This window comes from Syngnathoides biaculeatus, chromosome 9, assembly GCF_019802595.1.
Source record: "Syngnathoides biaculeatus isolate LvHL_M chromosome 9, ASM1980259v1, whole genome shotgun sequence".
Lineage (NCBI taxonomy): Eukaryota > Metazoa > Chordata > Actinopteri > Syngnathiformes > Syngnathidae > Syngnathoides > Syngnathoides biaculeatus.
This window is the reverse complement of record NC_084648.1, coordinates 15,482,042-15,535,745: the sequence shown is the minus strand read 5'-3', so window position 1 is coordinate 15,535,745 and position 53,704 is coordinate 15,482,042. Positions and strand designations below refer to the sequence as shown.

The window sequence follows — 53,704 nt, the reverse complement described above, 5'->3', positions numbered from 1 at the left end:
ACCGGGAACGTTCAGACCGTCACACCGGACACAAAGAGAGCAGCAAGTGCTTTTGTTAAGCGTTTGGATTTTGTGTGTCGCATTTCATTCGCTGCAATAAAAATGGTGAGAAGAGTTGCAACTGGATTATAGCTAGCGAGTAAGATAACGGTCATGCTAGCTTCTGCTATTGCAATTAACCTTACTGGTGAGAATTGCGATTTTCAGTTGAGATATCAATAAGTGTGTGGTGTGCTGTGTCGGTCATCTAGATTATCCCGCACACTAAGAGCAGTAAAATCACTTTTTTTGTGTGTGTGGGATGCTAAAAATCGGTAGCCCCCCCTGCGCACCCCGCTTTATACACGAGTGACGTCATACCTGTCGAGGTGAAAGGCTCCGATTTCTGCATTGTGTCGTTCAAAGTCGGAGAAGTAGTAAAGGTTGTAGTTGGTTTCATCATCTCTCTCCTGCCTGCAAACACAAAGCGGAGACATGCTGTCAATCGCGAGTGACTGTGGAGAGCAAGCTAAGTTTAAGGTGATCGCGGAACAGATCGTTTCATTATTTCCAAGGTCGACCAGAGTTCCCGAATAGCTTGTGACTTTATCCTTAGAGTTAGTAAGGACCTGTGCAACTGGTAGGTTTCCTTGAGCGCCCGAGAAATTCACACTATTTGTAAGTGGTCTCTCAAATGTACGATTTTGCCATTAGCAACTCACTTCATGGGTTTGAACAAGGCCTGCCCATAGTTTCGAAATGTCATCACCAGCTTCAGCTGCGTACCTCCGGTTTTCTGCACTGGAAAAACAAAAGACCACCGTATTATTTAAGAGGTGTACCAATTAATGAACAACTCATGGCAAATTAATCAGCATCTATTGTGGTGATCGATTTTTGTTAAACCCGTGACTCAGAACAGGATAAGTGGTGGGGAGAATGGATGGATGGATGAAGTGATCGCTTCGAGATCGTGTTGAACCTTAAATTGTCCAAATCCTTCAAAAATTTAAGACCCTCAGTAAATATTCTCATATTTTTGGAGTCTTCTATCAAAGCAGACAAATGATCTGTTTAATCAAAGTAAGTTCATTTCCAAACATCTGCTTTTACTTTGGAAAACAATGATCAACACTTTTGTCCATTTTCTGAACTGCTACACAAAAAACGAGTAGCTGAATCAAAATTAATTTATGTTAGGTTTGTGTTTACGCCCTGCACTTAATCTACCCGCCTTGTTGTGTCAAAAGCATTTGTCACTGTACGGCAACTGTTTCATACGTACGTTAGACTGGCAGCTACTAATGACTGGTCGTGTTTCTAATCCAAATGAGAGGCTTACACGTCAGCTATGTGAAACTTTGACTTCTGTGACAAAGGCTGAGGTATGTCTACGTATAGACAATTTTGCGGGATCCACATCTGTAAGAAGCTCCTGAAAAATCAGTCGATCAACCACATCACAGCTGACTATAGACGAAGGGCAGTTTACAACCTGGATCCGTCGCCTGTCGGGCGCAGGGCGGTTGCGGGTGGCTTATTGAGTGGGACTCCATCCGTGAGTCACTTGTCCGACTACACTATCGACGACTAGCCGTTTGCATCCCTCTGTAAAGTTAAATTAAAATTAAAAAATCCAGCTTTTGTCAGACAAACCCAAGAATCAAACTTTCTCTAGCAGCATCTAAACGTGCCTCCAAGTGAAACTGTGATGAATGTAAAGCCAGTCACTCACATTTGAAAAATGTACAGGTGTGATCAGTCATGCCCGCAGATATAAAGTTACGGGTGTGGTCCACCAGTCATGCCCGCAGATATAAAGTTGTGGGTGTGTGCTCTATTTGCAAACATTAGTGTACCCCTTTAAGAGCAGAGGGGGGCGGTGTCAGGTAAACTAGGAAGTAGAAGTGGGAACAGCAGGAGACCGTGTGCTTCCCCGCTAAAAAAAAAAAAAGACGTGCTGTGGTTCACTGCACTGGATCTGTTTTCATGTGCGCTGAGTGTGCGACAAGTGTACAATTGCGCATTGGCGCAGCTCAGAGGGGACATTGGTCAAGACTACACAAAATAAGCGACATCTTTCAATATCTATGTAATTCTACTCGTAACAAATTTTAGGCGCGTGATTTTTTGTGCTCTGGCAGACTGGGCAGATTTGCGAGTGCGATGGCGTAAATATCAGTGACTGCCTTGTTTCTGAAACGACTGACGCTAATTGTTAGCATGTCAATATCATTTTCCATTGTTTTGTGCAAGCATTATGCTAAGCGGACGTTTTCACAAGGCAAATCTATGTTGTTTGAAATATATAAATCATGTCATTCTCTGTTTTATGTTTAGCATGGCAGGAAACCCAACCAGGAGTGGCATCAAACAATCAATAACATTTTTGCCTAATGGTGTCATTTTGCTTGTATCTCGATACGCATATGCACCCGCAAATATGGGGGCCGTGTCAGATAAACTAGGAAGTAGAAGTCGGCTGAGCAGCAGCTCATTGTTAGAGAACGTGTGCTTGCTTCCCTGCTAAAAAAAAAAGTAGACGTGGTGTGGTTCACTGCACTGGATGGGTTTTTAATGTGCGCTGAGAGTGTGCAACAAGTGCGCAATTGCGCAGTGGCGCAGCTCAGAGGGAACATTGGTCAAGACTACACAATATAAGTGACGTCTTTCAATATCTATGTATTTCTACTCATAACAAATTTCAGGCACGTCTTTTTTTGTGCTCGACTGGGCAGATTTGCGAGTGCGATGGCGCGCAGGCGCATACGCGCCTGTCAAATCACAGTCACTGTAAAGCCTTGCACCATCTTTCAAAAACCAACTCGAAGTCTTTTGATGCTCACAGCGTCACCGAAGGGAATCTGCATTTAAAAGTGTGACTCCTCAACCACCCGTGTCAGCTATTCTCGACAACCCTTCCCTCCGATCTGTCCATGCCATCCCGGGAGACCCACCACCCTTTGACCTCCACAATGTCGGCACCGACATCTGATTTCTGTAAAAGCTTTTTGCTAGTAACTCTCTTAAAATGGACTCATTGTGCAGCCCCTTCGGAAGAGAGCGCCTCGGCTTTCGAGGTTGCGACATCGCGCGGTCAGTAGTGACGCCGCGTATCATACCTGCGCTAACGATGCGGTGAGTCGAAAGCTGTTGGATCACAGAATCCATGTTGGGGTCCGGATGGGGGTAGAGCTGCCAGCGGGAGATGGCCAGGTGAAAGCGCAGCCAGGGGGGATGGCTGTCGTTGCTTCTATTCCAGAGAATACTGTCATAACCTTCCTGGCTCCCACTCGTCCTGCAGACAAAAAAGTCCTGCGGTTCGGATTCAACATTTGATCTTTTATACATTTAAAGATCTTGTGGATCTTTGATGGCTGGCTGGTTCATTCTTGTAGGCTGCCATCGCAAGTTCTTCTCGCCGAATGCTGTCTCTGTGCCTTCACTGTGGCTTGATTTACGCCACGATGTTGAAGTGACACAAATCTCATTATTGTGCTCTCAAGTGGTACATTAATGTCCACCTTGCTCGTAGAAACAAATGTAATCTGATACCCCCGGATAACTATAAGGCCTCTTCCAAATATGGATAAAAATCATTAAAGATTTAGGACATAACCGTCATTCTGATCCTGATGTCTTTGGAATACAGAAAATAGTTACGCTTGCCTGCTCGTTTACCCAATGGAACATCCATCGTGAACGCGTAGACAAATATGACAGGGATATGAGAAAAATATCACGATAAATATTGGCAGGGGAGTCCTGAGAGACTATGCCAATGCGTGTGTAATGTCAGCTGTGTTTTTGAACATTTTCTGATGTGACTATGTGCACTAATGCTTCATTGGGAGTCGCTTCTCCAACGAAGGCAAGTGTACAGCGGGCGTAGAGTTGTGTAAACTGGGATAGCAGATTTGTTCTGGACCTTGTGGATCTTGTTGTTTTTCCAAGAAACCACTTACCTGACACTAGCATCAGACAGACAGAAGGATACAATGAACTGTTCATGCAGGTTCAGCTCCTCACAGAGGATAAAGACTATATGAGTGATTACGGTTTTGTCTTATGCGTTGCTGGACTTTTTGTGTCCAAATATGTATTGCTTAAAGGGTTATACACTGTAACTAGCTAGAGGTAGCATTGAAAACGGTTGGATAGGTACATGGTGTTTCCCATGATGTTGTAGCATTTAGCTAGTTAGGTGAGTGTGCAGTGTGTATGTGGCTATTTTAAATACACAACACGGGATTATTATGGTTTTCAGTCTAGTTTGAGAGCAGACCTCAACTGAGAGTAAGCATAACATGAGTATTTAACAGTTTGAAGGCTATTTTGGTTGACAATATTCCAAAGAGCAGCTTATTGTGAAGTGAGACTTCCAAAATTTGTAAGTTGAGTCACCACTCAGGTTTCAATGCTCATTGTGTGGATGTTACGTGACCCTTTGTGGAGCTATTAATGGAATTCCGATAGCTGCGCGGTGTTTTAGGAGTGGAAACTGTTCTTTCGGATGTGTGTCACTTGAAGTCTACACGGAAATAGAAAAATCGAACAAAGGAATTCAATGGGAATGGAGCACTTGAACCTGTAGTGTGTACCCACGATCTGACTACTGACCACATCTGTGAGCTCCTTTCAGACTCCAGCTTTGGTTTGACCTTCAGCAACAAATCCTCATCTTGAATGGGCGACACGGGCGCATTGTAAAGACGATGGTCAAACAGCGCCTTGAGCTTCGCCAGGCTGGATCCAAGAGGCTCGACAAGGGGCACTTTGACCGGTACAATCCTTCCACCTTGGAATTTGGAATTCTTGGCACTGGAAGAATCTCTTTGCGGTCCATCGCCTGGTGACACGGTAGTGAAGGCGTAGCTTTTATTTGCTAGGTTTTTCTGGAATGGTGTCCTGGTGGGCAGCGGGGGATCACAGGTTTGTTGGTACACGGATAGCGAGACAAACGCCAGAAGGAGGTGCAGGAAAATAGAAGTGAGCGCCAAGGACAAACAGATTGTCTTGGAGCGACGCCGCATTCGCCACATCATTGTCCCGAGAGGTGGAAAAAGACTGAAGAAGGTGAGAAAGGAGTGACATGTCCGGTAAATAAAGGAAACCTGTAGCTTCAACCTGACCTAGCACTACATTTACTAAGGTCACAGAATATTTAAAAATTTAATTGACAAAAATGCAACTTACTTCTTTATGAGAGCTCTCTGCCACACTGCTGCAGTTGCAAAAGAATCTTCGGTATCAACCGCGAGTTGGTGTTTACACTTGTTTGCACTGTGCCAGAGTGGACACAGTGACAGGTTAAAGCGATCCAAGTACTACTCAATACACTCGTTTGAATTGGCAGAGACGCGCTCAACGTTGCTCCTTCAGTAGATTACAATTATAAACTAATTATATTTGGATAATAGACTGAATAGATTTCCCTTAATGCACCGCAGTAAACGCACGGTTCGGGGCTTCTGTACTTTTAAGCCTTGGCAGGGGTCGGCACTGAGCGCCATTCAAGTTGGAGACACCCATTGCAAAACAGGTGTCAAGATGGTGGCCTGGTGGCCAGATCCGGCCCGCTACATCATTTTACGTGGCCCGCGAAACCAAATCAAAATGGTGTTCTAGCGGAGTAGTTTGGTTTTCTGGTGTAGTACAGGTAGTTTTTCATCAATGCGTTGTGTATCCTGTATGTAATTTTTTTTTAAATGAGGTAATCTTTTCTATATATGGGTTCAAACTCGTAGCGACCCTCGAAGGGAAGTCATAACTCCGATGTGGCCCGTGACAAAAATGAGTTTGACACCTGTTTAGCATGGTAGCCAGTCAGTAGCTTTACTTGATTTATGGTCAACACCCACGTTATAACTATATTACAATCTCTATGCATAAACTTTTTAAACTTTCAGTAGAAGCTTGGTAAACCGCGTGGACATTCATATTTGATGAGCATCACGGTTCTTGTCGTGGTCTCCAATTAAAGCGGAGATCCCCGTGAGCCACCGTCAACGTCCCGTTTGCGCGATCGTGGCTTTCATGCTTTGGATGTCACATTTTACACGAGGAGGAATGAGTTCACGTTTCCTGGTCTTCAGAATCATGGCAAGAAGCTGTTGTCTTCATGTGTCTCCCTTGTGTTAATGATTTGTTTTTCTCCTCACATGCCCGGTGCTTCTTTTATTTTTGTCCTTTTTTTTTGGGGGGGGGGGGGGGGGGCTAGTGTCCCGTGCTGATGTATTGTAAACAAGCTAGTTAAAGCCTTGATGCTCACATCAACCTCCGCGGAGCAGCTTTCATCCCTTTCTTCTCACATCCCCCAAAAATTCACTGCGCTCTTTAAATTTCACCGCAGAAGACGCAGCCTCTAATGGGCAAAAGCTCCACACAAAACATTTGCCCATAGACATATTTATCATAATATGAAATTGTGTTTTCCGTACCTCCACCACAAAAAGAAATTCAACGGTGAGATGAAAGATTAATCTGTTCTGCCGCAATTTCTGTATCTTCTGTATCCTTAGGTGACTTTTGAGACTATCGCTCTGCTTTTTTCTTTCTTTGTTCTGTCTTTTCACCCATGCCAGGCGCACTCGCGCAAACACTCAGAAGCCGCCGCAACCTTCTTTCTCAGGTGCTGAAGAGGTTGCTAAGATACGGCACTCAGCTTTTTCACTTCGAGAGAAACACGGAATCGAGGCACAGTATGTGGCAAGCGCTGAACTGATATAGCCCGAAATGTGGTGGAAAATTGTGGTTTGGGTGTCAGAGTAGAAGAATTAAGTTTCTAAGGTCTTCTCTTCTGTGCCTTTTGGTGACTCTTCCAGTCTCGGTCGCTTTTGGAACTTGCTGATGACACTTTGTGAAACTCCCAAGATCAGTGGCTGTTTCCTTCTGAGAAAATCCGGTTGGAAGTATTGCAAGGGTGAGCTGTTGTTGTTGATCAACGGTTGCGTTGTCGTCTGGCCACAAGCCCGATATCCCCCAATGCCCAGATGACACCGGAAGACAAATTTGGTCTTTCGTGGCGGGACTACGTACGACGACCGCCATAAAATCCTGCTGTGTCTTGGTCAAAACCCTGGAAACACGACATGACATATCCAGCATTACAATATCGTTGCATCCCGGTTTTTTTTTTTTTTACGCTCATTGGACTAACCTTGTAAACTCAAGCTGTGTGTGTGTGGGGGGGTGAATATATATATATATATATCAACGATACCAGATATGGCCGTTACCATAGCGGAAACATAACAATGAAGGAAGAGGCTATTGTAGTGATTGCTGCAATCTTTTGTCTGTGTTGGGGGGCTGGGAGGGTGAGTAGAAGAACAAGGGGGAAAAAAAACCCACCTGTGGTGTCGTCCCTGGGTGCTCCGGAGAGGGTGGTTCAAGCTGTGTGGTGGATGAAAACAACCTCGTAAAAATGTGAAAACTTTTTCTTTGTCATTCTCATCTATCCATTTTTCTTTGCCGCTTATCCTCACAAGGGTGGCGGGGAGTGCTGGAGCCTATCCCGGCTGTCATTGGGCACGAGGCGATTTACACCCTGAACTGATGTGGGAGGAAATCAGAGTGCCCTGCCCACCCAGGCAGGGAGAGAACATGCAAACTCCACACAGGTGGGTCCGGGATTGAACCCGGGACCTCAGAACTGTGAGGCCAACGCTTTACCACCTGAATCACCGTGCAACCTTTGTCATTTTCATTTGCAGATAATCACCTGCAGATGCAAAATTAATTGAAAAGTCCCGACCTTTCCAAAAACTTTCAAACTGGCAGATTTTCATCCGGGACTTTCCGGCAATTAACTAACAACCACGATTTTTAAAAAGAGCAGTTTGAAGTGGCCATTTTCATAAATTTCATGAAGCCCCTGTTGACACTACTGAGCCTGCATGCAGGTAAAAGTGTGGATGGCATTTAACACCATCCATTTATGGGCCAATATGTCCCTTGCCGAAAGGTTTTGTACAAGATGAAGCCTTTCAGTAGGCCCGGAGTGCGACTCCCGAGTAGTATGAATATTTAACAGGGAAGCAAAGAAGGAGTGGGAGGAGATATTTAAAGAGGGGGCTGGTATGAATAATGAATGGGATGCGTCAAATTGCCAGTGGGTTAGGTGGGGTGGGGTGGGCTGTGTTTACAGGACCCATCGGAATCATCAGAAAGCCGATTTCGTCCCATATAGTGTGAGCTTGCGCCAGCGTCTTTCCGGTGTTATTTGTTATTTGAACCAGCACAATTATCACTTTTTAAGGTGTTTTGGGGATGCAAACATTTAAAATATGTTCAAAGTTAGTGGACTTTGACATCAGGCTTATATTAGCAGTCATTATGATTTGACAGGCGGTACGCGCCCACGCGCCCTCGCACTCGCAAATCCGCACAGTCGAGCACGAAAAATCACACGCGTGAAATTCGTTACGTGTAGAAATACATAGACATTGAAAGACGTCACTTATTTTGTGGGTTGGCACTTTTCGGACACTCTCAGCGCACATGAAAACCGATCCAACGCACTGAACCACAGCCTGACTTTTTTTTTTTTTTAACACGGAAGCACACGGGACCTGCTGCTCAGCCTACTTCTACTTCCTAGTTTACCTGACACCGCCGCCCTCTGCTCTTAAAGGGGTACACTAATGTTTGCAAATAGAACACACACCCACAACTTTATATCTGCGAGCATGACTGGTGGATCACACCCGTAACTTTATATCTGCGGGCATGACTGACCACATGCATACATTAGAGCACTGGTTTGATAAACCAGGGGTTGTGGGTTCGTATCCCACTGGGGCCTCCACTCCCTGAGAAGGGTTGCGTCAGGAAGGGCATCCGGCGTAAAAATTGTGCCAAACATATGTGCGTTCATCTGAGATGACACGCTGTGGCGACCCCGAAAGGGACAAGCCGAAAGAAACTTACTTACTTACATATTTTTTTTAATTTAAATGGACATTGTCTGCTTGCATTTCCTTTTTAAGAATGTGGAAACTTGACCAAAATGCATTTCTTTTAGCATAACATCTCATGAATGAAATTTCAACATTCTGGAGTTGAAATGGGAATGTGTCAGAGATCGATTTTATTTTTGTGTCGCTTAGTTGGTGCACATTCTGCTCTGTGTGAGTGGAGTGCATGATATGACCTGTTTGTTTGTGGGTGCAGAATACTCACTCTGTCAACATCCGTGGGTCACAGTAACCTCGTAACTGGCATGATGCAATGGGCACTTACATCAGTTTATGCAGTACAACCCTGGGGAAAAAATTACTACTTCGTAGACACCTGAAGGTTGACTAAAAAGATATTCTGAAAGACACAAAGTAATGCAGGATAGTCATTTTAAAGGCAAAATAGCACTGCTTTTGTACCTTTGACACGTCAACCTACCACAGTCCTGAAATGTTTGTTTTTTAAGCCCCAGGAATAGGTCGTCGCTCGCCTTACTTCACTGCACTCCATAAACAACATTGCTGAGTTTGCTTGCAGAGTTTTTGTAGTTGGGGTTAAGTGGCTTTTATCTGAGGGTCTTCATTGGGTTTGAAAGGCTGTTTGGAGAAATTCCTTCTGAGTTTTCCCCTGTCAAACCTGGAGAGGAACCACCATATTCCCCCTACAGTTTCTACATGCACTGTGCCGGTTCTCGACCACAATCCGTTCCAGAAAACGGTTCGAGAAGTGATTTGTTCGAAAACCGAATCGGTGTTTCCCATTAACAATGAATGGAAAAAGAAATAATGCGTTCCAAGCCTAAAAAAATGAAGCTTTTTAAAAGCATTTATTTTTAGCTTTTCGTAATAATAAACTCCATAGTAGAAATACATGTACAGTTTAAATACTCCATCTAGTAAAATAATTGAACAAATGTTTATTTTTTGCTTAAAATGTATGGTTTAGTAGTAGCGTACGCTAGCCTGGGAGCGTATAGCCGTATCGGTAGCGACTCGGCCCCCTAAACTTATTTAATAATTAATACGGTCATCCTCGATAAGAAGAAAAACAACAGTCACTACCGGGATACGTCTGTGTACAGAGGCTGCGTTACACAGAATAACAAAAGTGTGCTGGTTATGTCATTTCCGAGTTTTGTCGGGGGCATTTGAGTTATCGATTTTTGAAGCAAAAAAAAAAAGAAAAAAAAAAATCTCAAAATTTTCATTGGAACACCGATTTGTTCGAAAACGGGGACGTTCGAGAACCGAGGCTTTACTGTACTGGTGTATTAACCCTTACAGAAGCAAACATTTTGATGATTACTAGTTACATTTAAGCACTGTAATAACTGTCTCTGCCTTGAAATATCACAAACTTTTCACAAATAAATCAGGTAAAAGGTTGTTTTTAAAAATACAAGTTGGGTTGAGCGTAGTGAAACTCAAGGACAAGACAAAGTTCTCAACTTATTGACACAGTTTCCAAGTAATTAGCTTTTCTCGGGCCCTTTGTATGGTTGCCACAAATCTCAACTGTGAGTACGACAGTCACTTCCTATGTTTAGCTTCTCTTCGCCTGCTGATTAAAAGCATACGCAGTCATCTTCTTTCTCTTTGTTGAGTTACTTCAGGAGGGATCTTTTCCACTTTCTCCCTATTTGTTTGAAGATTTGCAGTTTGTTAGCCAGCAGCTCCGTATTCCTCAGTGGCAAGTACGCTCGCTTTTTTTAAAAAATTCTTATCCAGCCACAAAACAACAGAACGTGCGCTTGATGCAGTCGCTAATGACCGTCTCTAGTGTGACTTCGCTGCTGCGCTAGAACAAAAACAAAGGCCTGTGTCCTGTCAAAAAATTCAAAGAATATAAGGTGTCTTTTCACATTTCACTTTATTATCCATCACTGTGCATTATATAACTTTTACCTCTTTCGTGCACCTTCGCCTCTTGCAAGAGAGAGAAAAATCCAGAATGAATTCACTTCCGGCCAAAGGCGGGATACACAATCAATACGCAATTAAACTGGCGAGGTCAGTAACAGTCACAAATTGACTTTTGGGTGTTCAATTTCAAACCGTTTTCCAAGTGGAGTGGAATGGCAGGCGATCAGTCCTCGGTTATGGCTCTCAAAGCACCTCAGAAGGCAAAACTTCCCACCTTCTGCCCCGGCCGTACAGATTGCAGTTTCACACAGGCAGTTCCTGCCGGTATACGACATCACAAGGCGCAAAAGTGTCCGGGTCCACTTCATCGCCGCGTTTTGTCTCATTCGCGTTCATAGAGACCAAACGGCCGTAAAACATGCCGGGTTATTATAAAATCATTTACAGTAGGGAGTAAGGGGGAAACAAAAAGGTAGATCAGGTCATTTGTAAGAAGATGACACTTTTTAAAAGTTGCATCAAACTATGTACACGTTTATAAACAATATAAAAACATTGTATTGTAGGACAAGTGTCTAATTGTAAGAAAAGTTGAGAGATGATGTGGACATTGTAGTGCCGCACAAAGATGATGTTCGGTCTAGGTTAAAAAAAAAAAAAAAAAAAAAAAAAAAAAAAATCAAATACAGACCAGTGCGTGTGTGTCCAGCACACACAAAACACTTCTACAGCAGACGCTCCCTGCAGAGGAAAGAGGACAAAGGTGTTTGGAGACCCTGGCCGGATGAGTTATAGTTTCAAAAAGTGAGTTTGACGTGATGGAAACTGCTCGAAAATAAAAAGAAATATGTGATAAGGCAGGAAGCTGTTCAGGTGTCTGCAAATAAAGACTGAACGTCACAGTTCTTCTCCACAAGCGACTTTTGGTAGCCAGAGTCCAACTGGTACCTGGTTTTCGTTCACTGAATTCGCGAGCAGATAGTGGGACGTGGGATTGGGGGGGGGGGCAATTGTGTGTCTGCATGTGGTCGTGCTAGGAGCACTTCCACACGCACACCGCCAGACTCCCGCCAAAGAACATGTACAGCAGGTTCTTCACTTCGTGCGTGACCTCGAATCCGAAGCCCTCACCGATCACCACGTGCCACGAGCTGCCAAACTTCTTGTCCATGGACTCCTTGATCATCTTGGCGGCACTCTGGGGACAAGCACCAAAGAGGCCACGCAAAGAAAAGTACATCAAAAGACTTGATTACTACCACCAAGAGCAAGTAATCACCAGTCACTCACATTTGAAAAATCTACAGGTGTGGTCAGTCATGCCCGCAGATATAAAGTTACGGGTGTGTGTGTTCTGTTTGTAATTATGAGTGGAGCCCTTTAAGAGCGGAGGGGGGGGGGCGGTGTCAGGTAAACTAGGAAGTAGAAGTAGGCTGAGCAGCAGCTCGTTGTTAGAGACCATGTGCTTCCATATTAAATTTATTTTATTTTTTTAAGTACGTCAGGCTGTGGTTCACTGCGCTGGATCGGTTTTCATGTGTGCCGAGAGGGTGCGACAAATGCACAATTGCGCAGTGGCGCCGCTTAGAGGGAACATTGGTCAAGACTACATTGTTTTTTGAGAGCATTACCCTAAGCGGACCTTTTCACAAGGCAAATCTACGTTCAATTCAATTTTTGCCAAACATGGTGTCAATTTGCTTGTATCTCAATACGTATACGCGCCCGTCAAATCCCGTTTCCTCCCACATCCCACAAACATGCAGCGATTGGACATTCTAAATTGCCCATGGGTGTGTTTGTGGAAACCAGTTCAGGGTGCAGTCAACCTTTCACCCGAAGTTCCAGCACTCCCGCGGCCCTTGTGAGGAGACGCGGGATGGATGGACGGACTTGTCGCTAGCTTGTTTTACTGTAAAATTTGTAACTTTGGGTGTGTATGGCTTCAAAAGGCAGGGCCTTGAGCGTGTGGAGTTGGCTGGCTGTTGAGTCTGCGTGTTGTGTGGCTCAGCGTATGACTCCAGCTGTGTCAACTTGCAGGAGCATTAAAAACACATTTTTAACTGGCGATGGCAGGATATAAATAAATGAGCGAACAATGATAAATTGCCTTATGTTGGCGATCGTAGATCACTGTTGTGTTACACATTGCACTTTATCCTCCTCGGTTAAGTTTGAAGTGTGGACAATTTTTCTTTGACTAACTCTTTCCTCGCAGCTCGCCGTCATTTTGCCATCATATTTCTACACAGCGTGGTGTGTGCAACTGCAGTACCATTCGTCCGTGTAGAAAAACTGTTCTAAGGTGTGAGGCAGAGATTGCGCTTTGTCCGTTCTTCATAATTTTATGACAATTTATAAGTTTAATCATTAAATCCTGAGACAAGTATCCACTTTCAGTAACTTAAGCAACACCATGAGTGTGAAAATGAGTTCGAAAGATGGTTAACTTATTTTGACACTTGTGTGACGATGTTATCGTGATTAGCTGTCAGGGAGAATCCCCTTTACATGATCATTATATTAACTTCACTTTTTTGTGTTTTTCCTATGTAACCTATCCTGTTTTTTTTTTCCTTTCCCTCCATCTGCCACATCCTGAAATTTCATAAGAGGGCACCAACATCCAAAGCTAACAGTGAGTGGTGTCAATAAAGTATTATCCCAGGCGTTTAAAAGATCCCCCATCCCCCTTCAATTGATTGAATATTCATGATTGGAGGGCGGGAAAGTTTTGAAATGTCTTGGTCCCGTGTTTATATTACAAAAATGTGGAATTTTGACAGCGGGTGTGCAGACTTTTTACATAAACTGTAAAAATTTTGGAGGACGGGAAAGTTTTGAAATGTCTTGGTCCCGTGTTTATATTAGAAAAATGTGGAATTTTGACAGCGTGTGTGCAGACTTTTTACATAAACTGTAAAAAAATGTATTTACTCTAACTTGATTGAGAAATGAAAACTTGCCTGTCCAGTTAGTAAACGTTTTGTCATGACAACATTTTCATCCTGAAAGCGATGATTTCTACTGACATTTACATTTGGGATTGACCTACATCATCGAATAGATGGTACAGTGATGCCTCGGTCCTTGACCACAATGCGTTGCAGAAAACGGTTCGAGAAGTGATTTGTTCAAAAACCAAATCGATGTTTGCCATTACAATGAATGGAAAAAGAAATAATGCGTTCAAAGCCTAAAACAAAAAAAATTAGGCTTTTTAAAGGTTTTTTTTTTTTTTTTTAGCTTTTCTGATAATAAAGTGCATAGTAAAAATACATGTATAGTTTAAATACTTTATATAATAAAATAATTTAAGAAATGCATTTATTTTTTGCTTAAAATGTTTGCTCTATTAGTAGAGTACGCCAGGCTGGGAGCGCACTGCCGTATCTGTAGCGACTCGGCCCCCCATCTTGTAAACTTTTTTTTTTTTTATTAACAAAAGTGCAGAATAACTTTAAACAAGCAACTTGCCTTCTTTGGAGCCACGATTGGGCGTTAATACGTTCATCCTCGATAAGAAGAAAAACAACAGTCACTACCGGGACACGTCTGTGTAAAGAGGCTGCGGTATACAGAATAACAAAAGTGCGCTGGTTGCGCCGCGCACGTTATGTCATTTATGGGTTTTTTTCAGGGGGCATTCAAATTGAGAAAAACAAAACATGTCGTGGGTGGGTCAACTGCTTGCACCGCACGCATTGTTATTTCCAGGTTTTGTTAGGGGCATTCGAGTACCGATTTTCATCAGAAAACAGAAGCCAAAAAAATCTCGAAATTTCCGTTCGAAAAATGATTTGTTCGAAAACGGAGACGTTCAAGAACCGAGGCTTTACTGTATTTAACATCAGAGGGTCTTCTGTACCATGTCAAAAACAACTTTATACAGTGAAACCACACTTTGAGACACTCGGGGTAAATTACTTTATGCCGGTATTTCATCACTGACAAAACACACGTACCTCATTGTTGGTGGCAAACTTTTCACAGGCGGTCACACACAGCTCCATCGTCTCCACTCTCATTTCCTCGGGCATGTCCGTGTGCTGAGGACAAATCGATAGATCATCTTCTGATACCCAAACAATCGGTTAAATTTTTCGGTTTGCATGATGGAAAACGGGACAGTGCTCTTATATGATCAATCGGTTTTCTTTGCTGCTTATCCTGCTCCGGGTCATGGGGGTAGCTGAAACGTGTCCCATCTTACTTGGGGTGATCAAGAGATGATTTAGAGCACAGGTGTCAAAGGGGGCCAGATCAGGCCCGCCACATGTTTTTATGTGGCCCGCAAAGGCAAATCGTCTGTCAACATCCATGATTCTTATTAAAATCGGTACAAAATTTTCAAATTGTCACATCATAAATGAAAATAAAGAGATTTGCAAGCATTTTTGTGTTACAAAATGCTAACAAGTTGAACAACTCATAATGTTTGATTTCTGATTCCAAAACTAGTTCATCAATTTGAACCGTAAATATGATGAGGCGATTAAAGATTTTTATGGTTGCAGTCATAACGGCCTTCTGAGGGAAACTGGACCTACAGTGTGGCCCGTGACATCCCTGATTTAGAGCATGGGTGTGCAAACATGAGATTTTTTTAAAAATAAGATGGGTGAGGTCATACTTGATTCGGTATAATGTAAAATAGACAGTGGTGCCTTGAGATACGAGTTTAATTTGACGAAGGCAAATCACGTGTATCTCAAATCATCTCCTATTCAAATGAATGCCACTTCCAGCCTACACTCCTGCCCCAAAAAAAATGTGTTGGGATGTGTTTTTTTTAATATATATTAATTATATATAAAAATTTTATAACATTGTACTTCATCGAAACATACAGGAAGTTTTTGAATTATGGCCATCTACACAGTGGAGTATGTATTTTGATTAGCTGTTGCTTCTAATCAGAATATATTCTCTGCATATGTAAATGCATGAATTATGTTTTCGAACAATAAAATATGCATTTCAAAACAATCATTGCATCACTGTTTCACTTTATTTTTAACTTCTTAATCTTCACACATACTGAGGTTTAAAATTGAATCAAACATGTGATCAACATTAGCCCCAAAAAGTAGTTTTTGAAAAACGGTTCCAAAAATCACATGTACAAAAGAGGTAAGTAAAAGTAGTTTCAATGCTTTCAGAGCATTTTCACAATGTTTAACAGGGAAAATATCCACTGTCGTAGGCTTGAACACGCTTTAAAATTTGGCCAAATGATAAAGATCAATAAAATTATGTGCCCGGCCATATCTGACCCCAAGGCCTTGAGCAGGAGTGTCAAACTCATTTTTCTCGCGGGCCACATTGTTGTTCCGGTTTCTATCAGAGGGCCGTTATGACAGTGGAACAAAAATATTTAATCATCTCGTTATATTTACATCAATTTATGAACTAGTTTCGGAATCAGAAATCGAGGGTAATGTGTTTTCTAACTTGTCATGTTTAGTAACACAAAAATGCTTCTAATATCTCCACTTTATCATTTATGATATAAGACAATTTGAAATTTTGGTCCACATTTTTACAAAAATCATGGACGTTCACACGTTTCAAACCATCCTCACAAGTTTTCACGAATGGCATTTCCTCAGTGTTGTGTACCGTACCTTGTGGTGAAGTGTAGCTTGACTGTCTTTCTCATTCGGTTCTGAAGTTTTGTCTTTGTCGAAGCGGTAATTTTACTACTCGACTCAAGATGCAATGCACAGATCATAATAATGAAGGATGAGATCAGCTCTCTCCTACCCTGATGAGTGGAAAGCTGTGTAGTCTCTTGTAGTCGGCCTCTTCCTTCTTTCCCTCGCCGGTTCCTGCCATTCCGACTCCTGTTAATAGACAGCACAACAAAACATCCCCCCCCCCCAAAAAAAAAAAAAAAAAAAAAAGATACATTTCATATGTTGTTAGTACCTACCAACAACACACAAGGAGAAGTAACCTACCAACCTAGCTAGCGAGTGACACAACGAATCAGTCATTTGCGAGCGATAGATGTCACTTGCCACACAAATTGCAAAGTTTGTAGGTTTAACCAGAGGACACCTGTGGCCACGTTGTTATCGCCAAGCAGGCAAACGAGCTGGAACCAAACGAGCGGCGTTGACGAGCTACTCGGCTAGCTTAGCTTATAGCACTCCGTGGCCAACATATTACGTTTGACAAATTCTCTTTGACCCGACGCCAACCAAAGTTTGATAACGGTGAGGGGGAAAAAAAAGATGTTGGGGTGCTTACTGAGGACGCGTTCGGACCGCTGCAAAAGTTCCACTGTTTGAGTCCCAGGGTCGGTTGTTAGGGAGACATTTTCAACGAGAATTACGGACACAGAGGAAGTCCCGCCTACTCATGACACATCGGGCTTCTATTGGCTCATTGGATTGTCAATCAAACCAGATCTTTCTTATATTACAATCAGAGGTTTATTTTATAACGATATATTCATAAAAAGGCCTTAAAACTGTATATATATGTTTTGTCCGATCTCACTGAGCACCATGAAAGAAAATGTCACTATACATACAGATAATTTAAAATCAAATTAATTTATCATGGCTATTTTTGGCAGAACGGTGGAACAGTGGGTCAGCTGGGAAAGTGTTGGCCTCACAATTCTGAGGACCTGGGTTCGATATTAATTGGACACTCTAAATTTCCCTTAGGTGTGATTGTGAGCGTTTGTCTGTATGTGCCCTGCGATTGGCTGGCGACCAGTTCAGGGTGTGCCCCTCCTCCTGCCCGTTGACAGCTGGGTTGGCTCCAGCACTCCCCTGCGACCCTTGTGAGGATAAGCGGCAAAGAAAATGGATGGATATTTTTCATGTATTGTCATTTTTACTCTAACAATACTGTCAAGTGTTTTTTAATATTGTCTCTGTACCTTCATTTAAGTATTATTTTTGCTCTTCATTTTTTACAATATTTTTTATGTTTCTTTTATTTTTTTACCATATTATAATTTTGTGCTTCATTTAGTACACTGTTCATGTTGTTGTTTTTTTTTTTTCAACATTCTACCCTACTTATGCAGCCCTCTTGCTGAATCTGACCAACATGGAGCCCGAAACATCTGGATGGAGTCCCCCAGGTGGATCCTCCTGACCCAAAAATTGCTGTGGAAAATTCCCACTCTCGCTTGTGCTCGTGAATTCATTTTAATTTTATTCTGAAACAAGTGCTGCCCCGTGCCTGGATTAGAGCGGATTACGACTCCGCGGACAGGCAAACGGATCCCACATTAATGATATTCCTCAGCTCTTGTTTGGGCTCGGCTCGTCGCCGTCTGTGGCCGCGGTGACGCAACCTGCTGTTGTCTCTTCCAGTACGTGTACTGTACAGTATATGAACCGCTCACAGTATGTGGGCCCATGAGCAAGTACATCACTTCAATATATGAACTAATTACGTGGGACCGGATTGCGTAATTAAGCCGTTTAACGACATAAATCCAAATGACCCGTCTGAATTGCAGCAGCAGTCGATAAGAAAGGTCGACGGCATAATTTCAATTATGCATTTGAAAACAGGTTCAACTCATTCATGGTTATAATCGTGTATGTGGGACGTGAACATTGTGCATAAAGGTGAGAACGCCTCATGGAAAAGTACAAAGCAGGTAGGGAGGTAGATGGATATCTAATGACATTTATTACAAGATATGTATCAAAGCGGAACAGTGGATCAGATGGTAAAGTGTTGGCCTCACAGTTCCGAGGTCCCGGGTTCAATCCCGGATCCGCCCGTGTGGAGTTTGCATGTTCTCCCCGCGCCTGTGTGGATTTTCTCCGACCTCTCTGGTTTCCTCCCACATCCAAAAATATGCAACATTAATTGGACACTCGAAATTGCCCCAAGGTGTGATTGTCTGTTTGTCTCGATGTGCCCTACGATTGGCCGGCAACCAGTTCACGGTGTACCCCGTTTCCTGCCCGTTGACAGCCGGGATAGGCTCCAGCACTCCCCGCGACTCTTGTGAGGATAACCGGCTAAGAAAATAGATGGATGGATGGAGATGTATCAAAAATAAAATAAACAGTGGTACCCTGAGATGACTCGACTTGCCAGGTTTTCAAGATGTGAGCCGTCATTCGGTTGATTTTTTTTTTTTTTTTTTGCTTTGACTTGCGTGCAGAAATTTGAGATACAACCAAATTGACAAAATAATAAGAAAAAAAAAATAAGCTCCCAGTTGAGGTTTCCTGTCATGCTAAACACAAAACAGAGAATGACATGATATATATTTCAAACAACGCAGATTTGCCTTGTGAAAACGTCCGCTAACCGTAATGCTCGCAAAAAACAATGGAAAATGATATTGACATGCTAACAGTTAGCATCAATCGTTTTAGAAACAAGGCAGTCACTGTGATTTGCCCCATCGCACTCGCAAATCTGTACAGTCAAACATAAAAAATCACACGCATAAAATTTAAGTAGAAATACATACATATTGAAAGACGTCGCCTATTTTGTGCAGTCTTGACCAATGTTCCCTCTAAGCTGCGCCGCTGCGCAATTGCGCACTCTCAGCGCACATGAAAACCTATCCAGCGCAGTGAACCACAGAAGCACATGGTCTCTCCTCAACCTACTTCTACTTCCTAGTTTACCTGACACCGCCCCCCTCCGCTCTTAAAGGTGTGAGCCCATAGTTACAAACAGAACACACACCCGTAACTTTATATCTGCGGGCATGACTGACCACACCCGTAACTTTATATCTGCGGGCATGACTGGTGGACCACACCCGGAACTTTATATCTGCGGGCATGACTGACCACACCCGTAACTTTATATCTGCAGGCATGACTGGTGGACCACACCCGGAACTTTATATCTGCGGGCATGACTGACCACACCCGGAGCTTTATATCTGTGGGCATGACTGGTGGACCACACCCGGAACTTTATATCTGCGGGCATGACTGGTGGACCACACCAGGAACTTTATATCTGCGGGCATAACTGGTGGACCACACCCAGAATTTTATATCTGCGGGCATGACTGACCACACCTGAACTGACTGACAATGACTATGTGTAAAAGCTCACTTTCATAAAACTCATGACTGGCGAGTTTTGGCTTGCCGTATAAAATCTCTGAAGTATTTTTAGATCATGTCACACATGAAATTAATAACTCAAACTGCATGGTAAATGTGTAAAGGGATTTTTCTAAGAATGGGCTGTCACGATGCGGGGCTCAAGGGTGGACCCAAATGCACGACTCCAGAGACAGCAGACAGTACAGAGGAAACCTTTATTCGGTCCGAGGTCTGAGATCAGGTAGACAGTCCAAACAATTCGTAGTACCAGTACGAATGGGCTTACGAGGGTGGTCAATGAACAGGCGTGGGTCGGTGCACGGAGGTCAGAAGTCGAGAAAGCAGGAGTGCGGGAACGAGGCATGAAGAGCAACGATCTAGCGGAGTCTCTGTCGTCCCCCGGGTCCTATATGTACTGGGTCTAATCAAAGGTCATGAGGCGCAGGTGTGCACCTTCAGATTAGCTGGCCACGCCCAGCCCTGGCTGGAATCCAGGAGCATGACATGGGCAAGCCCGACACAGATCTCCTGTAAAAATGTAGACCATAAAGACTGCATGAACGTAAGAAGAAACAGAGAACGTGGACTGAATAACCAAAGGAGGAAGAATGTAGATTCTGGAATAAAATGCCCGAGGGGGGATGCGAGTTTGGCTTCTTTTCGACATTTTTGCGATGACAGAAAACAACTAATCTTTTCTCGAAGGCTTACGTAGAATATAGAATGACCCGGGCGGGCCGACGCCATGGCGAGGGAAGACGAGGGTGTAGAAAAGCTGTTTTTGTGTACAATACGTGTTTTTTTTTTTTTTTTTTTTGCGAAGGCGGCGCAAAGACGGAAAGGTCAAACGAAGGTTTGTGTAAAGTGTGCCTGCCTGCGGGAAAGCCAATTAGCGAGCATCTATAATTCATCGGTTGCGGATGCAGATTGTTCGTGAGGAAAGGGGGGAGTCCGAGGGGGGGGGGGAGTGACGACCCCGTGTGACAATTACTAACTAGATGACCCAAATCTTCGAGACTGACTGACGGCTTGATAATTGCGCTGGGAATCACAGAGGAAATTGTGATGCGATATTGCGGTAATGATATAAAATCACGAGGCAATCACGGTTAGCACATCCCCCTCGTGCTCGGGTTTTTTTCAGTTCTGAGCTTTGCGCGTTGAATCAGATGCAAGAGGACGCCGGCGTCAACGTCTGAGACAAGGACGGACGGCCTTGAACACGGGCACGGCCACTGAGTCTCGTGTTAAACTTCGCACTCACGTGGCAGCGTTTTGTCTCGGGCTTGCAAAGCTGAAGAATCAAGGCTACGGAGCCTGAATTTGTAAATCGGAACACGCCGTAATTTATTAATAACCTTTGCTCATGCGGTGATAGTTGAATAAAAAGACTTTAAGGGCATAAATATTGAGCAGTCAAATGAATACCACTAAATAAGTAGAGCGTTTTTTTTTTTTTTGTGATGACGTATTCTTGCACGAGTTCACTGCGCACAGTTCAGAACCTCAAAACATCGGATGTATGTCGGTACTGTTCATTTCCATTTCTGAGTAAATACAGGTTCAGATGATGGAAAAAGCAAATGATTGGGATTATTCAATAAAGGTTATGTCACGAGCAAAGCGTGGCCACTACCAAGGGGGGGCGTGGCCGGGCCGCTGATCTGGGCGGAGTCATCTCTGACACCTGTCCCCGGTCACAGCTGTTTCACGTGAGGCACTCTGATTAGACCAAGTATTTCAATTGGAGTTTTGTCAATGGCTTTTGCCAGTTCATTGCTTTGTGTTACCCTATTCCTTGTTTTTTGGATCTTGCTTTCTTGGACTGCGTAATTGTGCATCTCTTGAGTTAAGAATAAAACCCGCTGAACATTATGCCTTTGCTTGGGCGTCCTGCGTTTGGGTCCGCCTCCGCATTGCTGGGATGTGACAGGTTATGCCAAAGTTTTTCCCCTTTCTGAGATTGAACGTAAAACTGTCTTGTTTCAAATTGGGTAAATCCAGGGACCTGTTTGGATGCAATTCAACTACCTTAATTACTCGTGTATAAAATTACATCTTTTGAGTTGCAGATATTCCCCCCCCCCTCTATCTATGTTATACCCATGTATAATACGCACCTCAGAATTTCTAGTGTCCACCTCCCCCCCTCCTTCCCAAAAAACAGATGCACTATCCTCTGTAGTAGTTTGTATTCTATTGGGTTTTCTAAATCCATTTTTCTTTTGACATAAACGGGAAATGAAGAACCAGTGTTGCCATTCACATCCTATTAAAACTTGTCAATGGAGTAAAGCTCAGCACATCTGCTCCTCACTCAGAACATGGAGGTTGAAATCCTCTGCATGGACTTTGCTTGTTCTCCCCTGCGCTTGCTTCTAACTAAATCCACAAAACATGCATGTAAATCTTCAATCCAGGTTGTACCCTGCCCTCTTGCTCAAAGGTATCTGAATAATCTCCATGAGAACAAGCGGCGTAAAATATGAACGAACGGAATGCAGCCGACTCCCGGTACGTACACTGACGTTGTCATGGCAGCCGGTGTAGTTGCGTCGCTGAATTTCTGTAATTCCTGAGCAAGTGTCTTTTATTAAATAAGCCTCGGGGGTGTTGTCACTGAAATATTTAATTACTATTAAATTACCAGGCGGCCTCGGTTTGAAAGTGCCTCACGGTTTTTTGGAAGTTTATCAATGAATTGAGGACAGCCTTGACTTGCCGTGCGACCGGAAATTGAATTGACACTTTTCGTGACGTTCGTGAGCAACCTTGTACTCTCCGCAGGTGTTCTGAGAAAAGGCCATCCATCCATTTTCTTTGCCGCTTATCCTCACGAGGGTCGCGGGGAGTGCTGGTGCCTATCCCAGCTGTCGACGGGCAGGAGGCGGGGTACACCCTGAACTGGTTGCCAGCCAATCGCAGGGCAAATCGAGACAAACAGCCGCACTCGCGATCACACCTTGGGGCAATTTATAGTGTTGAATTAATGTTGCATGTTTTTGGGATGTGGGAGGAAACTGGAGTGCCCGGAGGAAACCCACCCAGGCACGGGGGAGAACATGCAAACTCCACACAGGCGTGTCCGGGGATTGAACCAGGGACCTCAGAACTGTGTACCAGCTGACCCACTGTGTCGCCCTCCCAAAAACATGCCACATTAATTGGACACTAAATTGCCCCAAGGTGTGATTGTGAGTGCGGCTGTTTGTCTCCATGTGCCCTGCGATTGGCTGGCGACCAGTTCAGGGTGTACCCCACCTCGTACCCGTTGACAGCAGGGATAGGGTCCAGCACTTCCGCAACCCTTGTGAGGATAAGCGGCTAAGAAAATGGATGGATGGATTTTTTTTTCTCTCAAGCTATTAACACTGATCTAATTTGTTTTTCTTCCACTTTAATTAATGCAATAAGCACGGGGTTATTGCTCTCCTCCAACGATAATGACTCAAGAATCTCCACCCCCCCCCTCTCATGCATCTGTATTTATGGAAATTATTATCATTGAGGTTGCATTTATGCTTTGTTTGTGCACCTGTCGGAGCCGTTCTGTGACAGCTAAACAGTGAGTAAAACGGAAGGGGAAAAAAGAGATTTGGGGGTTAATCATAGGCATGAGTAGCAGTGTGCATCAGATCACTGTACACCAAGAAATGTCATACGTGGGCAGATGAGTGAATCATAACCCCCCGCCGGCCCCCGTCTATGCATCAGCGAACCTGTTGCAGCGACACAGCAGCACACAAAGAACCTCAGACGATGCCATCAAAAGCACTTTATTACGTTTCATCCAACCCCGGTTCACAATATCAAATGCATGAGGCGCAAAGGAGGACAAACACTGTCACGGTCCCGAATATGACGTCGAGCGAGAAAAAGGTCACGAAGGAAATAAGACGACTACCGTTTGTGGGCGTTTCGGACCCACACAGGCACTTTTAAAAGAAAATACACGCGGCGGTCGTGGTGCTGAGGTGCTGTGAGGGGGAGACTGAAAAGAGAGGGGATTTTTTTTTTTTTTTGGGGGGGGGGGTTCAGATTCTGGGAAAATCAACATGTGATTTGAATTATACCATTATGAGTGAATGTTGTGATAAGATAAAAGCTGTACTTACACATTTATGCTCCTAAAGCTACCTTATTGTTGTAAAATTTACATTTTTTTCCTGTTTAAATAGAACAACTTCATTCAAGTAAACTTGCGTTAATCTATTCATGTGACATGGAAATTTATTATAAACTTGCACATTATTATTGTAAGAGTACAACTTTTCTCATAAAATTACGACTTCAATCACATACAAATACAACTCAGAATACTTGAATTCTTGTAAAATTGCAATTTTTCTTTACTGGTAGTATCAGTTTGAATTTTTTTTCTCCCACATATTATGATTGTACTATATTTAGTAAAAAAAAAAAAAAAGTTCTTATGACTAGTCGCATGTACAACTTTATTCTCATATTTTAATTCTCGTAAAACTATGATTTTCATTGTAAAATGACAATTTTCTTTCCTCATAATATTCTGGCTTTATTTGGCCTTGGAATATTCAATTTTCCTTATGATATAATTGCAACCTACACTTCATATAAATCTATTATCATGAGGATATGATATTTGAATTTATTTATTTGTTATTTCTGGTTATATGGACTTGATTTTTGTTTTTACTTTAAACATTACATCTTCATTCAAATAAAATTCAACCTTTTTTTCTTCCATCTATCCATTTTCTTTGCCACTTATCCTCACGAGGGTCACGAAAAGTGCCGGAGCCTATCCCACGCTTTTTTCTTGTAATATGATTTTATTTAGTAATTTTTTTTTACATGTAAAATGTTTTATTGTAGTGTTAATCCTCTTTCGTATTACACGGTGGATCAGCCGGGAAAGCGTTGGCATCACAGTTCTGAGGACCCGGGTTCAATCCCAGCCCTCCCCGTGCCTGCGTGGGTTTTGTCTGGGCACTCCAGTTTCCCCCCCACATCCCCCAAAACGTGCAACATTAATCGGACACTCGAAATTGCCCCTAGGTGTGATTGGGAGTCCGGCTGTTTGTCTCGATGTGCCCTGCGATTGGCTGGCAACCAGTTCGGGGTGTACCCTTCCTCCTGCCCGCTGACAGCTAGGATTGGAACCAGCACTCCCCGAGACACTCGTGAGGATAAGCAGCAAAGAAAATGGATAGATGGAATTCCACCCCCCCCAAAAGAACAGTTGAGTTCCTTGTGTGTGCCACTCCTTTGACAGTTGCCATTGCCCAGAACGCAAGTGTCAAAAATGTCCATGAAAGAAACAAAATGGTATTGTTCGAAACAATAACGATGGTAACAACATTTCAAATGAATTCCACCGTCTACAATCCCTCCGAAAGAAAGGAATCTTTACACTAGCTGCTTTTGATATTTTATTACCGCAATGCAATATAAGAGAAATGCACCATGCAATTGAATCCTCGAAATTTAAAGCCATTATTACTTGCGGGAAATCGATTAAATGTGCGTCTCGGTACGGAGGTCCCACTGGAGTCTGTCATAAAGTGTGAAATACAAAATCATTTTCGTTGAAATAGTCGAAATCGGTTGGTATTTTTGGTGATACGCTCTTTTGTAAAAGTCAATTTCCCCGCAAAAAAAAAAAAAAAAGATGACTGAGAGGCACAAAAGGGACTGGCACTGAACTGCTTTTGACGCAGTCTTCAAAATTACATGCAAATACAAAAAAAAAAAAAAAAAATGTTCTATGCGGTTTAGCCGAGGTACAATTTTAATCTTCGGGAGCTCACAGTTTTGACATCAATGTCGGGATTGGTCGAGAGCGCAGCTTATACCTAGTTATGACCGTCGGCAGATCGTGTCGAGCTACAGCGGGGCGCTGGGGGCGAGCAAAATGAGTCAGGCTACATTTACACACGATAATTACACGTTTACAGTATAAGATCAGCGTTGTAGCGAATGGTAAGAGGGACGATACCGTATAAAACCTACAAGTATGCAGAACAGGATACAATCGGACATGAAGTCATTGTTTCTCGTTGAAAAACGTCAACACGCGTCTCGGTTTCCGCATCTAAACAGAAGCAACAACGTGAGGTGACACTAAAGTTTTGCTTCATCAGTGATTATACCTGAAAACCCTAAAACCCCAAGACCTCAGGAGTCCGGTATGGTTTTTCACTTCACAGAGATGGTCGACCCAAATTAGCACTGATAGTCAGTCCATCGATTCCCCCGTTTAGGTAATCCCGAGACTAACCTCACTTTCACTTTAGAACTAAACACCTAACACACCGACATGAAAAACAGCTCTAAATGTCCGATTAGCTCTGTCCCGTTAGCTCCCTAGCTCCGAACAAACGCCGGAGCTCCCAAAGTATTTCACCCCTCGACTACATAGCTCACGCACGTGAGCTCTCGTAGTATCCGCCCCACTCCCCCCCCCTCACTGTTTGGGACTGAAAGGTTTGGATCTTTCAGCAGCGTGGCACGGGTCTAAGGACTCTTTGGTGGCGCCACCGTATACGTCCACGTCCAGATCGGTCCAGGGGACGATGTTGCCGAGGACTGGGGAACTGCATTCCGCCAGAGCAGCAACTTCAACAGGCTTCAACACCCGGTCCCACAGGTTGAACTGGGAGAGTTCACCAACCAGTGCCTGGGAGGCGTCGAAACGTCCGCCGAGGGTGTCCTTTGGTCGAGGAACAGAAGTGTGGTTTAGAATAATTAGCAAAGACAGATTAAGAATGAGCAGGTTAGCGATGGACCAATAGAAAGAAGCAAATGGGTGGACGTGATCCAGGACACGTGAACAAACGTCAAGAAGACTCACGCATGAAATTAAGCAAATAAGTTTTCATTTTGAAAACTTAATGAACTTAAAGCTTTGTACTCGGACTAACTTCTAGAGAATTTTCCAAATTGAGCCCATGTCAGAACCGGGTGTCCGAGACAGATGGGTGCGGTTAAAATTCAGTTTTTTAATGTCTGTGTGATCTGCGGGCATGAAAACAATTTGATCAACGTTCAGAGATTTGCCTTGAAAAAATGGATGTCAGGGACCATTCTTATGTCACTTGCACATGTCCAGACTCAACAGTTAGCGCGCATGAATGTTTTTCATTTTCAGCATTTATAATAGTGTCGTATCATTTTAAAAAAAGTCCTCCTGTCAACAGTTCAAAATGATATGATGCTGCTTTTCTGGTCCTTTTCAGTTCTGCCACTCACTACCGTTACGCTAGTCTTCACTAAACTGGGAAATTCGCTCCATCGCATCCATCGGTTTTTAATCAGACAACGGTTGTCTCTCTAATTACTGCGCAACCAGCAGTAGTTTCCGTCCCATGACATGTTTGGAAACCTGGATGAGGTGATACTAAAAATATCGACCAATGATTAAAACAGTTGCTATGTTTTCAAGTTCTTGTCCTTAGGATCATTAATTGAACCAAAATGAGCAGAACAGAACAGGATCCGTCTTATTTCCCCTCGTTCATCTCGAGACCTGCGCAAATGTGCGTGCGACTTTCTATGAATAACTTGGATGTCTTTGGCTTCCTTCCATTTCATTCACAGTTCCCCGCCCGCGACATGTTCTTTATAACAACCGCCCGGAAGAATGTACTCGGTGCGAAATTGGCGGCCTGTTTTCGCTCGTCTTCCAGCGAACGTATGCAGCTAGAGAAACAAGGTCAGATTGGAAATGTAGAAATGCATCGAGAGGCGAGCTCTTTAGAGAGGTTTCTTCACGGTGTACATGGTCTAATAGCCACACATCCTTCCAGCTCCGCAGAGATGCTTGATCCTCGAGAACTGATATGCTTTAGAATTAAAAACAGAAGACGCAGTTCCAGCTGCGACTTACCCCGCATCCAAAGTAAAATAAAATAGCCTTCAGAAGAAATCCATCGATATAAAACTTCCAAACAATCTCCCCATCCTCATCTCATTACCTGCTCCTGGCCCAGGATGAGGACCCCGCCAGGTTTTATGGGATGCCAGGCAGCCAGTCCTTCCCCTCGCCCCTTCATCTTGCCGCCCTGGTAGGCCTTCCACACGCCGTCCCTCAGGGTCCAGCTGACGCAGATGTGCTGCCATTCGTCCTGGGGGAGGGACAGCGGCAACTGTGCCACCTGAGGGTGAGGTTGAGGGTGCGTTAGCTTTGCGGAAACTTCTATGCAGAGTGGTACGTTGAAGACCTTTGAGGTTTGTCAGAAAAGTTCCAGAACCGGTGTCACAAAAGACACATTTCAAATTACAGACTTTGGATTTTCGCCTTCGTTATGGGCCAGACGAGCAACCAGCACATCACCAAAGAGATCTTGTGGCATTAGCTTCTTTCTGGCTGCTCATGAGACCCTTGGCAACTGATCAACCTCCAGACGAAAAGAACACCGGCGTACTGATCCGACTTTCCCAATCTAAAGGGGGTCTTCAAGAGGACTATTTTGAAGACGTGGATGACACCAAGTCGGTCGTGACGTCAAAGCTGCGGAGGATTCCGGAAGAATCCTTCTCAAAGCGCGTGAATGAATGGCAAAGTAGTTCTGGGAACCTATATTAGACTCCATTTTGAAATTTATGATTTGAAATATATGATTTGTGACCCCTGTCCTGCGATTTTTCTGACATCTCTTACACCAAGTAGGCTTTTCACAAATATCTTGACCTGACCCTAAGACTTGAGCACGATAGCAAACCGGAACTGGTACCCTGCAACTTTTTGTGAACAAAGTACTTTTCATTTAGATGTTCTGTGACTGGTTTTGGGCATTTGAGTCCAAATGTTTGTGTTACTGTTTGCCAAGAGTGACCCGTGAGTAAATATTAGCTTCTCACGTAGTTAACTGCTAGCTGCCAAACGTTTGCCACTTCAATTCGAAAAGGTAGACTCTCAGCCGAAGCCTGTACTGACCAACTTTTTGCGACCGAAGCTTGACGCAGGATCTGGAACAGTACCTTATCGTTGATGAGCAGCTCCACGGGGTTGTGAACGCCCTGCAGCAAAACCAGCTCGTTGGGCTGTCCGGGCACAGAGTAGGAGAAGGGCGTGCCGATCCCGCCTTCCTTAGCCTTCAGCCACACGCAGGCGGTGAAGGCATACATCTCGGTTATCTCCTTACGGACCAGGCCATACATGTAGTTGGTTCGCATGGGGAAGGACAGCACAAAGCCCTCGGGGAAGGATGGCTCCGTGAGGGCTAAAAGAGAGAAGGACACGGACATAAGAGTTAACGAGCGGAAAATGGGGACACTTGTGAGCGGTTACACAAGGATGCTGTTGTTTCTTCAAGCAAGAGCTCCACTAATGATCGGCCTCTTAGCTGCGGTAGCGCCTCTTGGGGAGCTGAGAGAATGTAAAAGCAGCATGAGACGGATGAAGGATGACGTGCTGCCGCGTAATAAAAAGAATCCTCAGCAAGCAACGGTTAAATAAAAAAGTATTTTGGGTCTATCGTGAATAATGCGTGCAGAGCCAAACTATTTTTTTTAAAGTCTCGTAACCATGAAGGAAATTAAAAATTTGCCCTTGACTGCTTTTACTACGGGAAGCCTGCTCAATAAACAGACGATTTAAGTCTGAAAGTGAGAATTCAAGCTGCTCCCATGAAGTGAGTCTACATTTTGTGTGAACGGTTCTTATTTGTCTTTCTGTGAAATCAGTTCAGGGTATACCCCGCCTCGGCCCCAAGTCTACTGGGAAAAACTTCCAATTTCAAGTTACCAAAATGGTTCCTTGTCCTAAATAAAGAAAATTGGAGCGGTGCAATGCTTGTCATGAGCAAGGCTGGGGGCGTGGCCTGGCCACTGCTCTAAGCGGTTTCATCTCTGACACCCGTCGCCGGTCACAGCCCTGTCACATGAGGCACTGTGATTAGACAATGTATTTAAGTTGGAATTTTGTCACTATGCTTTCCCGCAGCCAGGGTTACTCCGCCACTGCGCCATTAAATCCCAGTCACGCTTTGGGTTGTGCTCTTTAGTTTATTCATAGTTATCGGACATCGTTTCTCGTGTTTTGGATCCTGCCTTCTTGGACTGTGTTGTCGTGCACAACTTTCATTTATAATAAAACCCACTGAACATCATGTCCTCGTCTTGGAGTCCTGCATTTGGGTCCGCCCGTGCACCGCTGGTTTGTGACAATGCCCAATTAGAGCATTATACAGCATGTCTGCAGTGTTTGACAATTAACAACTTTTTGGGCTATAGGTGTCCAAACTATGGCCCTCTGGTCATTTGCGGCCAACGGTGCAATTTTTTTTAGCGAAATTAACATGAGAAGAGGCCTCGGTCATTTGCATGCATTGTACGAGTTACTTTCCACATCAAGTGACCATGCAGGAGAAGACATTCCTTGTTTCCCACTAGTCAAACATCATTCAATAAGATGCACCCCAGAACCCGTAACTGTTGGTTCCATTTCCTGCTCCGTGTGGGGGGCGTAAAGCAGTTGTGGAAAACGAGGTCGGTTTTGTTCCGATTACTCTCGTTTTGGTTATGATTCTGGATGTCACTCTGCTGCTGCTCAGTACAGGGCAGACCAATTCCAAGGCTGCTAATCTTGTAACTTTTTGCATCATCAGCTAATTGGCTCTTTGCATTCTTTGATTTTTCTGGATGTGGCCCTTGGAAAAACAATTTTTTAGACAACCCTGTTCTCGGCTTTCTAATTAAATTTACTCAATTCCATGCTCTTCTTTTGACAGTGAACAAAATTATCAACAATACACAAACAATTTAGACGTTGGACGTAAAGGAGCCTTTTGTGTTCGTAGAAAAGGTTTTGATTTCAGCTTGTGAAAAACGGGAGGTCCAACTTCCCAAATGTATTTATATTTTTGTTCAGTGTATATTCAGCCACCGCCTTGTACAGCTGACTCACTGTGCTCCAGTTCGCTGACGCGGTGATCGGCGGTGTCCAAACCCTGGTTGAGCTTCTCGTACTGGCCCTGCGTCTCCTTCCTAATGGCCTGCCGTTCCTTCTCCAGCATCTTTATTTTCCTCTCCAGCTCGCCCTCCAGGTCCTCCACCCTCCAGGGAGCCTTCCCACGACCGGGGATCCCCTTGGGCAAGGGCTTGGAGGCGTGAGAGCCGGGACGACGGGCCCCGGGGCCTCCTGCCGCCGGACCCGGGGGAGCCGGGTTGACGTTGCCGGTGGGCGGCGTGGGTGGTTTGGTGGACACCGGGATGCTGCTGCTGCTGCTCGCTCCGGTAGACGTGTCAGTGAGGTTCAAGGCAGCCGGGCCGATCTCTGCCTGGAGGAGGACGGAAAAATGGATTCCAGATTCCAGTAACAGGCTCCATAAATACACCACAAAGTCAAACCCAGTTCACTTACAAGTTGTTCTGCTCGCGGAAGAACTAAAGTGCATACATTTGTTTCAGGCTCAAACGCTCAACCAAGGTGTGAAACAATTTTCTTTTAATCACAGGCCACATGCTAGTTATGGTTTCCCCTCACACTTTTTAATTGAATTTTATTCATTTATCACAGGCCACATGCTAGTTATGGTTTCCCTCACACTTTTTTTTTTTATTAAATTTTATTCACAGATCTTATTTTTTCATTCGTTGGCATGCTTCTCTGCCAATGTTCCCCCTAAGCTGCGCACCTGCGCAATTGCGCACTTGTAGCGCACACTCTGTACACATGAAAACTGATCCAGGCAGTGAACAACACCCTGACCTTTTTTTTTTTTTTTAAAAAAACACGGGCAGCACTTCCTTGTTTAACTGACAACCCTCATAATTACAAACACCGCCCACCACCGGTGCTTTAGTGAGACGCAGAGCAAAGACAAGTTAGACATGCTGCTTATATTTACTCTAGATAATAAAGGCAAAAGTAAAAAAAAAAAAAAACCGCTGTTGCTTTAATGAATGTCGGAGTATGTAAATAATAATAATAATAATGTGGAAAAAGTGGTAAAACTGGACAAGATTTTCTGTTTTTCTTGCGTAAAAAAGGTCTGGTCTGAAGCCAAAGTGGAAAGTGCAGGATGAGATGGTGTATAATGTTAAAATTCCACCTTAGCGCAGGGCTGATTGAGGACGAAAGCAGACAATACAGTGCACAAAAAGCTAATTCTGTATTTTACAAATAGGAGATATTAACCTTAAAACTGTTTGGTAGCATCATTCAGCTTTCAACATGCATTGCTCAAGATATTTTGTAAGCAATAGTTCAGTTTTACATAAAAGAAAAAAAAGACAGGGATATCATTGTGGGCTAAAAAAAAAAAGAAAAAGTTGGATGCAACATTTCAAATTTATAGTTCATAGTTGGCTTGGTATGTATTTGTATTGTAATGTATATTTTTGTTTGTTGACATTTTCAGTGTAAGTTTGCAAAAACACAAAATTGTTTTTAAAAATGTTCTGATGGGAATGTAATTTGAACCTTTTAATGTAACCATATAACTTCACTGGATGACACTGACCACAGTGCGTACATCTGATGTTGCTCACAATGGTCAAAGGGGGCGCTCACGGTCTTAGTGTGGGAACGTTGTTCTCTGCTCATTTTCATGCTAATTATCACCAGTTATGCTTTCCGCTATATGCCGTTCACATTAGCATCTGCTAAAAGCAAAACATTTATTGGTATCTGTAATTGATGTTTAATGAATCATATCGCTCAAAAAGTTCTCGGAAGCCTGATTCGTGACTTCGTTGCAATAAATTTCTGTTTCCTGTGCTGTGGTTACCAGACTTTTCCTTTGGTTATCATTATCTGGCAACCCAGTTCCACAAAACACATTCGCCGAGTTTGTTAACGGATCTCAAACGTCGGTCCCAGCTGTTCTTTTTCTACATTTCCAGCTCTGTGACCCATATCCCCCCCCCCCCCCATTGACAAGAATAGAAAAGACACTTGCCTAGATTGATTGTCCGAGCTCTTCGAAACATAACGGGCACTTTATATCCCCGAATGCTGACTTAGAAAGAAAGAACTGCAGTGAAGTGTTTCACAGAGAAAGGCCAATAAATAGCAACAGAGTTGCTGAGGCAAGGATTGTGTGTCCGGGATGCAAATTGACAGTGAGAAGGACAACCTTGGAACCGTTTATGTATTTCTAAGCCTGACTCTCCCATCTCAGCCCACACACACACACGGGCTGCTAAGAAGCTGACCTCTTCTTTGCTCAACCTGGCCAGCTTCATCTTTTATTTATGTGTCTATATCCTGCATGCGGAGAGAGGAGAGGGAGAAATACTGCTGTCACAGTGTTGGGGGTGTGGGGAGTGGGGTGGGGGTGGGGGGGGGGGGGGAAACACGTCCTCTAAAGTCACGATTTGGTCAAAACGGAGGTTTGAGGTTTTATACACTTACTTGTTTTCCATTATTATTGTTATAGTTTAAATAACATTTTCGCAAATCAATTAATGCTATTTTTTTGATTAGTGCAATATGTCTGTTGTTGTAGTTTGGAGTGGTTTAGAACCACACTAAAGAACATTATTTGGGCTTTGGGCCCACGTCTAATTCTACAGAGCTTCAAAATAGCAATTTTTTTTTTGAAATCAATGAATCTCCATGATCTTTGTAGATTACCCACCTCCTGCGTTTCTTAATTTTGTTACAAGCACTTGTTCATTAGTCATTGAGAGCTTAACTAAAGCTTATTTTAAAAATATATATAAATAATTGTTGGATTTCACTTTTACGTAGACAAAATTGATCATGCCTTACCTTTACAGAACTGAAAAAAAAATCCAGGCTTTATTTAAATTAAAATTAATCAGTCTTTTTTTTTATTGCCAGTCACCAATATGTAATGTAATAATTGTGGGAGTAATTTTCAGTGGAGTACGAGTTCTATATCAGACTACAATCATCTGAATATGTATCAAAATGTAACAGTATGTTAGTATTAAATGCATGTTATGAGATAACTTTATCAATGTCATGTTTTTGCAAGTTTATTTTACACATTTCTATCCCTCAAGGGAAATAGTTCAAAATAATTTATTGTATGGAAAAAAGCAATAGGACACTTCAGAAAATTGTTAACCTAATAAATTTCCAATAACAAATTGATCAAACAAGAAGACTACGACCTGGACCTGGAACTTTCGCAAACACATTTGTATTTTTTTTTTTTTTTTTTAAATCATAGATTTTGTGACATTACATTAAAAATGACAGGATGAATGTGCTACTATGTCAACAAAAAGCTTTTTTGTTTGTTTGTCATTTGATTTTCAAATTGGATTATTAACCAACATTCTCCACTGACCTCCAGCTTCTCTATCCGGTCTTTCAGGTCCATAATGGCCCGGGCCAGCTCCTCCACGGCCCGGGCCGTCTGCAGCTGCGCCGCCGCCGAGGAGCTCACGTCGTCCCCGGCCATCACCCGCCGGTTGCCTCTCCAGACGCCGACGTTCCGCTCGGGTCCGGGCCTCTCGCCGTCCTCCTCCTCCAAGCCGCTCTCGCACTCGCTCAGCTTGCCCGTCAGCTCCCGGATGGTCCTCTGGTCCATGAGGATCTGGTCGTTCTGCTGCATGACCATCTGCCGGAGCTCCTCCGCGGTGGTACGGAGGAAGGTCCACTCCTCGTCTGCGAGGGGGTCGTCCGCCTGCGGCTGCTGGCCCGCGTCTTTCCCCTTGCAGTCACCGAGCGGAACCGGCGTGCAGATGAGTCGGCTGTAGCTGAGCAGCTTGGACGAGCCTCGGCCAGTCTCCCCGAGGTCCAGCTCGTTCAGCGCGTGGAGCCCCAAACCGCCTCCGAGTCCGTTCCCTCCGCCGTAGGAGTCGGCGCCGTGCAGAGCGCCGAGCGGACCGGCGTGAGCCACCGCGGCGGGCCGCTCCAGGGGCTGGAGCAGCGTCTCCGATGTCAGGGTGCCGTTGTCGCCCAGATTCGCGGCGCGTGTACGGGGGTAGACGCTGGCGAAGATGCAGATGACCGCGCCGAAGAAGGCCAGCGCGCCCGCGCCCACCAGGACCACCATGAACTTCATCGTACTACAAATGGAAAAAAAGTAATCCTCTTAATATCACATGGACGAAAACCAGAAGCGTGACAAGAGAAGATTCACTTCGAGGACGTCCCCCGCTCTGTGGGACCGAGCAGCCTGGATGCTCGCTGTGTTGTTGCTAAGCTGCTTTCTCCTCTGCGCGTTGCCAAGGAGACCGGGAGGAGGAAGGGGAGGAGCCGAGTCGAGTGCCTCTGCGTCAGTCGCAGCAGGCTGGCCGGCGTGAACTCGCAGCAGTAATGTGAGCAAACATCGACGCGCGAGCGTGCGCATGTGTGTCAAAAAGGGGGAAAAAAAAAAAAAAGGTGAAGATGAAATGTCACAATTTTATGCTTGTGGAGTCAATGCAAGGCAGCATAGGATACTAGTGGATGGCACATCTACCTTGCACTCTGGAGGTCCCAGTTCGAATCTCGGGTACTACTAAATTAGGGGGGTTAAACTTATGTTTTCTCTCGGAGGGTCGTGACTGTAAAAATCTTACTTTTGTAACACTCTTTTTTGATTGATAGTGTACATAAATATCCCCGTATTTAGGATAAGATGAAGAGTACTTTAAAGGTCTACTTGTGTTGTTGCACCCTTTGTGTTCTCATATCCATTGCTTAGTGGGTAACAACAGCACCGCATCGATGCTAATTGTTAGCTCATGTGGCTATGGAGTTTCGCGTTGTATGTGTATGCTTTCAAATATTTGAGGGCATGTCGCTGCTTTCAATACCATCCATTAACCATCTTTGCAGCTTATCCTCACGAGAGTTGCAGGGTATGCTCGAGCCTATCCCAGCTGTCAACGGGCAGGAGGCAGGGTACACCCTAAACTGGTTGCAGGGCACATCAAGACAAACAGCCGCACTGACAATCACACCGAGGGGAAATTTAGAGTGTCCAACTAATGTTGCATGTTTTTGGGATGTGGGAGGAAACTGGAGTGCCCGGAGAAAACCCACACAGGCAGGTCTGGGATCAGAACTGTGAATCCAACGCTTTACCAGCTGAACCGCCGTGCCGTCCCTTTTGAATGTTAGTGTACACAAAATGTCCCCGTATTTAATGTTTTTAATAAATTGGATTTGGAGAAAGCAACTATTTGAGAACACATCTAGTCCAATTTATGTCAAGAAGGAAGTTTTGCAAAAATAAATGCTTAAGGATACAAATAGCAGGAAGGATAAGATGGAGAGTATGTTAATGGTCTACTTGTGTTGTTGCACCCTTTGTGTTTTTATAGCTTTCTTACTGGGTAACAACAGCACTGCATTGATGCTAATTGTTAGCTGAAGTGGCTATGTAGTTTCCCGTTGTATGTTAGCAATATTTGAGGCGCTTTAAATACACAATAAGTAATTCTCCTTTTATGTTGACTTTGGGCGGCATGGTGGTGCAAGCTGGAAAGCGTTCTACTCCTAGTTCTGAGGACCCCGCGTTCAATCCCGGCCATCCCTGTGTGGGGTTTGCAAGTTCTCCCTGTGCCTCCGCTTTCCTCCCACATCACATCCCAAAAACATGCGCCACCAATTGGAGACTCTAAATTGCTCTAAAGTTCCAGGTGTACCCCAGCTCCTGCCTGTTGACAGCTGGGATAAGCTCCACCACTCCCGGCGACCCTTGTGAGGATAAGCGGCTAAGAAAATGGATGAATGTTTACTTTGAGAGTAACCTTCAGCTGAGAGTGAGAGCAGTAAGCACCTGGAAGGCCCTTTTTTTCCCTACTTCTTGTGAAGTGAGTCAAGTCAGCTGTCACCATACACGCATGTCAAGTTTACGCTTGCAAATCAAAGGAAAAAATAAAAATGTCAGATTGACAGCTCGTATCTCGAAAAACCTGCTAATCGGATCACTTGTATCTCAAGGCGCCGAAACCAGAATGTTTGCTTTCAGGTCTTGTATTAGATCTCATTCGTTTGTGTACCTTATGAGTGGATATATTTCCTCGGTCAACAACATCGGTATTGTTTCTTTGCCTCCACACACCCGTGACAGAATAAAAACTGGAAGCGGGGAATCATTAAACATTAATGGGCCACATCCACGGTTCGCAAACAAAATGAAAGGGAATAAATCAATCGTTTTGCTTTGTTGAACGCCAGTGGGAGGGGGGGGGGGCACTTAGCGTATATATGAGTAAATATAGCAGAAAAGTTGCACAAAGTGAGCCGGAACTAAAACGAAAGCAAACCTAATCCCGATGCTGCATAAGCGCGCTAATGCGTTATCCACATTACACCAACAAACTTAAAACCAAGCCTCGTTGTGTGATCAAAGTTTTGAGTCCTAATTGGACAGCATGAAGGTCTTCATTGATTCTAAGAGGGCCTTGGGAAGTCCTTGTGAGGTTGCTAACAGCGAAAGAGACGCCGAGCCCGATTCTGTATTCTGTTAGGCTGGTTTACGGGGGTCTCAAGACTGCAGTCAGGGGTACTGCACTCCATCTTTACTGTGTTTTAGCCCCAACATACTGTAATACTCCGACAGGTACCCCGGAAATCCGGTCCTAAGAAAAAAAAATGGGACAGTTCAGGATATTTGTTGATGCTAAAATGGGTACGCTTTCGCATTTTGGCAGGCGAGCGGAGAACAGAACAGTTGAGTGACTTCTTCTTCCAGTAAGCCAAAGAACAGCTTCAGGGTCACTTCAGCACAGTATCGGAGAGTTCTGTTTTTCTGCATTCAATATAGTCAGGGAGGAGGCTGGAACAGATTCATGGCATTTGCCTTCATTTCAATGGGGGAATCGTCACAAAACAAATTAAACTCGTATCTCTGGACCCCAGCACTTGGTGGAAGCAGGCGCCGAGACGACAACAATTTAAGCTTCGTATTCCAGTCGTAAACTGCTCAAAACGAGGCTTTACGGCGCTGTACGCCACCAGAGCGTTGATAAATAGTTCAACCTGCAGCCTAGATCGCGGCTTAATCTCCAGAGGTGGCCGACATTATGCACGCACTCGAACAGAAGTGGGCCACTGATGTCACTCCAGGGGACGACTTTAAATCCGTGTGAATTGTCAATAGAGGGCACAGCCGGCAGCCGTGGGAACTAAGTGCTTCTGGTGTCATACGAAATGATTTTAGAGCAGGAGTAACGCTACAGAAAAGATAACCTGGTTTTCCATGGAACCAGTGTTTTTTGATGCAGCTCCAATCTGATCAGAGGCCACCGCAGCCCAACAGCGCCACACTGTGGAACATTGAAAAACTTCTGGGAGGGTAATGCACTTTACCAATTGAGTTATTAAACTAAGAAACTAATAAACCCTTAAAATAAACCCCCCTCAACCCATTTGCATTTTTGGGTTTAGGTCTGGAGACTGACGAGGCCACGCCAGAACCTTGATATGCTTCTTAGGGAGCCAGTCCTTGGTTTTCTTGGCTATGTGTTTCGGGTCATTGTCATGTTGAAAGACCCACCCACGGCCCATCTTCAATGGTCTGACTGAGGGAAAGAGGTTGTTCCCCAAAATCTCACAATACATGGCTGCGGTCATCCTCTCCTTTATGCAGTGCAGTCGTTCTGTCCCGTGTGCAGAAAAACACCCCCAAAGCGTGATGCTACCACCCCTGTGCTTCACGTCAGGGATGGTGTTCTTGGGCTGGAACTCATCATTCGTCTGCCTCCAAACACAGTGAGTGGAAATATGACCAAAAAGTTCCATTTTGGTCTCATCTGACCATAAAACCTTCTCCCATGACTCCTCTGTATCGCCCAAATGGTCATTGGCAAACTTAAGACGGGCCTTGACGTGCTGGTTTAAGGAGGGGGAACCTTCCGTGCCGTGCGTGATTTCAAACCATGATGTCTTAGTGTATTACTCCTGTCATGTAGTCCTGGGCTGATTCCTCACCTTTCGAAGGATCATTGAGACCCCACGAAGTGATATCTTGCGGGTCTCCACTCCGATTGAGATTGACCGTCATGTTTAGCTTCTTCCATTTTCTCATGATTGCTCCAACAGTGGACCTTTTTTTCCACCAAGCTGCTTTTCCAGCCGTGTGGAGTTGTACAATTTTGTCTTTGGTGTCTTCGGACAGCTCTTTGGTCATGGCCATGTTACAAGTTCGAGTCTTACTGATTGTATGGGGTGGACACGTGTCTTTATGCAGCTAACGACCTCACACTGGTGCATCTGATTCAGGATAATACATGGAGTGGAGGTGGACTTTTAAAGGCGGACTAAAAGGTCTTTGAGGGTCGGAACTCTAGCTGATACAGATGTTCAAATACTAATTTGCAGCTGTATCACACAGATAAATCTTTAAAAACCATACATTGTGATTTCTGGATTTTTCTTTTCAGATTATCTTCCTCACAGTGGACATGTACCTACGATGAAAATTTCAGACACCTCCATGGTTTCCAAGTAGGAGAACTTGCAATATAGCAGGGTGTTCAAATACTTATTTTCCTTACTGTATGTTTTATGTGCTTGCCCTGCCTAAGGTAAATATAGCCAAATTGTACTGAGCACCCATGATAGGGAAGTGTGTGGTACTTTTACACATCGTAAGTTCCATTCCTGATGTCATGGATGACCTTGGTTCGACTTCTGAAATTTGGACTTCCAGAAATCAGGTTGAATTCCCAATTAAGAAAAAAAAATACAACTTCACGGTCTTTCAAATGTAAAGGTCACACTGTATCATGATTGCAGTTATCAGTTGCAGTTACCTTTCTCAGCAGTCAAGTCCAACTGGCACATTATCTTTGGATCATCAGCACAAACCACTATGTCGCACTCAAGCTCTTGCCCGAGACTGAGATCGTCTCCTATTTCCCCTGTACAATTTTAAAAAATAGATATGCTGTTTCTTCAGTAGTATTTCATACTGTGATTCCATCCCTACCTGCAATTTGTCTCAAGTAGGCATAGACAATCAGCGAGAGCCCGGTACCACCTTGTTACCAATACGCACCTGTAATGACCCCATTTTTAGATAGACAGGTGTTCAAATACTTATTTGCAGCTGTATCACACAAATAAATCTTTAAAAAAAAAAAATCATACATTGTGATTTCTGGATTTTTATATTACCTCTCTCACAGTGGACATGGCACCCGCCATGAAAATTTCAGACTCCTCCATGATTTCTAAGTGGGAGAACTTGCAATATAGCAGGGTGTTCAAATACTTATTTTCTTCACTGTAGTTTTTTTTACATGGGCACTTACCTGTACGCTAACACGGACAACGAAAGGCGGTGGAATATGCTTTCATATCAACGAGGAATGAATGGTGCACAGACGTTACAGAGCTCAGCACATACTGCAGGAATTTTTGTTAGCTACAACAACCTAACTATAAAAAACAAGACTGAACTAACCATTTACGAAGTGTCTTGAGCAGACAAGTGTCCGATGCCACTCACTCCTCCATGATTTCTGTCACATAGAATAAAAGATCAAGGGCACAATACTGCACCTTTGTGACGCAGTCCTGAGTCCCATGATGCGTGTATGCCATGTCGCCTAATAATCAGTCTGGGCTTGATGTGCTGTCGGTCGCGTCTTCAATAAATGCAGTTAGAAACATAATTTAGTCCACCTTGCGTATGTATGAGTAACGGAGCTCAGGGATTAAAAAAAAGTGGCCGCCGTCCGAGGCACGTGAAAACAACCCATTTGTACATATTACTGCGGTTAACGTCAAATTTCAATTTTAACCGAGCCTTCACTTGTATGGCGCTTCAGCGCTGTCCACTCAATTCACAAACTGAGGATGCAGCATTGGGACCAACTTGGACTTCAGTATCTTGCTCTAGGTCACTCGTGCCCAAGGGCTATTAGATAACTCTTCAAGTGTAGAGTATTTTATATATTTTTTTAAAAAAAAATCAAACTGCTTCTTGACAGCCTTTTAATTTAAACTCTCAGAAAAGGAAAAACACAAAGCAACAAGATTTAACAGGTAACATGACAAGCAAATATATATCATTTGTACAATTGAAAACATGCGTCACCCGTGTACATAATTCATATACGAGCAATGACAGAGCCTTCTGGTTCAAACCCACACTGAATTGCATCACACCGAGCAGAATTATGCATATTTCGAGAATGTGGGAATACAGTACAAAGAACACGAGGCCTTAAAAAGCATGTTTTATTTTAAATCAATAAAGAAGGATCCTTCCTTTAAAAAAATATTGCTAAATATAGCACTGGACATTATATAAGAAGCAAACCATTAAAAAAAGGGGGGAAACACGGCCAAAAAAAAAATACAAAACACAAGCCCTATTTTGTAGAAAAATAGGCCACTGAGTCAAGTTGTGCTACCCTTTGTGACAAAACAAAAAAAAAAGGACAAGAACACCTAGAAGCCTAACACCTTGGTACACTTACACTGAACTTCAACCCACAACTTAAACATAGCAGAAATATACGGAACTCGGAAGAGCTCACACCAAAAAAATCATTAACTTCAAAAGACCTATTTGTTACTTCACGCGGCCCACTTTTGGAATGAGTCCTCCCGAGCGAACCTTTTGAGTACTGACAACAGTGAAAGCCGTTAAGTATGCAGAAAAAACAAAGCGCTTTACATCTTGAGTATTCTTATTCATGCTTAAGTTGTGGCAGGCTAACTGTAAGTGGTTTTTTTTTTTCCTTTTCAGAGCTGAGGCGAGGTAAAACGGCCGTCGCCCGCAGTGCGGCTAGGGGTGAACGGAGCAGCTATAAGGCAACGTATTAGGGGGGCTCTGTAATACAGCGGTACCTCTACTTATGAAATTAATTTGTTCCGGCGTTCGTTTGACGTTGGGCGACTATGCGAAAAGAAGGCAAGCAAAAGGCATCGTGGGGGACGGAGGAGAAGGCCGAGAGAAAATATACGCACACAACTTAATTTCACTCCAGTTTCTTGGGGCTCTTGGTGAAGAAAGATGAATAAACTTGCAAAAAACACAAACTCAAAACTCACAAAAAATTTGTACTCTACCCATGTGCGCAAAAGTGATTCGGTGACAGTCGAGTGTCCCAAGGGAAACGAAAATCATCATGGGTATGAGATGGACGTCCCTCCTAGCCAATGGGATAGCAGGAATATGCTACGGCGATAGCCAATGGGAGAGCAGCTCTATCGCACCATACAAACCAAGACACAGGAAGTGGATCATGGGTAAATATTGACATCCCTCCTAGCCAATGTGATGCCAGGAAGATGCGACAGTGATAGCCAATGGGAGAGCAGCTCCATCGCACCACACAAACCAAGATACAGGAAGTGCATCACGGGTAAAGACTGACATCCCTCCTAGCCAATCTGATGGCAGGAAGATGCTAAGACAATAGCAAATGGGAAAGCAGCTCTTTTGCGCCACACAAACCCAAGATACAGGATGTTTACGGTCGGTGGAATTTGGGGGCTGCGAATTCAGCGCCTATTTTTGCCTTTCGTATCCTGCCTGAATTTTCTTCACAACTGGAGACAATATTTTTACGAGGCGGCGTTTTGTAACCTGAATTTTTTGTTTAAACTAGAGATGTTTGTAAGTAGAGGTACCACTGTACTACGTTAACATGAATGTGTCAAGGTCTGAGGAGGTTTTGACTCAGCATAATCAAGAGGCAAATAATTGTTAAGGATTCAAGAAAAACCTGAGTTGTATTTAGTGGACAAACCAACCCAAGAGAACTGGGTTGAAAAGCAACACAGTAAAACATACGGCTAGCAAAAGACCCATCGGCATAGTGTTTCGGGCATGTAGCAAGCGCAAACGTGCACTTTGTACTTTTCAGCGATGAACGTCAGTCCACTACAGGCCCTTTTGCAAAGCTTCTTCAAGTCAGGAATAAACGGAATGGTAAGAACACCAAGTCGTCCCGCCTATATTCCTCTCGGGATGGAGGTCGCTCCCTGACCTAGGCGGGACGACGGCTGTGTAAATTAGCAGCGCATATGGGGTGCGAAGTTTCACTCTTGAGGCTCTCCCGCCCTGATGCCATGCTTTTTGATCGCAGTCCATGTAACCAATTGTCTGGTTCCAGGATGCAATTACTGTACAGCAGGGGTCTCAAACTGGGGACCTGCGGGCCAATTGCGTCCGTGAGACAATATTTTGTGGCCCCCACCTTAATATGAAAGTTGAATGTTAGCGTGGCCCTCGAATTTTACAAGAATGTCATTTTTTTGTAGTTTTGCACACGTTTTTCTCACAGGCGGTGAGCCCATGGGAAGGGGGACCCATGTTACCCTTTCGGGCTGTGCCCGGCCGAGCCCTATGGGTGCAGGCCTAGCCACCAGGCTCTCGGCATCGAGCCCCACATCCAGGAAAAAAAACGGGCTGTTCGGTCCCTGTACGACCGCTATCAAGAGTTTGGTTCGCATCGCCAGCAATAAGTCGGACTGATTTCCGGTGACAGTTGGACTCCGCCATAGCTGCCAGTTATCTGACTTTGTTCACAACTTTTATGGACAGAATTTCTAGGCGCAGCCAAGGCGTAGAGGGTGTCCGGTTTGGTGGCCTCAGCATCACATCTCTGCTTTTTGCAGATGATGCGGTTCTGTTGGCTTCATCAAGCCCTGCTATCCAACCCTCAGTGGAGTGGTTTGCAGCCAAGTGTGAAGCGGATGGGATGAGAATCAGCACCTCCAAATCTGAGACCATGGTCCTCAGTCGGAAAATGGTGGCGTGCCCTCTCCGGGTCGGGGATAAGATCCTGCCCCAAGTGGAGGAGGTCAAGTATCTTGGAGTCTTGTTCACGAATGAGGGAAAAATGGAGCGAGAGATCGACAGAGTTATCGGTGCAGTGTCTGCAGTGATGCGGACTTTGTATCGGTCCGTTGTGGTAAAGAGGGAGCTAAGTCGAAAGGCAAAGCTCTCAATTTACCAGTCGATCTACTTTCCTACCCTCACCCATGGGCACGAGCTTTGGGTCGTGACTGAAAGAACAAGATCCCGGATACAAGCAGCCAAAATGAGTTTCCTCCGCAGAGTGTCCAATCTCTCCCTTAAGAGATAGGGTGAGAAGCTCGGTCATCCGGGATGGGCTCAATGTCGAGCCACTGCCCCTCCGCGTTGAGAGGAGCCAGATGAAGTGGCTGGGGCATCTGATCCGGATTCCTCCCTGGTGGGGTGTTCCGGGCATGTCCCACTGGAAAGAGACCGCGAGGGCGACCCAGGACACGCTGAAGAGAATATGTCTCTCGGCTAGCCTGGGAACGCCTCGGGATCCCTAAGGAAGAGCTTGAACAAGTGGCCGGGGAAAGGGAAGTCTGGGTATCCCTGCTGAAACTACCTGACCCAGAGAAGCGGTAAAGAATGGATGGATGGATGGATGGATGCACACGTTTTTCACATAAGCGTTGTCCATCTTATTTTGTGTTAAAAAAATTACAAAAGACGTTTGAGAAGATGGGATTTTTTTTTTTTTAATTTTTCCTAATTTAAATTGCACGATTGCCCATGTGCACCAAGATTTCAATAGCTCTCATCAACCAATTAATGGTATTATAGAAGTTAAGTTTACTTGCCTACGCTGCTTTCAAAACAGTCACGGACCTTCCAGACCTTGACACATGGCATAGTTACTAAACAAGAGTCACAGATATCGTCAAGGCAAGGGGGTGGGGGGGGTCGACAAGGACGGCCATAACTTATAAAGTCTACCGATGCTGCTCGCGAGTCTGCGTGCATACAAACACTCGCTTGTACTTTGTGTATACTGTATATGCGTTGAGGGTGAAAGGCATTAACGAATTATTAAACATAAACTAGAGACGCAGTCAAGTGCATTTCATTCATTTACCTCGCTGTACTGTGTGTTCATTGCGCAGACACGCCAAAATCGTAAGGACGTACTTTTGAAGAAAGTCGTCAGGGCGGGGCAGAGGCTTTGGTTTGAAACGCTCCTCCGCAGGCGATTTCTTTCACGTGCTTCACAAACGTTTGTCCAAGCGCCCGCGAACGCGTCGTAGCTGGACAAGTGGACCAAGTGTAGCCACGTGGCAGGTGGGACATAGTAGCTGCCATATCATTCAAAGTACACAATTTAATATAGGCATTACGCTGGGTGGAGTTTCATCGTGTTCATAGTAACAGAAATCTTCAACTCTTTTAATAGATTTAATCAACACCTTCATTGAGGTATTAATGTAGCGATACAGTATATCTATTATTGCAGCTATCGCGCTGCAATGTTGACTGCACCTAATTTCGTATAGATTTTGTGTAAAAATATTGAAAACGGCTCACGAGATGTACACCGCTGCAAGCTCTCCGTGGCATGTCCTGCTTTTTTGGTGAATCTTCAAACAATCATCAAATTTTGATGGCTACTGTAGAGGACATATGCAAATGGGCTTGGCAACTTGGTGTCACGTACCCATCTCGGGTACAAGCTTCTGACTGGGGGACATCTGAACAAAGTCACGTCCAAAATGTCTGTCTTTCGCTTCAACTTTAAGGCATGGTCCTCTTCCGATTCTCCCATCTTCTATCCCTTATGCTCAGGAGTGCTACAGGTAGCTTAAAGCTGGCATCGAGGATCCTTTCCAATGCATTTTTACATTTTTCAAACAATCTATCTATCCTCCAAGTACTTCCGGTTCATCTCGCTCAGCCAGGACAGGAAAGGTCCTAAGCAAAAACGAGAATCCGAAGAGGTCCCATGAGTACTGAGTTCCCCCCCCCCGAGTCCTGTCATGATAAAAATGTGTGCCCAATTTTGTGAAACTGGTGGCGCGAGTTAAAATCTTTCCAACATTTACAAGGAGCACTACTGGGTGCCTTTTTTTCCCGGGTTTTCGTCATCAACTCCGTTTCGAGACCGTTGAGGCCCTAAAGGCAATTCTTTTATCACAACAATTCAAGCGAGTTCAAGATCTCCGCAGAAACGTAGATGAACCCCGTTTATAAAATTACGGCGAATCTTCTAGTGCATGAGCAGGAAATCAAGTTGAGTTAGAAATGGGATTGCAGTTTGTGGTGCTTAAGATTTAACCTATTAATACAGGCAGTTATAAACTAGTTAGAACAAAACATTTTGGGCATGAATTACTCACGGTTTTGGCCAGTTCACATCAAATCTTGGTCCAATGTCCTGCAAATATCAGGCGATTACTGTATGGTTAAATTAATACCTGGCAAAAGAGAGCTTTCGTAAAAGCGGACATTGGACATGGGAAGGTGATATTCAGTGGTGGTACCACGTGACTTGCTTCAGTGGTGATACCCCCTGACTTGTTATGGCTTGGGCGGAGGGGTCTCTGGGGTATCGGGGATGGCGCAGGGCGCTGGGGAAGCGCTGCCCTCCGCAGAGACGGGTGAGGTGGGGCCCGAAGCCGGAGAGGGGAATTCCTTGATGGTGACGGTGACCAAATTGGTGGTGACATCGGTGACCACCACATCTTTGCAGCTGGGTCCCATTTGCGGATGCCAGTCGGGGTCACCCTCGGCGGGCACCCTGGCTTGTTCTGGAGGGGCGCCGCCGCCTTGGGGCAGCGAGGCGCCAGGGCCGTCGCCGGCGTCCTCGCCGGTCGGCAGGATGGGCGATACGGCGGGGTTGGCGGGAGCGGATGTGGGGATATTTGGAGATTCTGCCGGACTTTTGCCGGACTGTGGCGGTACAGTGGAAGGTGACCCAGACTGGGACGGTTTAGGGTTCCCGCTGGAGGGGGAAGGAGGTACGCTAGCCCGAAAGTGAGATGGGGCTGGATGGGTGTTCCTGGAGTTGCAGGATCCGGGTTGCGGGTGAAAGGACAGCGGGCCCCCGCACTGCAACCCGAAAGGCTTCCCGTACATGGGGAAGCCGAGCATCTTCAGCGGGGGTTGGAACGGTCTGTACGGAGCTTCTCCCTTCTTCCCGATGATGCGATTGCGGGAGGGGAGGTTCTGGCGCCCCCCCGGGAGACTCCGAGAGCCGCCACCCGTCGAACTGCCCCTACCCGGCTTGTCAATTACCTTCAGGTTGAGGATGATGCGGCCCCGCTTGACCTCGCGGGGTTTCACGCGGCGGTTGAGGATCCGCACCGTCTCGGAGAACGGCGAAGCGTGAGGGCGGGACGGGAAGGTGCCGGGCCCGGCGAAGGAGGACGCCATTGGGTCGGAGCGGGGGAGGGGGCGGCGGGACATGCGATGGCAGCGGTGAATGTCTTTCTTTAATTTGTGGGTTGCAGCCAGGGAGCTGAGCTTCGGGGATGTGGGCGCTAAAGGGTGAGGTATGGAGGAGGCGGAGGTGGAGGAGGAGGAAGGAGTCGCTCGGCTGGATGTGGAACGCGATGTCGCTTGCCGGGATTTAGTGCATCGAGTGCTTGTTTCTCCTTTTTGAGCCTGGAACAAAAAAATATTTCACAAACTTTGTTTGGGATTAATCTACTGCAAAGGGTTAAGGGTTTCAATAAAATCCAGAGACTTTGTGGGGTAGGAGTATAAATCGAGTGAGTGGTGGTCGTAATTAATTTACTAGATTATTTTTTTAAAAAAATCGCAAGACTGTCAGGAGTTTGAGTAGTGACTTTTAAAATAAAAGACTGGGAACCAAACATACGTCATTAAGGTTGTGGATGGATATTGACGAAATGTTTGGTTCAGTTCTCTTTCAGTAGTTTAGCAAAACAATGGCGGGCTTTTACAACGCGTTATCCATTTCACCGTAAAAAGAAATACAGGCGTGAACCGGATCAACAGAAAAGTCAAAATTTGCCTTTACACAGATACATTTAATTCAATAATGTTTATTATTGTAGTTGTTGTGGGAATCTCATCGTGTTGTGCCATGCGTGGATTATTTTGCTTTTGGATTTGTGGTTCAGTGTCTCATCTTCATTTACCTTTATCGCAAGGTTTTTGGGTTTCGGACCCCGCTTTTTTGGCCCGCTGCGTTCCTGCTCTCGTTCCCTGAAGAAGTAAAAAAAAAAAAGAAAAAAAAACCAAACAATTACTAACATCTGAGCACATACAGTACAGTACTGCCCTGCCCATTAGCTCTCCACAATGCTTTACATTTCCATATATTATGGAAGCCCGACCAACCCAATATACATAACTTCAGAATTGAAATAATGACTCTGTTTTTTTTTTGGTCTAAGCTAAGGTTGCTAGCTAACCACACACATTTACATTTTCCCACACTCATGGGAACCCAAGGGGGCGTGGCCTTGTGAGTTTCATCATCAAATCATCAATTTTATTATGTATTATACTGCCCCCTTGTGGCCTAAGCAGGCATACTAAAAAGACCAGCACAATACCCATTGAATTTTTATGATGCACCAACTTATTTTTAAAATTTTATTTATTAATGTATTTCATTATGAAATCCAATAGTGTAAAGTGCTTCTTTTTTCTTTTAAAAATGTATCTATTCAATGTATGAAAATTTACATTTGTTTTTTTTAGGCTCCTGAAAGCAACTATTGGCATTTCCTTCATTTTAATAATCAGTCCCGGCGACTATTAATTATGTAATGAAGGTAACACATAATGCTTCCTACTTATTAAACCCTTACCCCATCTGTAGTTGAGTAAACAAACATCCCAGGGCAGTTTCTTGTAAAAAAAAAAAAAAATTCATTAAAAAAAAACATAATTGCAAAGACTGTACGCTTTTGAGCAGATAAATGCCCATGCAAATACCATTTGCAAAAATATATTAATACATCAAGGCCTGCCTTTTAATAAATGCTCACCCACTTCTGCAGTACAGTAAATAAGCTTCCCCTGCTACTTTCGAATGTGGAGCTACAGCCATTGCCAACTCCCATCAGCAGTTGAGCAAACAAATGTCCCTGGATACCCTTGACTGTTTCAATATAGTATCACATTAAATACACGCCTACATACGTCAGTATAGAGCTCGTGCACCTACGTCTTAAAATCGCGTGACTTTTGTTTATGTCGCCATATTGCTTGTCTAGCAAAGCATTTTTCAATGCTAAGTCGGTTGGAGACGACATGAAAATATGTCTTATACCACGACACCCAGTCTTGTCCGATACCTTTGGACATGTAGAAGGTGAAAATAAACGAAGGTATGTGGAAAAAATAGATGAACTCAGCATAGAGGACCCGTATTTAATGCTGAAGTTGATGTTTTCGCCGATAAGAAAGTGGAACGTTAACACGCTTCCGCTTGTCTTGAACAACTGGATATACACATGGATCTGGTGAGAAAGTTGACGAGATTTACACGGAAAAGTTTGAAAGCGTAGAAAAGTCTGGACACATATGAATACTTTGTTGCTGGATCTGTTCTCATCAGGAATAAATCCTGCATAGTGACGGTTTTGACGGCTCGCTAACACGGAAGCGTTCGGCCGCACGTTAACCTTTGCTGGAATCCATCGATCTTTTCAGATGGTATTCAATACAAATTACAATATTTATATAAATGACCCATGGTTTTACACAAACTCTCATTCATTAACTATGATTGGGAAAAAAAAAAAAGAGGACGGAGTCTTCTCCATGGAACGTACACAAAAGTGATTGCGGCCACACTTAACCTTTGTAAACCTCTGCGATGCATTGTTCTCAAATGAACCAACTTGGCATTATAAATTCTTCTTGGTCATTTGAGATTCAGAGGAATAATTCCTACCTGAAATGAAGCGATTGCTACACAGGCGTGTGCATATTTTGGTTGGGGCACCATCCATCATGTTTAATTGCCGAAATCGATATTTTCTGGTCTTTTCAGCTGGTATTGCCGAGAATGATCTCTTTGAATATCTGTCTCGTTTGTTGTGACAACCAACAGCACAACGAGTCTCAGGCATTGTGATTATTCTGCTCCGGTTCAACGTCCCCGACACTGTCGAGGAGCTCTTTTTGACCCGCAATATGGCGCCGTGAAAATAGTGACGTCACGTGCATGAGAAGGATTCAAAATAATCCCATGATGTCATCCACTCACTTTTGCTCAAAGCCTAGTATCAGCCTGTCATCCAGAATATTCTCCTCCGGCTCCCAAGTGCTATCCCTGAATGAGCACAAAAAACACATGAAAAGAGGACACGTCTCATCCCCCCCCCCCCAACCCCAAACAAAATACAAAAATCTATATTAAGACATTTAAAACAAGGCTTCAGTGCACACGTGACCATGCGAAGCAGCACTTACTTCATTGCCCATCCCTTCCATTTCACCAGGTATTCAAGTCTTCCCTGCAAAGAAAACACAGGATGCGTTCATGTTCTACTCGGGTTTGGTGATTAATCGATATTCCTGATTAATTCCTTTCTTCGTCAGTGTGCTGCTTTTTGTGTGGAACAGTCCCTCCTATGATTTAAAAGAAAAATAATTCCAATTCATAGTAGGGACTCACCAACAACTTTGTTCAGACAAGTATGAATACAAATAGGGCCTTGCATTTGAGTACTTGCCGATGATTGTGATACTTTGCAATGCCATTAAATCTTGCATTTTTATTGGAATTTTTTATTTATTTGAATCTACTATTTTTTAGAAATATTAACTTTTCTTGAAAATGGCTACCCGGTTGGTTTCACACGATATGATACTTTCGCCAAGAGGTACATGTGCTGCTTCTGCTAAGCACAACAGAAAACAACAACAACAACAATAACAACAACAAAATAACATCCTGGAAAAACTGCAGAAATACAACATTTTTCATAGAGTGGACTGACTATATACCACCCAGTATCATATTTACGTTCATGTTGCTTCGGTGTCTGTTTTATAGCATGAAATCAATTCTATTATCAAATCAAAATCATTTATTGTCATTATATGCTGTGCATTCAACGAAATGATGAGTGCTTCTCCACAAGGTGCAACAAAATGGAACAAAAACCGAAGAACATCGTAGGTAAAAAAAAAAGACAAAACATCAAGGCACAGTTGTTGCTAAAATAAATAAATGCAGCAGTTGCAAAATATTACATTACATTATGTTGTTGTCATTGCCTAGTAATATGGTACTTGTTCATGTGAATATACAATGTGGACTTATTTGTAAATAGTTTTACTGTAAATTTAAAATGGTAGTGTCATTTTTTTTAAATCTGTTACCTAATAGTTGACAAAACTACTACAAATTATTTGTTAATATTCATTCAAAAAATGTGTTCACTAATTAGCAATGGAAATTCTTGATAAAAGTGAAAAAATAAATTACAATTTGACACACAAACACTGTTGAACATTTTAACCCCGACTTCAAGAATGTCATGTTTTTAAGGCATGACACCAAAGTATTTTGAAAGTACCAGTGCACCATACACATATGTACTCGAGTGCAATAACAATAATTACAAAAAAAAAGTTTAATGATAAAGCATCAGTGATTGCAAAGTGTTTTTTGGACAACAATGAGGCGGATTTGAGAAGAAAAGATCCGGGAACCACATATGGTGAGAAGCTCAGTGAAAGTTTTGGGCGAAGGCCATTCAAAGGTCACCAGATGCCTTTTTCGGGTGGGGGGTGCTACCGGTTCATTGCATCGACCTGACCCTTGACCCGAGCCTGACCCTGGTATTGTTGAGAGACTTTTCACTGATACTACTGATCTCATGGGCACTAACCCAAGTTGAAGTAACTACCGAAAGACTTCATATAGAAAAGAGTCACGTGTAACAATTTTTTTTTAATAACACTAATGAGTAAAGTGACATCAAGAGACAGTGGTATGCACGCCCACTGTGGCCGTGTAGCTTTAGCTACAATTTGCTAACCCATAAATCAGGCCCCATTTTAAAAACACCTCCCGTCGGCCCCATTCTTTCACGAGCAAGGTTCTTTTGTCCTTTTTTTTTTTAACTGCTGGGCAAAAACCCTCAAAAGAGCAGCAGGGTCGACTGTCGCAGCTAGCTTAGCATGTAGCTTAGCAAGCCGGAGGCCTCCGACCGACGCCAGAAAGAGAGAAGAGACCCCCCCGGGGACGGACGACTTTCCCGCGGACAACATCTGTCAAAACGCGGTCGAGGCGGAGGCTCACCTTTCGGACGCGGCGCTTCAGTATGGCTTCGGCGGCGAAGACGCGGTCGCCCATCGCCGAGAGCTCCATCCTCGTTGTCGTGATTCCAGACTACACGGGGAGGTTCGGCCCAGCTGCTCGGTTCGACCGCGGCCGCCGAACTGTCCGCCGCACGCACGCGCGGGCTCGCGCGCACCCTTGGCTTCGGGCTGCTGCTCTGGGTCACGTGGTCGAGGCCAGCCCCCCTGGTCGTTATGGTAACGAGGAAGACTTCGCCACGATTACTGTTGCTACAATATGGTTTCAGATCAAAAGATGAATATGAGACAAAAGGTTTGGAATTCCAGCTTTTGTTTCATGGTATTTACATCTAGACGTGTTCAATAACTCAGGACAGAGAACCTTTTGTTTGAAGCCACCCACTTTTCAAGTGAGCAAAAGTATTGGAACAGACTATTATTAAACTATTAAACTTAAAGGGGAATTCCAGTGCTCCGCATGAACAATGTATCAAATAGGTCATGTAATATGTACTCTATTTTGACAGCATAATGTTAAATCCTCTCTCATTTAATAGTGTTTTGAGAAGATTTTTATCGACAATTACGAACTTTCAGGGGCGCTGCCATTTTCGCAAGTCACATGATTTATGTGCGCGGATGTGACGTGTACCGTGCCGCGGCAAAGGCTTGTTTATATGGGACACCATTTATGCCCAGCGCCGATTTCTCGTATTTATCCTCATCAGATGAAGAAATAGGAGTATCGGTTGATCGGGAAGATGGAGGAATACTTCCATACAGATTTGAACCTGTGGCTGTAATTAATGTTGAATATTCGGATGGTTCTTAATGCCGAGTCTGACTACTCGGAGCCCTACGCCCAGGACATAAGTGTGTAAACAAATGCCCCCGGGAGCTCCGGTGCCGGCGTGCTTCCAGGCAGCGGAGGCCGTTAGCCCCGGACACCGAAGCTCGGCTAAAGGCCTCCGCTGCCTGAAAGCTCGGCTCGCAGGCCCGCCGCCGGAGCTCGCTCATCAGACTCCACGTCATTCCCATCCAAAGAACCATCCGCGGCTGCCGGCCCGGAGCTCCGGGAGCCTTTGATTACGCACTTATCTCCCGGTCGTAGGCCTCCGAGAAGTTAGACTCTGCGTCATTCCGCCTGAAGAACCATCCGAATATTCAACATTTGCAGCCACAGGTTCAAATCTGTATGGAAGTATTCCTCCGTCTTCCCGATTAACCGATACTGCTATTTCTTCATCAGATGAGGATCAATCTGCGAATTCAGCACTGGGCATAATGTAATCGAGCCTTTCCTGCGCAGCTTACACGTCACATCCGTGCACGTAGGTCATAAGACTCGGGAAAATGGCAGCGCCCCTGAAAATTCGTAATTGTCGATAGTCATCTTCTCAAAACACTATTAAATGAGAGAGGATTTAACATCACATTGTCAAAATAGAGTACATATTACATGACCTGTTGGATACATTGTTCATGAGAAGCACTGGAATTCCCCTTTAAAGTGAATGACATTTAATATTTGGTGATACTGTAGAAACCTTACTTGCAGAGACCATTTTAAGGTTGTGGCCCATTGACTTGATCAGACATTCTTCATTTTTAAATGATTTTGCACAGCTTTACTGTAGCCTCTTTCAGTTCTCGTTTGTTTCTGGCGGTTTCTCTCTTCAGTCTGTTCTGCTCTTCAGGAGGTAAATTGCATGCTCTATTGGGTTAAGGTCCGGTAATTGACTTGGTCATTCTAAAACCTTCCACTTTTTCCCATTCATGAAGTCTTTAGTTGTGTTGCCATTGTGTTTTGTCTCATTGTCTTGCGCCGCTTGATTAGTTTGGACGAATTCTGTTAAATTTGCCAGAGAAAATGGTTTTGTTGACATCAGAATTGATTCTGCTGCTACCATCACATGTTACATCATTAATAATGACTTGTGAGGGCGTTCCAGAAGAAGCC

At 44.2% G+C, this 53,704-nt stretch overlaps 3 protein-coding genes across 5 annotated transcripts; all 3 read right to left on the bottom strand.

Moving 5' to 3' along the window:
• Window positions 1-338: 338 nt before the first annotated feature.
• LOC133505881 (extracellular serine/threonine protein kinase FAM20C-like) lies at window positions 339-5,055 on the bottom strand. The gene is made up of 4 exons (XM_061829403.1): window positions 4,585-5,055; window positions 3,102-3,277; window positions 702-780; window positions 339-453 (listed from the first exon to the last, which is right to left on the bottom strand). Exons 1-4 carry the CDS (start codon window positions 5,022-5,024, stop codon window positions 339-341), a joined length of 810 nt encoding a protein of 269 aa, XP_061685387.1. The 5' UTR covers window positions 5,025-5,055.
• A 6,397-nt stretch (window positions 5,056-11,452) lies between these two features.
• Window positions 11,453-17,182, bottom strand: LOC133505787 (dynein axonemal light chain 4). Of its 3 annotated transcripts, none has more exons than XM_061829237.1 (4): window positions 17,058-17,182; window positions 16,569-16,682; window positions 14,768-14,851; window positions 11,453-12,000 (listed from the first exon to the last, which is right to left on the bottom strand). In XM_061829237.1, exons 2-4 carry the CDS (start codon window positions 16,638-16,640, stop codon window positions 11,836-11,838), a joined length of 321 nt encoding a protein of 106 aa, XP_061685221.1. In that variant the 5' UTR covers window positions 16,641-16,682; window positions 17,058-17,182; the 3' UTR covers window positions 11,453-11,835. The 3 variants fall into 3 exon arrangements, with proteins under 3 accessions (XP_061685221.1, XP_061685219.1, XP_061685220.1); XM_061829235.1 differs by having other exon boundaries at window positions 16,569-16,648; XM_061829236.1 differs by lacking the exon at window positions 17,058-17,182 and adding an exon at window positions 16,770-17,038 and having other exon boundaries at window positions 16,569-16,648.
• Window positions 17,183-23,664: 6,482 nt separating this feature from the next.
• Window positions 23,665-52,014, bottom strand: cbx6a (chromobox homolog 6a). The gene is made up of 11 exons (XM_061829224.1): window positions 51,746-52,014; window positions 49,906-49,949; window positions 49,700-49,765; window positions 47,616-47,682; window positions 46,747-47,115; window positions 34,909-35,072; window positions 34,111-34,834; window positions 30,753-31,125; window positions 28,826-29,067; window positions 27,820-27,999; window positions 23,665-26,555 (listed from the first exon to the last, which is right to left on the bottom strand). The coding sequence occupies exons 1-11, from the start codon at window positions 51,812-51,814 to the stop codon at window positions 26,310-26,312; spliced, it is 2,544 nt and encodes an 847-aa protein (XP_061685208.1). The 5' UTR covers window positions 51,815-52,014; the 3' UTR covers window positions 23,665-26,309.
• Between the last annotated feature and the right edge of the window lie 1,690 nt (window positions 52,015-53,704).

What these genes read in the sequence shown, in the direction of transcription:
- LOC133505881 (XM_061829403.1), bottom strand. Translation starts at nt 5,024, where the DNA reads ATGATGTGGCGAATGCGGCGTCGCTCCAAGACAATCTGTTTGTCCTTG. An exon ending in TCACCGCATCGTTAGCGCAG is followed by an intron (nt 781 to 3,101) that starts GTATGATACGCG and finishes TTGTTTTTCCAG; the next exon opens with TGCAGAAAACCGGAGGTACG. An exon ending in GCCTTGTTCAAACCCATGAA is followed by an intron (nt 454 to 701) that starts GTGAGTTGCTAA and finishes TTGTGTTTGCAG; the next exon opens with GCAGGAGAGAGATGATGAAA.
- LOC133505787 (XM_061829237.1), bottom strand. Translation starts at nt 16,640, where the DNA reads ATGGCAGGAACCGGCGAGGGAAAGAAGGAAGAGGCCGACTACAAGAGA. An exon ending in ACAGCTTTCCACTCATCAGG is followed by an intron (nt 14,852 to 16,568) that starts GTAGGAGAGAGC and finishes ATTTGTCCTCAG; the next exon opens with CACACGGACATGCCCGAGGA. An exon ending in AGTTTGCCACCAACAATGAG is followed by an intron (nt 12,001 to 14,767) that starts GTACGTGTGTTT and finishes GCTTGTCCCCAG; the next exon opens with AGTGCCGCCAAGATGATCAA.
- cbx6a (XM_061829224.1), bottom strand. Translation starts at nt 51,814, where the DNA reads ATGGAGCTCTCGGCGATGGGCGACCGCGTCTTCGCCGCCGAAGCCATA. An exon ending in TGAAGCGCCGCGTCCGAAAG is followed by an intron (nt 49,950 to 51,745) that starts GTGAGCCTCCGC and finishes TTTTCTTTGCAG; the next exon opens with GGAAGACTTGAATACCTGGT. An exon ending in AGCTGCTCATCAACGATAAG is followed by an intron (nt 28,000 to 28,825) that starts GTACTGTTCCAG and finishes CCTCACCCTCAG; the next exon opens with GTGGCACAGTTGCCGCTGTC.